Source organism: Schistocerca gregaria, chromosome 2, assembly GCF_023897955.1.
Source record: "Schistocerca gregaria isolate iqSchGreg1 chromosome 2, iqSchGreg1.2, whole genome shotgun sequence".
In the NCBI taxonomy this organism is placed as follows: Eukaryota; Metazoa; Arthropoda; class Insecta; order Orthoptera; family Acrididae; genus Schistocerca; species Schistocerca gregaria.
In genome coordinates this window covers 916,650,633-916,722,721 of record NC_064921.1, presented here as the reverse complement: position 1 = coordinate 916,722,721, position 72,089 = coordinate 916,650,633, and positions in this window count along the sequence as shown.

Sequence of the window (72,089 nt, the reverse complement as noted above, 5' to 3'; positions counted from 1 at the left end):
ACACTACAATGGCAGACAACAATGCAAACTAGCCACACACTGCACACAGCACAGCCAGTGATTTTCATACAGAGATGGCGTTACCAATGTTGTTGTTGTTGTTGTCTTCAGTCCTCAGACTGGTTTGATGCAGCTCTCCATGCTACTCTATCCTGTGCAAGCTTCTTCATCTCCCAGTACCTACTGCAACCTACATCCTTCTGAATCTGCTTAGTATATTCATCTCTTGGTCTCCCTCTACGATTTTTACCCCCCCCCCCCCCCCTTCGCTGCCCTCCAATATTAAATTGGTGATCCTTTGATGCCTCAGAATATGTCCTACTAACCGATCCCTTCTTCTAGTCACGTTAAGCCAAAAACTTCTCTTCTCCCCAATCCTATTCAATACTTCCTATTTTGCTATGTGCTCTATCCATCTAATCTTCAGCATTCTTCTGTAGCACCGCATTTCGAAAGCTTCTATTCTTTTTTTGTCCAAACTATTTAACATCCACGTTTGACTTCCATACATGGCTACACTCCATACAAATACTTTCAGAAACGAATTCGTGACACTTAAATCTATACTCGATGTTAACAAATTTCTCTTCTTCAGAAACACTTTCCTTGCCATTGCCAGTCTCTATTTTATATCCTCACTACTTCGACCATCATCAGTTATTTTGCTCCCCAAATAGCAAAACTCCTTTACTACTTTAAGTGTCTCATTTCCTAATCTAATTTCCTCAGCACCACCCGACTTAATTCGACTACAGTCCATTATCCACGTTTTGATTTTGTTAATGTTCATCTTATATCCTCTTTTCAAGACACTATCCATTCCGTTCAACTGCTCTTCCAAGTGCTTTGCTGTTTCTGACAGAATTACAATGTCATCGGCGAACCTCAAAGTTTTTATTTCTTCTCCATGGATTTTAATACCTACTCCGAAATTTTCTTTTGTTTCCTTTACTGCTTGCTCTATATATAGATTGAATAACATCGGGGAGAGGCTACAACCTTGTCTAACTCCCTTCCCAACAATTGCTTCCCTTTCATGCCCCTCGACTCTTATAACTGCCATCTGGTTTCTGTACAAATTGTAAATAGCCTTTCGCTCCCTGTATTTTACCCCTGCCACCTTAAGAATTTGAAAGAGAGTATTCCTGTCAACATAGTCAAAAGCTTTCTCTAAGTCTACAAATGCTAGAAATGTAGGTTTGTTTTTCCTTAATGTTTCTTCTAATATAAGTCGTAAGGTCATTATTGCTTCACGTGTTCCAGTATTTCTAATGAATCCAAACTGATCTTCCCCGAGGTCGGCTTCTACTAGTTTTGGCATTCGTCTGTAAAGAATTCGTGTTAGTGTTTTGCAGCTGTGGCTTATTAAACTGATTGTTCGGTAATTTTCACATCTGTCGACACCTGCTTTCTTCTTGATTGGAATTATTATATTCTTCTTGAAGCCTGAGGGTATTTCGCCTGTTTCATACATCTTGCTCACCAGATGGTACAGTTTTGTCAGGACTGGCTCTCCCAAGGCCGTCAGTAGTTCCAATGGAATGTTGCCTACTCCGGGGGCCTTGTTTCGACTCAGGTCTTTCAGTGCTCTGTCAAACTCTTCACGCAGTATCGTATCTCCCATTTCATCTTCACCTACAACCTCTTCCATTTCCATAATATTGTCCTCAAGTACATCGCCCTTGTATAGACCCTCTGTATACTCCTTCCACCTTTCTGCTTTCCCTTCTTTGCTTAGAACTGGGTTTCCATCTCAGCTCTTGATATTCATACAAGTGGTTCTCTTTTCTCCAAAGGTCTCTTTAATTTTCCTGTAGGCAGTATCTATCTTACCCCTAGTGAGATAAGCCTCTACATCCTTACATTTGTCCTCTAGCCATCCCTGCTCAGCCATTTTGCACTTCCTGTCGATCTCATTTTTGAGACGTTTGTATTCCTTTTTGCCTGCTTCATTTAATGCATTTTTATATTTTTTCCTTTCATCAATTAAATTCAATATTTCTTCTGTTACCCAAGGATTTCCACTAGCCCTCGTCTTTTTACCTACTTGATCCTCTGCTGCCTTCACTACATCATCCCTCGAAGCTACCCATTCGTCTTCTACTGTATTTCTTTCCCCCATTCCTGTCAATTGTTCCCTTGTGCTCTCCCTGAAACTCTGTACAACCTCTGGTTTAGTCAGTTTATCCAGGTCCCATCTTCTTAAATTCCCACCGTTACCAATAAAAAAACCTAAACAGCCCACTTACAAAATTAGTGTTTGATAAATTATAATTTTGTTGGAAGTCATTTTTATTTTGTTTTATTACAATTGTGTGGGAAGCCATTTGTGTCTTTTTATTATATTCGTATGTGAACTGATCTGTAAGTAACATTTACTGCGATTCTAAACCTTGTAACAGGTAATATTTGTTAAAAAAATATTTGTTGGGATTTGGAATTGTAATAAATGTAATGTGTTTGAAAAGAATGTGTCACATCCTGTTCAACCTTGCCTTTACAGTTTCTCCATAGGGAGACAAGTTTATTGATACCGTCACTGTAGGATGTTCGACTTTGTTAACGGAGCCAGAAACTCACCTCTGCTTGCACCTCTTCATTAGTGAAGCACTCGAGGCTGTTCCTTAATTGTGGAAACAGATGAAAATCTGATGGGGACAGGTCGGGACTGTATGGAGGAGGACTGAGGACAGGGAACCCGATGCGTCGGATTGTTGCAGATGTCGCAGCACTCGTGGGTGGTCTGGCATTGTCACTCTCCATGTGTGGGCTAACTCTTCACGTGCTAAACTCGATTACAGCACGATGTTTATCACGCACTGACGTACCACTATGTTACACACCTACAAGTCGAGGCCTACTAACGCGACATGGCTGCAAACATGCAGACATCAAGAATAAACATCCAGAACGCTAAACTTTCACTCTCCCCCACTAACGGGAGATGGCTGCCAATATGTAGACATCAAGAATAAACATGCAGATCGCAAAATAAAACTTTCACTCTCCATAAAGTGTGCACCGATATGAAACTTCCTGGCACATTAAAACTGTGTGTCAGACCGAGACTCGATCTCGGAACCTTTGGCAAGGGTTCCGATTTCCAGACTCCAAGAGTTTTCACATAAGAAATCCGGTGACATTGCTTTTCAGCGCACTCTGGTATTAATGCTCGGAATGCATACTTTAGCGAACATGTCGGCGCTCAACACGGGCAACTCGCACATACTGCGACTGAAATCTGCTGCTACCGGCAATGGACGGAAAAGCGACTTGGAAGACGTCCTACATATGGCCGTACTAACATAATGAAGGAGGAACCTTTCAGCGAACTGATAAACCTCCTTATATCTTTTGTACCCTGTGACCAGAACAACGATCAGTAGCACAGGGTGCTTTCGTTTCTCTCCGAAATTTTATTCTTGTTGTGATCTTCAGTCCTAACACTCGTTTTGATGCAGCTCTCCATGCTACTCTGTCCTGCGCTAGCCTCTTCATCTCCGAATAACTACTGCAACCTACATCCTTCTGAATCTGCTTAATGTATTCATCTCTTGGTCTCCATCTACGATTTTGATCCCCCTCCCCCCTCCCCCATATGTCTCTCAAATACTAAACTGGTAATCCCTTGATGTCTCAGAATGTGTCCTATCAACCGAACCCTTGGAGAACGAGTTTTTCACTCTGCAGCGGAGTGTGCGCGGATATGAAACTTCCTGTCAGATTAAAACTGTGTGCCGGACCGAGACTCGAACTCGGACCTTTGCATTTCGCGGCCAAGTGGAAGGTTCGCAGGAGAGCTTCTGTAAAATTTGGAAGGTAGGAGACAAGGTACTGGCAGAAGTAAAGCTGTGAGGACGGGTCGTGAGTCGTGCTTGGGTAGCTCAGTTGGTAGAGCACTTGCTCGCGAAAGGCAAAGGTCCCGAGTTCGAGTCTCGGTCCGGCACACAGTTTTAATCTGCCAAGAAGTTTCAGCCGAACCCTTCTTTTGGTCAAGATGTGCCACAAATTTTTGCCCCACAATTCTCTTCAGTGCTTCCTCTCTACTTGCGTGATCGGTCCATCTAATCTTCAGCATTCTTCTGCAGACATCATTTCAAAAAGTTCCACTTTCTTTTTATCTGAGCTGTTTATCGTCCATCTTTTTCTTCCGTACATGGCTACACTCGAGACAAATGCCTTCATCAAAGATGTCCTAACACTTAAATCCACAATCGGCCAACGGCCTTGCCACAGTATTAACACCGGTTCCTGCCAGATCACCTAAGTTAAGCGCTGTTGGGCTCAGCTAGTAGCACTGTCCCGGTCTACCGGGTGCTGTCGGCAAAGTGGGCATTTCTCAGCCCTTGTGAGACCAATTGAGGAGCTACTTGATTGAGAGATGGCGAGACCGGCCGCGACAAGTGACAATGGCCAAGAGAGCGTTGTGCTGACCACATGCACCTCCGTATCCGCATACGGTGACGCCTCAGGTTTGAGGATGGCACGGTGTTCTGTCGGGATTTTTCTTTTTTTAGGTCTATATTCGATGTTAACAGATTTATCTTCTTCAAAAAAGCTTTTCTTGCCATTGCTAGTCTAAATTATATATCCTCTCTACTTCGGCCATCATCAGTTATTTTGCTGCCCAAATAGCAAAACTCATGTACTACTTTGTCTCGTTTCTCAATATGATTCTCTTAGCGTCACCTGACTTAACTCGACTACAATACTACTTGTTCTGCTTTTGTTGATGTCCAGCTTATATCCTCTTTTCAAAATACTGTCCAATCCGCTCAATTGCTCTTTCCCGTCCTTTGCTGTCTCTGACAAAATTACAATGTCATCGGCAAACCCCAAAGTTTTTATTTTGTCTCCTCGAATTTTAATTCCTTGTTCTAATTTTCCTTTGGTTTCCTTTACTTTTTGTTCAATGTACAGATTTAATAACTTCGAGAATGGGCTTTAATCCTGTCTCACTCCCTTCTCAACCACTGCTTCCCTTTCATGCCCCTCGACTCTTATTACTACGGTCTGGTTTCTGTACAAGACGTGAATAGCACTCGCTCCGTCTATTTTACCCCTACTACCTTCAGAATTTCAAAGAGAGTTTTCCAATCAACATTGTCAAATACTTTCTCTAAGTCTACAAATGCTAGAAATGTAGGTTTGCCTTTCTTTAATCTCTCCTCTAAGACAAATCGTAGGGTCAGTAGTTCCTCCCGTTCTCCTACATTTCTTCGAAGTTCAAACTGATCCGTCCCGAAATCAGCTTCAATCAGTTTTTTTTATTCTTCTGTAAGGAATTCGTGCTAATATCTTGCAACCATGCTTTATTAAACTGATGATTAGGTAATTAGCACACCTGTCGGAACTGTTTCCTTTGGAATGGGAATTACCACATTCTTCTTGACGTCTTAGGCTGTTTTGACTGTCTCATAGATCTTGCGCACCTGATGGAAGAGTTGTCATGGCTGGCTCACCAAAGGCTGTCAGCAGTACTGACGGAATGTCGTCTACTCCCGGGGCCTTTTTTCCACTTGGAGCTTTCAGAGATCATCATCATGTAAGTCAACTACCCTTTCTTTAATACTGCTTTAAGTTCCCTCTTCAGACGCCTTCAGCCTTTCAGCTTTTCCTTCTTTGCTTAGGACTGGTTTGTCATCTGACATCTTGATATTCATACGGCTGCTTCTCTTTCTCCAAATGCCTCTTTAATTTTCCTGTAGACAGTGTCTATCTTTCCCCTCGTGAGACATGCTTCTAAATCCTTACATTTGTCCTCTAACCATTCCCATATAGCAATTCTGCACTTTCTGTCAGTCTCAGTTTTTAGACGTTTGTATTCCCTTTCGCCTGCTTCATTAGCTGCATTTTTCAATTTTCTCCTGTTATCAGTTAAATTCAGTATCTCGTACATTATCCAAAGGTTCCTACTACGCTTTGTCTTTTTACTTGTGTAATCCTCTGCTACCTTTAGTGTTTCATTTCTGACAGCTACCCATTCATCTTCTAATGTATTCCTTTCCCCTGCTCTAGTCGACCGTTGCCTGATGCTCCCTCTGAAGATCTCAACAACCTCTGGTTTTTTCGACTTATCTAGGTCCCATCTCTTTAAGTTCCTACGTTTTTCCAATTTCTTCATTTTCAATCCACAGTTCATAATCAATAAATTGTGATCAGAGTCCACATTTTCACATTTTCCCTGGGAATGTGCTACAGTTTAAAATCTGTTTCCTGAATCTCTGTCTAGTTATTATATAACAAGTCTGAAACCTTTAGGGGGCTCCAAACCTTTTGCACGTATACAACCTTCATTTATGATTCTTAGACGAAGTGTTAGCTTTGATTGCATTATGCTCTGTGCAAAACTTTGCCAGTCGACTTCCTCTTTCATTCTTTTTTCCCAATCTATATTCCCCTACTATTTTTACTTCCTTACTTTTCCTACTATCGAATTACAGTAACCGATCTCAATTAGCCGGCCGAAGTGGCCGTGCGGTTCTAGGCGCTTCAGACTGGAACTGCGAGACTGCTACGGTCGCAGGTTCGAATCCTGCCTCGGGCATGGATGTGTGTAATGATCTTAGGTTAGTTAGGTTTAAGTACTTCTAAGTTCTAGGGGACTGATGACCTCAGAAGTTAAGTACCATAGTGCTCAGAGCCATTTGAACCATTTTGTCTGGCATGCAGGTAGGTTGGCTGTAGGCGCTGACCTGGCAATTTTCTAACCAACACATGGCCATCACTGGCACCGAGGCAGAACCAGTAGCCCCATTATACTACCTCGTTCAAACTCAGTGAGATGACGATAATGTCGTCTTTGTCATCTCAAAGGCATTCTTGACTAACATTAGCTCACCACGTCCAGTCTCAAGGGTAGCTAATGCTCAGGACTGTTACCGCGTGTATTTAAAGCAAACCTGATTTTCATCGTCATAGCGTCTTCGATTCGTAATCAAAACGTCTTCGGTCCCGGGATCGAATCCCGCCGGTGCTTAGATTTTGATTAATAATCAGCAGTGGCGGCCGAAGACTTCCTGCATAAGACGTCATCCCTCTTTCTGCCAACGGCCTTGTCAAAGAGGGCGGAGGAGCGGACAGAGGTTCAGGGCACTCTCTAGTCCTAGGGTTGGGAAACTGCCACTAAAGGCGGAAGAATCAGCGATGATCAGTGGCGTGAGGTTAGAGAAGACAATGGAAATCACAGCATTAAAGACACGTAACTTGTATCCACAGGACATGTCGCCTGTAATAGAAGAAGTGTCATGATGTTCACTCCACTGGCAAAACTTTCCGGAATAGTCCCCAATTTGGATCTCCAGGAGGGGACTAACAAGAGGGAGGTTACTATGAGAAAAAGACTGAATAATCAAAGGAAGGACAACGTGCTACATCTACATCTACATCTACATCTACATCTACATGACTACTCTGCAATTCACATTTAAGTGCTTGGCAGAGGGTTCATCGAACCACAATCATACTATCTGTCCACTATTCCACTCCCGAACAGCGAGCGGGAAAAACGAAGACCGAAACCTTTCTGTTCGAGCTCTGATTTCTCTTATTTTATTTTGATGATCATTCCTACCTATGTAGGTTGGGCTCAACAAAATATTTTCGCATTCGGAAGAGAAAGTTGGTGACTGAAATTTCGTAAAAAGCTCTCGCCGCGACGAAAAACGTCTATGCTGTAATGACTTCCATCCCAACTCGTGTATCATATCTGCCACACTCTCTCCCCTATAACGCGATAATACAAAACGAGCTGCCCTTCTTTGCACCCTCTCGATGTCCTCCGTCAATCCCACCTGGTAAGGATCCCACACCGCGCAGCAATATTCTAACAGAGGACGAACGAGTGTAGTGTAAGCTGTCTCTTTAGTGGACTTGTTGCATCTTCTAAGTGTCCTGCCAATGAAACGCAACCTTTGGCTCGCCTTCCCGACAATATTATCTATGTGGTCCTTCCAACGGAAGTTGTTCGTAATTTTAACACCCAGGTACTTAGTTGAATTGACAGCCTTGAGAATTGTACTATTTATCGAGTAATCGAATTCCAACGGATTTCTTTTCGAACTCATGTGGATCATCTCACACTTTTCGTTATTTAGCGTCAACTGCCACCTGACACACCATACAGCAATCTTTTCTAAATCGCTTTGCAGCTGATACTGGTCTTCGGATGACCTTACTAGACGGTAAATTACAGCATCATCTGCGAACAGTCTAAGAGAACTGCTCAGATTGTCACCCAGGTCATTTATATAGATCAGGAACAGTAGAGGTCCCAGGACGCTTCCCTGGGGAACACCTGATATCACTTCAGTTTTACTCGATGATTTGCCGTCTATTACTACGAACTGCGACCTTCCTGACAGGAAATCACGAATCCAGTCGCACAACTGAGACGATACCCCATAGCTCCGCAGCTTGATTAGAAGTCGCTTGTGAGGAACGGTGTCAAAAGCTTTCCGGAGATCTAGAAATACGGAATCAACTTGAGATCCCCTGTCGATAGCGGCCATTACTTCGTGCGAATAAAGAGCTAGCTGCGTTGCACAAGAGCGATGTTTTCTGAAGCCATGCTGATTACGTGTCAATAGATCGTTCCCTTCAAGTCGGGGCGTGGAATGTTAGAAGCTTCAACGTGATAGGGAAACTAGAAAATCTGAAAAGGGAAATGCAAAGGCTCAATCTAGATATAGTGAGGGTCAGTGAAGCGAAATGGAAAAATGGTCAAATGAGTATAGGCTGATATCAGCAACAGCAGAAAATGGTATAACGTGAGTATCATTCCTTATGAAAAGGAAGGTAGGGCACAGAGTGTGTTACAGTGAACAGTTCCGTGATACGGGTTGTTCTTATCAGAATCGACAGCGAACCAACACCGACAACGATAGTTCAGGTATACATGCCGACGTGTATGATGATATTGAAAGGGTAATACAGTATGTAAAGGGATATGAAAATCTAATAGTCGTGGGAGACTATTGCAGTTGTAGGGGAAGGAGTAGAAGAAAAGGTTACAGGAAAATGTGGACTTGGAACAATGAATGAGAGAGGTGAAACACTAATTGAGTTCTGTAGCAAGTTTCAGCTATTAATAGTGAATACTCTGGTCAAGAATCACAAGAGGAGTAAGTGTACTTTGTAAAGGCCTAGTGATACGAGAAGATTTCATTTAGATTACATCATGGTCAGACAGAAATTCCGAAATCAGATACTGTATCGTAAGGCGTACCCGGAGCAGTCATAGACTCAAATCACATTATAGGAGAGATGAAGTGTAAGACATTAGTCAGGAAGAATCAATACGTTAAGAGGTGCGATACGGATGTACTAAGGAATGACGGTATACAGAAGAAGTTCTCTAAGGCTATAGGTACAACAATAAGGAATAGCTCAGTAGGCAGCACAGTTGGAGAGAAATGGACATCTCTAAAAAAGGTCATCACAGAAGTTGGGAAGGAAAACATAGGTCCAAAGAAGGTAACTATGAAGAAACCTTGAGTAACAGAAGAAATACTTCAATTGATGAATGAGGAAGTACAAAAGTATTTCGGGAAACTCAGGAAGAGATAAATACAAGTCGCTGAGGAAGTAAATAAAAGTGCAGGGGAGATAAGACGAAATGGCTTCAGGAAAAATGTGAAGACATCGAAAAAGAAATGATTGTCGGAAGGACAGACTCAGCATGCTGTTAAATACAGAGGAGAGAGCGAATAGGTGGAAAGAACACTTTGAAAGCCTCTATTAGGGGGAATATTTGTCTGATGTGATAGAAAAAGAAACAGGAGTCGATTTAGAAGAGATAGGGAATCCAGTATTAGAATCAGAATTTGAAAGACCTTTGGAGGACTTCAGATCAGATATGGAAGATGGGATAGATAACATTCCATCAGAATTTATAAAATAACCGGGGGAAGTGGCAACAAAACGGCTATTCCCGTTGATGTGTAGAATGTATGAGTCTGGCGACATACCATCAGACTTTCGGAAAAGCATCATCCACACAATTCCGGAGACGGCAAGAGCTGACAAGTGCGAGAATTGCCGCACAATCAGCTTAAAAGCTCATGCATCCAAGTTGCTTACAAGAATAATATACGGAAGACTGGAAAAGAAAATTGAGGATCAGTTTGGCTTTAGGAAAGGTAAAGGCACGAGAGAGGCAATAATGACGTTGCTGTTAATAATGGAAGCAAGACTAAAGAAAAGTCAAGACACGTTCATAGGATTTGTCGAACTGTAAAAAAGCTTTAGACAATTTAAAATGGTGTAAGATGTTCGAAATTCTGAGAAAAGTAGGGGTAAGCTATAAGGAGAGATGAGTCACATACGATATGTACAACAGTCAAGATGGAATAATAAGATCGGACGTCCAAGAATGAAGTGGACATATTAAAAAGGGTGCAAGACAAGGACGTAGCCTTTCGCCCCTACTGTTGAATCTGTACATCGTGGAAGCAATGATGGAAATAAGGTTTAGGAGTGGAATTAAAATTCAAGGTGAAAGGATTCAATGATACGATTCGCTGATGAAGAAGAAATACGTGATCTGCTGTACGGAATGAACTGTCTAATGAGTACAGAGTATGGATTGAGAGTAAATCGAAGAAAGGCGAAGGTAATGAGATGTAGTAGAAATGAGAACAGGGAGAAACTTAACATCAGGATTGATGGTCACGAAGCAGGTGAAGTTAAGGAATTCGGCTACCTAGGCAGTAAAGTAATCAATAACGGGCGGAGACTAGCAATGGCAAAAAGGTCATTCCTGACCAAGAGAAATCTACTAATATCAATTATCGGCCTTAATTTGAGGAAGAAATTTCTGAGAATGTGCGTCTGGAGTACACCTCTGTATGGTAGTGAAACATGGACAGTGGGAAAATCGGAAGAGCAGAGAATCGAAGGATCTGAGATGTGGTGCTAGAGAAGAATGTTGAAAATTTGGTGGACTTACAAGGTAAGGAATGAGGAGGTTCTGGGCACAATCGGAGAGGAAAGTAATATGTGGAAATCACTGATAACCAGAAGGGAGAGGATGGTAGGACATCTGTTAAGACATGAGGAAATGACTTCCATGGTAGTAATGGGGTGCTGTATAGGAAGACATAGATTGGAGTACGTCTAGCAAATAACTGAGTACGTAGGTTGCAGGTGATACTCTGAGCTCTGAGATGTAGAGGTTAGCACAGTAGAGGAATTCGTGGCGGGTCTCATCATACCAGTCAGAAGACTGATGACAAAAAACAGTAATGGATTCTGCGTTCTGTGGCGAGTAGTGACAGTGGAGAGTGTCACAAAAATATTAGCTACAAAATTGGAAGTCAGTATACTCGGTATTGTGGCTCTATGACAATAAATAGACAAAAAAGGCAAACGGATATTTGCACATTTAGTGAAAGCCTTAGACATAGTTTATGGGAATAGACGCTTAGAATTTATGCCGATGAAAGAGATACAATACAGAGAAAGAAGGGTTATCAATAACTTGTACAGAAATTCGGACTGCAGTCGAGAGACCTTATTCATAAGTGCGTTATATATCCGTATTGCTATCTTTCCTGAAAATTATTTTGTTTCCTTCGTTTGTCGGCCGTTTTTTGTATTTCTACGGTTATACGGTGTTTCTTCGCAGTTTCATGCCTTGTGCTTATGTTTGTCTGTGCAACTTCTGTGAATGCCCTTTTTAGAGATGTCTATTACTCTTCAATCCGGTCTGGGAAACGGCTGGGAGAGCGGTGTGCTGACCTCATGCCCCTCCATATCCGCATCCATTGACGTCTCTTCAACTGGTTTGACTGCTGTGGTATCCATAATAAGTTGATTGACTCCAGCCTTTTCATGTGGTAGGTTACGAATGGTTGGTAATAACAACGGAACGCGGACTGGCGAAGTGTCTTCTGAGATCTTTTCCCTATGAAGTGCAGGTTGTTTTAACAGCCGGCCATGGGTTACAACATTTCGTTAAATACTTAACACGTGAACGGAAAATAATGTAATGTTTTGTACTATTTCGTACAAAAATCGTTTCCACTCTCAATGCTTTATTCTGATGCCAGAATAGGAACTCAACGCTGCTTACTTAGGAATACCCTGATGGATACGGTTTACAATTGTCTTTCTCCCATCTGCTGGGGAAGTAACCGACTGAGTGTAAGTCTCTAGTGCGTGGCACTGACTAGAGGTAGTGTATTATGTTGATGAATCTGTGGGTTGCTGCATGAGCATGAAATAAATTGGTGAGTTTGATACACCGTGCTGACACTCTACCTGTTTCCCTCAACCGGCGCCGGAGAGGGGTGTCGAACTCAATGCTCACATCTAGGTGGAGGACAGGTTTCCGACGATAGTGTCACGTGTCATTCTATGACGCATTAAAGAGAGGTTGCAATTAAACTCGGTGGTGCACAGCCTGCTGATAAGGACGTGTGTGTCACTACCTCCCCACTTGACTGCCGATTTTTTATCCAACCCTCCACAGGCAGACTGGTAAAATGTCACACTACCACGCTAAGATATCTGAACAACAACAATGAATAAAAGCGTAAACTACCATAGTTCATTGAAAAACGTTCCTGGATGTGTGCCTCCTACTACAAAAAACTGAGTGTCGTATCAGGACGTGAACAGAGATGTGTCATTTGCTATGAAAACGGTCATTCATACACAGCCATCCCCGCCTGATATTTCAAGCCCTAGAAACGAAACGTGACATTACAGTTCCTTTTTTCCACATTGACAAAGCTTGTGGGTAATGGACAGTGGCAACCATCCAAATATTCAAGTAGTCAAGTAGGTGTGTACAGTCTACGAGACATACCATCACACTTTCTGAAATGTATCATCCACGCAATCTCGAATATTCCAAGGACTGATAAGTATGCAGTCAGCTTAAGGACTCACGTATATTTTTTCTGCCAAGAATAATACACAAAAGAAAGGAAATAAAAACTGGAGGTATGTTAGGCGACGATTTGTTTTTCTCTTTCGGGGAGGTATGGTAGATCGAAGCGCTACATTTCGCTTAGGTCAGACAACGTTAAAAAGTCCACAGGACAGACGATAAATAATAGCACAAGACTTAAGAAAAATGAAGACAAATTCATAATATTTGTCGACCCAGAAAAAAGCATTAGACTATGTAAAATGGTGCAAGATGTTCATATTTTTGACACTAACAGGTGTAAATTGCAGAAAAAGGAGGATAATATGCAACATAGAACCAAGAGGAAGCAATGCGAATGAAATACTAAGAACGAAGTGCTCGGATTAAAAAGGGTGTAGGATAGAGATGTAGCCTTTCATCCCCACTGTTCAACCTGTATATCGAAGAAGCCATGATCGGAATAAAAGAAAGGTTTAGAGTGGAATTAATATTCGGTATGAAAGAACGTAAATGATGAGATTAGCTGATGACATTACTGTTCTCGATGCAATGAAAAGGAGTTCCAGGACGTATTGAATGGAATAAACAGTATAAATAATAACATAATATGGATTGTGAGTAAACTGAAGAAAGTCGAGAGTAAGATGGTGTAGCAGAAATAAGATTAACGGAAAACTTAAGAGCAAAACTGGGAACCCGAGTGAACGTTAGGAGCGCAACATTGTGTGGTAGTGAATCATACTCTGTGGAAAACCGGAAAAATAAGAAAATTGAAGCGTTTGGGGTGTAGTGTTGCAAAAGGATGTTGGAAATAAGATGGCGAAGAAAGGAACATGCGGAAGATACTGATAAGCAGAAGGGACAGGATAATAGGACGCGTGTTAACATCAGGGAATAGCTCCCATAACGCTAGAAGACAAAAAATGTAGGAGAAGACAAAAGTGTTTGACATCTTCTTGGTCGGCGTGGAAAGAACTCAACAATTCGTTGGAATACCCCTGCAGAAATAGTGAGTCGTGCTGGCTCTAAAGCCAGCCGTCCACAATGGCGAAAGTGTTTCCGGTGCAGAATTTTGTACACGAACTGACCTCTCGATTATGTCCCATAAATGTTCGATGGGGTTCATGTCCTTCGATCTGAATTCCCGTATCATTCAGTTGAAGAGTGAACTCAGACCAGTCATGAACAATTGTGACCCAATGACGTTGTAGGACTTACCATATATAAAAGCTGCGTTGTTGGTCTCCAAGCAGCCCAAAAATTACGATTTCGAATGAATGGTCGGTTCAGCTGGATCAGAGGACCCAGTCCATTGCATACCATCATTCAGCCACTACCAGCTTGCACAATGCCTTGTTGACAACTTGAGTCCGTAGTTTCGAACCCTACCATCAGCTCTTATCAATTGAAATCGGAACTTATATGACCAGGCCACGGTTTCCACTTGTCTAGGATGCAATCGATATGGTAACGAGCATGGGAGACGCGCTGCAGGCAAAGACACTCGCGTCGATCGTCTACTGCCATAGCCCATTAACGCTAAATTTCGGCGCACTTTCCTAGTGAACACTGAGTCGTAGACCCTCATCGATTTAACTGGTTATTATACGCAGTTTTGCCTGTCTGTTAGCAGTGACAACTCTACGCAAATGCGTTGCTCTCGGTCGTTAAGTAAAGGCCTTTGGCCACCGTATTGTCCGTGGTGAGAGGTAATGGTTGAGGTTTGGTGTACTCAGCACTCTCTTGACAGTGAGGTTCTTGTAATATAAAATTCCTAAAGATATTCGAAATGAGATATCTCATGCCTCTAGCTCCACTCCGCGTTCAAAGTCTGTTAGTTCCCATCGTGCACCCACGATCGCGTCGACACCTTTTCACATAAATTACCTGAGTGCAAATGACAGCTCCGCCCATGCACAGCTCTTTTACGTCTTATACTGGGTGGTCCATTGTTAGTGACCGGGCCAAATATCTCACGAAATAAGCGTCAAACGAAAAAACTACAAAGTACGAAACAAGTCTAGCTTAAAGGGGGAAACCAGATGGCGCTATGGTTGGCCCGCTACATGGCGCTGCCATAGGTCAAACGGATATCAACTGCGTGTTTTAAAAAGAAACACCCATTTTTATTACATATTAGTGTAGTACGTAAAGAAATATGAATGTTTTAGTTGGACTACTTTTTTCGCTTTGTGATAGATGGCGCTGTAATACTCATAATCGTATAAGTACGTGGCATCACGTGGCATCACGTAACATTCCACCAGTGCCAACGGTATTTCCTTCGTGATACATTACCCGTGTTAAAATGAGCCGTTTACCAATTGCGGAAAAGGTTGATATCGTGTTGATGTATGGCTATTGTGAGCAAAATGCCCAACGGGGGTGTGCTATGTATGCTGCTCGGTATCCTGGACGACAGAATCCAAGTGTCCGGACCGTTCGCCGAATAGTTACGTTATTTAAGGAAACAACGACCTGTAAAAAACAATGATTCCCAAGAAGGTGTTTCAACTGCTGTCGCGGCTAGTCCGCACATCAGTAGGTGACAAACGGCGCGAGAATCGGGAATCTCAAAGGCGTCGGTGTCGACAATGCTACATCAACATCTATTGCGCCCGTACCATATTTCTATGCTCCAAGAATTGAATGGCGACGACTTTGAACGTCGTGTACAGTTCTGTCACTGGGCACAAGAGAAATTACGGGACGATGACTGACTTTTTGCACGCGTTGTGTTTAGCGACGAAGCGTCACTCACCAACAGCCGTAACCTAAAGCAGCATAATATGCACTACTGGGGAACGGAAAATCCACGACGGCTGCGAGAAGTGGAACATCAGCGACCTTGGCGGGATAATGTATGGTACGACATTATGGGAGGAAGGATAATTGGCCCCGACGGCCGGGGTGGCCGAGCGGTTCTAGGAGCTACAGTCTGGAACCGCGCGACTGCTACGGTCGCCGGTTCGAATCCTGCCTCGGTCATGGATGTGTGTGATGTCCTTAGGTTAGTTAGGTTTAAGTAGTTCTAAGTTTTGGGGACTGATGATCTCAGAAGTTAAGTCCCATAGATCTCAGAGCAATGTGAACCATTTGATAATTGGCCCCCATTTTATCGATGGCACTCTAAATGGTGCAATGTATGCTGATTTCCTACGTAATGTTCTACCGATGTTACTACAAGATGTTTTATTACATGACAGAATGGCGATGTACTTCCAACATGATGGATGTCCGGCACATAGCTCGCGTGCGGTTGAAGCGGTATTGAATAGCATATTTCATGAGAGGCGAATTGGTAGTCGAAGCACCATACCATGGCCCGCAAGTTCACTGGATCTGACGTCCCTGAGTTTCTTTCTGTGGGGAAAGTTGAAGGATATTTGCTATCGTTATCCACCGACAATTCCTGACATCATGCGCCAGCACACTTTGAATGCATATGAGAACTTTACGGAAGGCGAACTACTCGCTGTTGAGAGAAATGTCGTTACGCGTAATGCCAAATGCATTGAGGTTGACGGACATCATTTTAAGCTGTATTGCATTAGTGTGGTATTTACAGGTAATCACACTGTAACAGCATGCGTTCTCAGAGATGGTAAGTTCACAAAGGTACATATATCACATTGGAACAACCGAAATAAAATGTTCAAACGTACCTACGTTCTCTATTTTAATTTAAAAGACCTACCTGTTACCAACTGTTCGTCTAAAATTGAGCCATACGTTTGTGATTATTACAGAGCCACCTATCACAAAGCGAAAAAAGTGGTCCAACTAAAACATTCATCTTTCTTTACGTACTACACGAATATGTAATAAAATGGGGGTTCCTATTTTAAAAAAAAGCAGCTGATGTCCGTTTGACCTATGGCAGCGCCATCTAACGGGCCAACCATAGCTCCATCTGCTTTCCTCTTTCAAGCTAGACGAGTTTCGTTCTTGGTAGTTTTTTCGTTTGACGTTTATTTCGTGAGATATTTGGACCGGTCACCACCAATGGACCACCCTGTATAGGTGATACTATCGCCACCTGTATTTGTTCATATCGCTGACCCGTGACTTTAGTAACCTCGGTGTAGTGAGGAGTGGTCCACGGCCGCCCTTGCGCGAGTCCTCGCTTCGCGGCAGGTGTCTGCAGGGTCCGGCCTCCCAGGCGGTGGCTGGCGGGGGGGCCGGCATTCAGACCTCTGCTGTCTCCTGCTGGTCCCACGCTGCCACACACCACCACCATTAGCAGCCGCGACCGACTTTCTCTCCCAGCAACAGCTCCGTGACCACTTTCTAGTCACTATTTGTCTCCTGCACAAGAGGGTGCCCTCTGTCCCCGACGAGACTCCCACGTCCACCATTGTCAGCGCTACAGTAGGATCACCAATTCTCTCGCATTTCTCTCACGAATTACAGCAATATTTTCTTAATCCTCCCTGCTCCCTTATTGACCGCCTGCTTCTCCCGTACATTTCGTCTGCGACCACTGTTGTAAATAGTAATCATCCGAAGAATTATCGACAATTCTAGTTCCCTGACGGCCAGACCTCGAAACGTTTTCGTATAATAATGGATACTTTTACAGTTTGTGCTTCTACGGGAAGGAGACGTTATTTTTATTTATTTATTTATTTATTTATTTAACCTGTTCACACATGCAGCATTTCACACATCAGAGTTACATCATGACAATAGTTTAAATAAGAAAATTTGATTACTCTAGTGACAATATGAATAAAGGGTAATGACTAAGACCTAATAAAGTAAATGCTGGCAGTATTTTTATAACAGGTGCTATACATGCAAATTATGATAAAAGCAATAATAATAAAACAGTAAAAAAACAAAATCAAATAATAATGATAAACATGAGAAAAAGTGGCAATAGTAATGAAGATTTGTGCAGATGTACATTAATATCTTGGTGTGTAAAGTAGATGTTTTCTAGTATAGCGAGTTTTGGGGAAGGGAGATTTCAGGAGGGGGAAAGAGGAAAGAAATGAGGTGAAGTGCATTCACCTACAGAGGAAGGCATTACTTTTGCTTAAGTAGATACGTCATTAACTGTTTTTTGAAGCCGTCATGTTTTTAAGTTCTCTAACATAACGAGGGATGTTATTCCAGAGTCGGGTTCCCGCTGCTGTAAAGGACTTGGAGAAGGTGACTGAGCGATGCAGCGGAACAGAGAGGATTTTATTATGATGGGAACGTGTGTTTCTGTCATGTTGTTCCGACATAAGCGTTAAGGACGAGGAGAGATATGAGGGACAGTGTACATTTACGAGGAAGTAGATGAGACAGAGTGTATGGAAATCTCTGCGTTTGTCTGCACGCAGCCAGTACAATTTTGTATATGCTGATGGAATGTGATCAAAAAGTCGAACGTCACAGATAACTCGGACGCAGGCATTCATGACTAGTTCCTGAGAGAGGCCTTGTAGGATAATCTCGCTGTAGTCAGTGATTGGGAGTGTAAGCTTTTGTAGTAATTTCTTTTTCAGATCGAAAGGGAAGAGTTTTTTATATTTTTGTAGGACATGAAGGGATGCTGGTTCTTTTTTGCACACTGCAGTTACGTGCTCTGTCCAATTTAGATTTTCATCTATTATTGCTCCCAAACTCTTTGCTGGGGGAGAGAAGTTAATAAGGGTTTGAGATGGTACTGATTCCCGATGTTTTGGACTAATGAGCGTAGAGTGACCAACAAGTACCGCTTGGGTCTTAGATGGGTTTAGTTTTAGTCCTATGTCCTGTGCCCATTTTGATAGTGCATCGAGCTCAGTATAGAAATTTTCAGTAGCTTTCTTAAGATTGCTTGGTTTCGCACTTAAATACAACTGAGGGTCATCAGCATACATATGATATTTGCAATAGGTCAGAACCGATGACACATCATTGATATACAGAGAGAAGAGTATAGGACCAAATACTGAGCCTTGGGGAACGCCTGGCTCGAGGGAATGAGAGGAGTGGAGAAAGAATGATATAGCCTACTCATGTAGAGGGGTGGTGTGAAGTGGAGTGCTCACTTGTCTCTCGGTTACTAGCAATCCGTGAATGCGCTCGTCTCGTACCGATCAATAGCTGCGGTAGAAATAACACACGGAATTAGCAAAGAGTCGCGATAGACGATTATAGAGAAGTTTGTGATCAAAAACGCTCATTAAGTTATATATTTCTCAATTGACTCGCGTGACACAAGAACATTTCGCAACTCTTTCTTTTATAAGCAATAAGGGGGCTGTTCAGATAAACAGCAACAGAGTCATTAATTCAGTCAGAGCTTATGAGTATTTTAAATTTGCACAGGAATATGAGAGATTGCAGAGCTTTGCAACTTCTATAAATAAATAACTGTCCCAGGACACACAAAACATATACATGGAAATTTGTTATATGTAATTGTGGATACATCTGTGTATTATACACTCCTGGAAATTGAAATAAGAACACCGTGAATTCATTGTCCCAGGAAGGGGAAACTTTATTGATACATTCCTGGGGTCAGATACATCACATGATCACACTGACAGAACCACAGGCACATAGACACAGGAAACAGAGCATGCACAATGTCGGCACTAGTACAGTGTATATCCACCTTTCGCAGCAATGCAGGCTGCTATTCTCTCATGGAGACGATCGTAGAGATGCTGGATGTAGTCCTGTGGAACGGCTTGCCATGCCATTTCCACCTTGCGCCTCAGTTGGACCAGCGTTCGTGCTGGACGTGCAGACCGCGTGAGACGACCCTTCATCCAGTCCCAAACATGCTCAATGGGGGACAGATCCGGAGATCTTGCTGGCCAGGGTAGTTGACTTACACCTTCTAGAGCACGTTGAGGGCACGGGATACATGCCAACGTGCATTGTCCTGTTGGAACAGCAAGTTCCCTTGCCGGTCTAGGAATGGTAGAACGATGGGTTCGATGACGGTTTGGATGTACCGTGAATTATTCAGTGTCCCCTCGACGATCACCAGAGGTGTACGGCCAGTGTAGGAGATCGCTCCCCACACCATGATGCCGGGTGTTGGCCCTGTGTGTCTCGGTCGTATGCAGTCCTGATTGTGGCGCTCACCTGCACGGCGCCAAACACGCATACGACCATCATTGGCACCAAGGCAGAAGCGACTCTCATCGCTGAAGACGACACGTCTCAATTCGTCCCTCCATTCACGCCTGTCGCGACACCACTGGAGGCGGGCTGCACGATGTTGGGGCGTGAGCGGAAGACGGCCTAACGGTGTGCGGGACCGTAGCCTAGCTTCATGGAGACGGTTGCGAATGGTCCTCGCCGATACCCCAGGAGCAACAGTGTCCCTAATTAGCTGGGAAGTGGCGGTGCGGTCCCCTACGGCACTGCGTAGGATCCTACGGTCTTGGCGTGCATCCGTGCGTCGCTGCCGTCCGGTCCCAGGTCGACGGGCACGTGCACCTTCCGCCGACCACTGGCGACAACATCGATGTACTGTGGAGACCTGACGCCCCACGTGTTGAGCAATTCGGCGGTACGTCCACCGGCCTCCCGCATGCCCACTATAAGCCCTCGCTCAAAGTCCGTCAACTGCACATACGGTTCACGTCCACGCTGTCGCGGCATGCTACCAGTGTTAAAGACTGCGATGGAGCTCCGTATGCCACGGCAAACTGGTTGACACTGACGGCGGCGGTGCGCAAATGCTGCGCAGCTAGCGCCATTCGACGGCCAACACCGCGGTTCCTGTTGTGTCCGCTGTGCCGTACGTGTGATCATTGCTTGTACAGCCCTCTCGCAGTGTCCGGAGCAAGTATGGTGGGTCTGACACACCGGTGTCAATGTGTTCTTTTTTCCATTTCCAGGAGTGTATATGATGAACAAACAAATTGTTTCGTTCAGATTAATTAGATTCATTTTTAATTCCATAGGCCCACAGAATGAAGTGACGCTCGTACTTGTGGAACATGTCAGAAGACATAATATGATAAACATATTTAGAACACTTGAGTTGGATACTCATTTCTGCATTTACACGATAAATGAGTCTTATTACACACTTTTGAACTCCAGGAACTCACTCTGGGTTGGTGGTGCAGCCCCAAAATATGATACCGTGTGCCATGCTAGCAAAAGAAAGCAAAGTAATGCCTTTTTTCTACATTTATGCCTCCATTACCTGCAGTTCCAGCAAATATTCAATGAAATTGTGCAGCTGAAATTTAGTGTGCTTATTTCCCTTAAACCTCCGTTAAAATCATGGTCAGATGTTGGTTGCTGGTCATCTCCCTTAAAATCAAGATCAAATGTTGGTCGCCCTCAGTAGTAGGGCGTCAAGCATATGGTTTCGCCGAACCATTTCGCCAACTTGAACCGACAGTTTTAGTGGCGCCGTTGCCGTAAGTTGTCCGAAACTGGTGCTTATTTTTTGAAGAACATCATCACTCCGCCGTTGGTGACTGCAATAGCGTATGAAAAATAAACTACCACAGTAGGCAGTGAAATGATGACGTTCTTCAAAAAATTCAGTTTCACTGTGGACACCAAACATCATAATTAATTATCTACATCCTTAGAATTTTATTATTTATTTGGAGGCGAGGAAGTGATTACGAAATATTAGTGAAATATTAAAATACGGCAAAACTACATACAGTCGTATTAATTTAGGGTAACGAGTTCCAGTATTACCCGCTTCCTTTAATACATTCTTGTACACCTTAAAAAAAAAAAAATAACAAAACAGCCTGCTCTCGATCCAATCCATGTGACATAATATTATCACCAATTTTATGTGGTTGAGCCAAATTTTAATATTTTAGTTTTCTGCATTTTTGTTCATATCGTGTCGGTGGGATAATATTTCACTGCGCCATATAATGGCTGCTTTTCGTTCCGTGCCGGCCGCGGTGGTCTCGCGGTTCTAGGTGCGCAGTCCGGAACCGTGCGACTGCTACGGTCGCAGGTTCGAATCCTGCCTCGGGCATGGATGTGTGTGATGTCCTTATGTTAGTTAGGTTTAAGTAGTTCTAAGTTCTAGGGGACTGATGACCACAGCAGTTGAGTCCCATAGTGCTCGGAGCCATTTTCGTTCTGTTCATCGTTTGGAGGGGGAAGGAGTGATGAGAATCGTGGTTTTTGTAAAGCCTCACTAATTTCGCAATCATCACATTCTTGGATCCACAAACAGCAAAACTCGTCTAATAATTTTAGTGTCTCACTTCTCAACCTAAATCCCTCAGCATCACTTGATCTATTTCAACCACAGTCCACTGTCTTTGCTTTACTTTAGTTGGTGTTCATTGTATAATTTCTTTTCAAGATTGCCCATTCCACTCAGCTGCTCTTGCAAGTCCTGTTTTGTCTCGTACAGAATTACAGTGTCATCGACGAAACACAAGCTATTATTTCTTATCCCCAAACTCTAATTTCATTTTCACATTAATTCTTGGTTTCCTTTACTGTTTACTCGTTGTAAAAAGTGAATACTGTAGGACGTATCAGATTTGTTTCACTTCCCTTTGGACGAATGTTTCCCCTTCACGCCTTTGGGCTCTTCTAACTGCAGATTGGTTTCTGCATTAGTTGTAAATTACCTTTAGTCCACTGTATTTTACCGTTGCCACGTTCAGAATTTGAAAGAACGTGTGCCAGCTAATATTGTCAACTGCTATAAACATACGTTACCTTTCTTCAGTCAGTTTAAGGTAAGCCGTAGGATCGGTAGGGCCTCATTTTCCTACGTTTCTCCATAACACAAACTGATCTTTCCCGAGGTCAGCTTCTAGCAGTTTCTCCATTCTTCAGTAATTTTTTCAAGTCAGCATTTTGGAACAACGACTTATGAAACTGATAGTTCGGTAATATTCACACCAGTCAAGACTTGCCTTCTTTGGAGTTGGGATTATTACCTTCTTCTTGAAGTATGAGGGTATTTCGCGTGTCTCATATACCCTATACACCTGGCAAAATAAGTTTGTCGTGACCAGATCTCCCAAGGATATTAATGAATGAATGAATGAGGTCCCATACTGAGCGTAGGGGACGATGCGAGAGACCCTGACAGCTGACTAGGCAAGGTCTTAGCGGGGGTGGTTTGCTATTGCCTTCCTCCTACCATAATGGGGATGAATAATGATGATGAAGACGACACAACACCCAGTCATCTCGAGGCAGAGAAAATCCCTGACCCCGCCGGAAATCGAACCCGGGACCCAGTGCGCGGGAAGCGAGAACGCTGCCGCAAGACCACGAGCTGCGTACCCGAAGGATATGACATATGCGTGATTCTACAGCCTTGCATTTGTCTTAGAACCATTCCTACTTAGCCATTTTCCGCTTTGCGTCAGTGTCCCTTTAACCTACTTCATTAGCTGGTTTTATTGATCCGTCTTTCGTCAAATAAATTCGATGTCTCCTGTGGTGCCAAAGGATTTCTACTAGCCGTTGATTTTTTACCTGTTGGAACCACTGCTGCCTTCACTATTTCATCCCTCGAAGTTACCGACTCGTAGTCTACTTCCTTTCCCAAGTTTGAGTCAAATGTTACCTAATGTTCCCTTTGAAACTCTCAATGATCTCAGGTCCTTTCATTTTATCCAGGTCGCTTGTCCTTAAATTCCTAACGTTCTGCAGTTTCTTCAGTTTTCTTTAAGACATGTCCTTAGGTTAGTTAGGTTTAAGTAGTTCTAAGTTTTGGGATGTTCCAGAGACAAGTCGTGGTGGCCCACTCGCAGTATTCTGCAGTTGTGATTTCCTGTCACAGATCCCTACACAACGCCATAGTAAACCCAAAGACATCAAGGGTCCACTAAGCTGTGAGAAGCATCATTTCAGCGCAGTCAACAAGAATCCCGTCTTTTCGTTTCCCATGAGCATGAGACAGTTCGTACCATCTCAACGAAATTTCTGTCTGTCCAATTCAGACCTTTGCCTCCCACACTAGGCCCTGCGTAACGTCCACCAATAGTAAAGACCATTCAAATTTGGCAGCAACATAATAAAGTGTTATATATGTATTTGCTCCCCATGTTAGAGGAACGGTTGCAACATTCCCCTCAGTATTAAGCCGAAAGAAGCATTCACATTCTTCACACAGGCTACAAGCATGGCGTCGCCACTGAAAGGAGAGTTCGGGCTGAGAATAGAGAAGACAATTTTTGTAATTCGCTTTCTGCCATTCGTCCACTGCTAGTGGTTCAAGTGGCTCTAAGTACTATGGGACAACATCTGAGGTCGTCAGTCCCCTAGACTTCGAACTACTTAAACCTAACTAACCTAAGGACATCACGCATAGCGATGCCCGGGGCAGGATTCGAACCTGCGACCGTAGCAGCAGTGCGGTTCCGGACTGACGCGCCTAGAACCGCTCGGCCACAGCGGCCGACTTACTGCTAATGTGGCCTTCGAGGATGTAAGTGTTTCTTTTTGTTAACTGCATGAGGTGTTAGCCCCACATAAACAGTTTTACACAGAAGCTTTTGGAAGGAAGAGCCACATTACAGCAATGTTTCATGTCGGCTTTTTAATGTAAATAAAAGTTCGTTTATTAACCCTCCTATCTACAGTATCTGCTTGATTAGGCGAAGTTTATTTAACAAATGTGTCAGGAATATTACAAGTTACTGTTATTAGTTATTGTTTCAGCGCGAAGGTGTTTCCCAGTGACCAAATTATGGGTGGAATGATGGTAATATGCAAATGTATTAACTGTGGTGACGAATGGATAGGGCTCCCACGTTTTACTTCGGAACTCCAACCAGTTGTGATACCATGATGTCAGCTTTGGCAAAGTTTTATTGATTTAGTTTCAGATTTATTCTGTGTTGGTTTCTCGTGCCTCTTGCGCATTTGGTTCCCCACTGCTGTTTTGTGTTCACTTATGCTTGTCCGTGAACTTTGTTTTTCGCAAGCCGTTTCCTATTCTTCCCCCACCCCCAACCCCACCCTCACTATTTACGTTACATACCTACCCTCTCGTTCCCCTCCCTTCGTCACCCACCTATATTCCCTACGCTCTCTCTCTCTCTCTCTCTCGCCCCATTTATCCTCCCCCCCCCCCAATTTTCACCTCCTCATCCTTATTTCATAATTTCGTTGATTTTATCTGTTCCTTTTAAACCGCTTATCTGAAGATTTTTCACACTCGATTATTATTTTGCTAATCACCATTTTAATAGCCATTTTTACCTCCCTCATCACGAATACTAGGGGTCGTTTTTTCATTGTTTCAGGATTTTTATCTTCGTGGACGATCGATTCCACCCGTTTTTTGCCATTGTTTTAATGTTGACTAAACTGACAGCCAACATGGATTTTAATTCTATCTAATCCTCTCTACGTTGCCTTTTTAAGGTGTCCTTGCGTCGTCTCACCATTAGCTCAATCGCCCTCTTAATGGATTAGATAGGTCCACGAATCAAAACTTTTACATAATAATTAGTTTCTTATCTTTTGCAGTTAATCTGATGAATCACTATGAACGTGATCCGCGTAATTAATTAATAAATACTGCAATAAAAACGCCTTTTTATGTGGAATATGAAGCGCGCCAACTGCTTTGTAAGATATTTATTCACCATTATACTGATCACACTGGATGTACAACAGTCCACAGGTTTCGACTCTTATGACTCATCATCAGAAAGAAAGAAAAATCACGCAGAAACTACAAAAACCTTACCTATCAATTCTACTATTGTTGCTTCTCTGCTGACGACACAGTACTTCCCGCTTCCTTTTATACCGGCCGTACCGCCTCTCGTGATATCTAGTGGTCAGTTCCACATTACAAAGGGATGTCTGGATACTTTTGAACAGTCAACGTGTGTGGTAATCGTGCTGTACTCTGCCACCGATGAGAGCGCGTCCTTTTCACTACTCGGATCCGGGGAAAAGGGTAAAATATTTAAATCAGCTCTTTAGAGTATTTGTCTGACTGCTGTACTAGTAATCTGTTTGCAACGCCGCTATTTGTTTAATCGATGCGCCTCGGAACAGCGAGATAAAATTTTCGCTGCCCCTCGCTCGACTCGGCAGTGTAGCAGCGACAAAAATGTCCGCACATTCCGAGCCGTCGCAGCCAAATGACAGCTGGCAGCGACGCACATATCTCACCTTATTATTTATCATTTTATTTCTGCACGTGCCGATTTCACTAACAGCTCATTGTCGCTACACGTCCGTTAATGCAAGTAGAGCGATGCGGCGTGCGTTAAAAATTCCTGTACTCTCTTCCAAACAAGGGCGGGTTACATTTTAATACAATTTGCTATTAGAGATGCAATTTAACAATGAATAACAGAGAAATACGCAACGCGATTTCACCTTATTATTTATAATTTTGTTTCCGTTCCGATTTCAGTCACGGCTCCTTTAATTTGTGACAATGCATTTACGATTTAAACTCCATTTTCGCTGCTCACGCTCCATTTCACAGAGTGGAAGTAACACCTTCAATTTGACGGGAATAAAAAGGTAATACAATGAATATGACCCCTAACTTTGAAAAATGTTGGAACAGACCAGTGTTATGAACGCAATGGCTTTCAGTGCCACTCCCAGAGCACAATACATCACACTGTCTGTACATCGCATTGCAACCAACCTGTTAGGAGAACTTGGGGTAAGAGTATCTTCCCATCAGTAAGAAATATCAGCGGAGATATAGATACAGTTGCTCGAACAAGGCATTTCAGGATGTACGAAACGGAAAGTTGTCATGAATGTGAAATATTACTGCAGTTACTCGTATTAGACGCTAACAGAAAGTAGCAGAAGCGATATTTAAATCCTTTTAGTGTAACGTGTATAATATAATCTCTAGCATATTCTAAATTTCAGTCGTTTCCCGACTTAGGGAAAAGAAGTGTTCGAAATAAGTTTCAGTTTCTTTCGCGTTCACACAACCGCACCTAGAATTGCCGTGTACGAAAATAGGTATTTGTAAAAGAGCCATGTGAAGTAATTTTTACTAACGACGCAGATCTTCATGGCAGTATCACAGACATACATAGAAACTGGGTCGATAGTCTTCCGGATTAACACATTTCGACGGAGTAACGCACGTATAAATAGAGAGAAAGTTCGTGTTAATCATGGCCTTCAATCAACCACGCAGCAAGTCTCTAACGTCCATCCAAATTTAATTATTTCGCCGCATATTTGCCGAATTTATTAATACGCATTCCTAATTTGTTTTCGGATCTGCGTTTCGTATATCGGTAGAAAGAGTTCACGTCTTCCTGATTAGAGAAGTGGTGTTACCTCTGCGATGTCCTTACTGCAGTCGCTGTTTTCGGACAGGGTTTGTTACACATCAAGAATAAACTGGCGAAGTTTTTCAAGTTCAGAGAGCGTGAATTTTAACGGTGGCGCAGTCCTGCAGCGCGCTGCCATCTGTTGGCAGAAGGGCACACCCGTTCTAAAGTCGGCGTCTACTGGGAGCCGGGATTCCTTGTTAGGGGCGCCGTATATCGCTCTGTGTGTGAGTACACACAGCTTGCGTGTGTGCGAGCATTAGCGCGCGCTCATATGTGTGTGTGTGTGTGTGTGTGTGTGTGTGATGCAGACACGCACACTCACGAAAATTTGTTAAACACATCATTGATGCTGCGCTTACTAACGCTCATTCATTAAACAACGCATTCGGGAGGACGACGGTTCAATCCCGTCTCCGGCCATCCTGATTTAGGTTTTACGTGAGTTCCCTAAATCGCTTCAGGCAAATGCCGGGATGGTTCCTCTGAAAGGGCACGGCCAATATCCTTCCCCATCCTTCCCTCACCCGAGCTTGCGCTCCGTCTCTAATGACCTCGTTGTCGACGGGACGTTAAATTCTATCTCCTCCTCCTCCTCATTAAACAACTGTCGTTGCACTAATCAATGTCGTTGGTCGCACTGAAAGATTGCTTACAAGGTTTCTTCCATATGACCCAAAGAAATATTTTTATCGACATTTAGCTGATAGGACAGAAACTAGCAGAAAAAAATGGTTCAAATGGTTCTGAGCACTATGGGACTTAACATCTATGGTCATCAGTCCCCTAGAACGTAGAACTACTTAAACCTAACTAACCTAAGGACAACACACACAACACCCAGCCATCACGAGGCAGAGAAAACCCCTGACCCCGCCGGGAATCGAACACGGGAACTCGGGCGCGGGAAGCGAGAACGCTACCGCACGACCACGAGATGCGGGGAACTAGCAGAAACATGAACGAAAATATTCACTTACGATTAAGCAATAACGATCGCAGCATTACGCACCAGAGTTATACCAAACGTGCAGCTGTGAGCAATGTGATGAATATAAGTCTTTGCGTTCTATAGTAAAATAGTCAAAAGATTGATCAAGTTAATCAAGGACATTGTGAGGGAAATTGAGAAAATCCTAATGTAACCGTGCCCCATCCAACAAATCTAAATTGTAGGTCCATTATCATTACCGCATATTCTGCTACACGTTTCAGTAGTTATACCACCTTGATTTACCTAAGAAAGTCGAAGAATTCGGCTATGATATATTCAAAGAAACTGTGTCGTTATCTGCCCACAGTGATTTGATGAAAGTAAGAGAAACCTAAATCCGTATCTACTAGTGGTTACCTCCACTGTATTTCTAGGCAAGCTCTCTTTGCTGATGTCATACAAAGATGAGCAGCTGCGAGCTTCTAGGTTCGATTCAAAACATGGTTCTTGTTTTTCATCTTCCCTAATTCCTAAACTTCTTTTGGACGTTTTCAGTAACTAATTATTTATCAGAGGTTATCTGTACTTTTCCGTCTTTTTGAAAATACTGGAATCTATTTGTGATGTATCCTGAGTTATGTTTTTCGATTATAGCAGTTTTTTTGCGTTTGTTCGAACTCTTTCATGTTTGAAAGTTCTAGTGACTTCTCATTCCTTCTGCCTGTTGCGACTACGACCGAGAACGCAAAGTTTGATTCTCAGTTGCACCATTTTTTTCCAAATTTTGCTGCTTTCACGCCCTAATTACCTCATTACTTCTCACTGACGACGTTGCATCCCAGATCTTGTTTCGAAACCTCATAGACTAAAATTAAGTTTTTTAAAAATTGGATACCTCAAAAATGGCTCTGAGCACCATGGGACTCAACTGCTGTGGTCATCAGTCCCCTAGAACTTAGAACTGCTTAAAACTAACTAACCTAAGGACGTCACACACATCCATGCCCGAGGCAGGATTCGAACCTGCGACTGTAGCAGGTTCCGGACTGCGCGTCTAGAACCGCGAGACCACCACGGCCGGCTTGGATACCTTCTGGAGTTTGTCCCAAGTTGTCGATCGCTGCAGGACTCCATACATGTTTCTTCCCTACGAAACCAAAACATTGTCACACACAATAGTTGAAAGTACCACCCCATGTTGTGTTACTGTTTAGAGTATTTGATACACACGTTATGTACGAGGGAGCTGTAGCTCTGTCTGTAAGGTACTAAATTGGTTGATATTACTGTGGGTTCTTGTGCTCTTTCATACAGTCTTAGTGAATCCTACCCAAGCCTCCGCTGTTTTGCATCCATCTCAAGAGTGGAAGTGGAAATCGTTCTAAGCGCCATATCTCACGTTTGTCAGGAGAATAAAAAAAAACAACAATGTATCTCTTTCTGTAAAATTATTTATATTAAAAGATTTGAGGTTTTCCGATACCAAAGAATTCTGCTGCCCACCTCATCACTGTATAAAATAATGGGACAATTTGGAAATGACATAATTTATTAAGAACGTTCTAAGAGTCTTACCTGGGATCTGTCTGGTTCTAAGTGTCAATATTGGTGACGGTACAGTTACAAAAATGCAGAAGAAATATTTTAACCAGTAAAACTGCTGTCAACAAAAGAGATATCGTATTTCTGTTACACTTTTTACAATAGATTAACAAAATTAAATTCATTAAAAAAGCCTACAGTATTGACTTCTGTTTCTTACGAGGGTTGTAAGTTAAATAGTGGAAACTATTTATTCACAACCGATACAAAAGAGTTACATGTTGGCACCTGTAATTGTCCTTCAAAGTAGTCACCAGCGTTGTGTAGAAGCCCTTGCTAGCGATGTGGAAGGCGGAGTATACCGTTAGCAGTGCCGGTTCTGTTGATGGTGCGAAGGGAGCGGTCTACTGCCTGTCGAATTTCTGGTATAGTTGTGAAGCGAATTCCACGAAGTGGTTCCTTCATCTTCGGAGTCAAATCGAAGTCACTAGGACGTAAGTGCGGGGAATACGGTGGATGGTATAGTACTTCCCCGTCCCATCGACCGAACAGAGCAGCCACAGCTTGAGCTGTATGCGCCCGCGCATTGTCGTGCAAAATGATGGGTGGGTTGCGCAGAATGTGTCGCTGCTTCTTTCGCAAAGCTGGTAGCAAGTGATGCTCCAAAAACGAACGGTAATACTCTGCAGTGCCGGTCTGCCGTGGAAGAACGTAATGCGTTTGGATAACACCATCACAGTCGTACACTAGAATCACCATAACTTTAGACCTCTCCATTTGCACCATCGGCAGAACAGACTCTGCTAACAGTATACTACGCCTTCCACATCGCTGGCAACAGGTTCTACACAACGCTGGTGACTACTTTGAAGAACAATAGTAGGTGCAAACATCTGACTCTTTTGTATCGGTTGTGAATAAATAGTTGCCACTAATTAAGTTCCAACCCTCGTACACAACTCCTTTCTTTGGATCAGATATTCCAAACTTTTCAATAGAACTTCCTATGCTGTTGAGGAATAAATGGCAACAGCGTCAACAGGTCCTTCGATTTTGCAACTGATAAGCAAGTCCGGTCTTTCAGATGAAGTACGGCATTCGATGCATCCGCCATGGTCTTCCCTCTTTCGAGTACAGTCACATTTTCGATACTTCTCTTTCAGATTAAGAATTTTTATTAGCTACTGAAGGTGAATGAATGTGAGACACTTTGATTACACTGCATTTGGAGATCTGACTGTCTGAATTGAGAACAATGTTTCAATAGTATCTTTAAAGTCAGAGAAGTGGCATGGGTTTACAGCTTTAGCTGATTCAATCGTGTGTAACTCATGCGGAACAAAGACCATGCACCTTCGAAAAAATTAATGCATGTTTGAAAATTTTTCTTCATGATTTCACGCGTTTTTGAAATAGCATTTCGAATATTTTCCATTTCACGTCATTTGCACTTCCTTGCTGTGGACAAGTGTTGGTATTGCTGTACAGTTTTTAGTCCCCACAGTTAGTTCCAGTACCAAATTGACGTTTTCTTCGTGCCCCAGGATGTGTCCTATAAAGTGAGTCCTTTAATTAATCAAGTCGTGGTATAAATTTATTTACTCTTCAGTCTCATTCATTACCTAAACACCAACCTAAACATCGACATTCGTCTGTAACACCACATCTCAAAGTTTTCCATTCTCGTCAGTTGTGAACCGTAAATCGTCGATGTTTTTCTTCCGCAGACTGTTACGCTCTATTCAAATACCTTCAGAAAATGTATCATGTAGCTTTTAACAAATATTTTCCTCCCAAAACCACTTTTCTTGCTATTTATAGCCCGCTTATTATATCCAATCTAATTCGGCTATCGCTAGTTAGTTTGCTGCCTAAACAGCTAAACTGAGCGGCTTTTTTTCTCTTCCTTCGATAGTGACTCATTTTCTGCTCTAACTCCCTCAGCACTACCTGATTTAGTCCACTACCCTTGCTCTCCGTTTGTTGAAATTCATCGTATAACCTCAAGATACTATCCATTTCTTTCACCTACCCTGCTCTGTGACAGAATTACTCGTACAATGATTGTTCAGTGTACAGACTGAATAACATCGGGGATAGGCTACAGCACTGCTCAGCCTCGTCCCAAATACTGTTTCCCTATGGTGTTCTTCGATTATCAAAGCCTCACTCTGGTTTCTATAAGTCGTAATTTCAGCTAGCTATTTTTATCTCCGATACTTCCACGATTTCAAACAGTGTATTCCAGTTTACACTGTCACAATCGTTCTCTAAATCCACGATAATATTAGGTTTGTCTTCCTTCAATCTCATTCTAGGGTAAGTTGTAGAATCAATATTGCCTCGCATATGTATCTACACATTTTTCCAGAACCCAAACTGATTTTTCCCTAGATCAGTTTCTACCAGCGGTAGAGTCAAATGTGACTAAAACCCCACGAAACAATGGACCCAAGTTGCAAACAATGTAACGTTCAAGCAGACAGTGGCTCCATAATGATGTGAGCATTGTTTACATGGAGTGTACAAGGTCCTCTGGTTAAACTGCACCGATCACTGACATGGTTATGCTACATGGAGACCATTTGCAGCCATTTATGGACTTCATGTTCACAAACACCGACGAAATTTTTGTGGGTGACAATGCGCCATATCACCGAGCCACAATTGTTTGCGATTGCTTTGAAGAACCTCCTGGTAATTTCGAGTGACTGATTTGGCCATCCAGATCACCCGATATGAATCCCATCAAACATTCATTGGACGTAATCGAGAGGTCAGTTCGTGCATATAATTCTGCACTGTTAACCATTCCCTCGCTGAATTATCAACACACGTGCGAGCACTAACAGTCCCCTTTTTTCACATATTGTGCATATACTATGACCAACAGAAATGTATGCAGTGAAATGTATGCTTACAAGTTTCTTAATTTGATGAACTGGTGGCCATTACAATTTTATAACATGAGAATACAATTGCAAAGATACAGAAAACATCATTAGAACATAAATAATACAGATAACATTTGTAGTAATACAGGCTTTACAAATGAACAGAAATAAACATATGCATCAGTGTTACAGGAATTATGACATAAGTAAATATATAAAATAATGAGAATAGTTTTCGAAACAGTAATTTCACACATGAACATTGAAACAGAACAGAATTAATAATGCCTAAATATCTTTACAAAGAAAATAATATAGTATTAGAACAATTCTACAACAGAACTCATCAGGTAAACACATAAAGACAGGAAGAACACAAATACACAAGGGTACACAAATACGTAGCGGAATAACACAAAAGGAAAGGACAGGGTGTATTTTACTATACTATTTTGCAAAACAAAACTTTCTTTACTTCTTGGAGATATCCCTTCATTCATCATTATTCTCCAAAAAGTCCTATCTATACCTGTTGTCCTTCAACCCTACTGTTTTCTTCATGTCCTTTTTCAAAATAAATATTTCTCATTGTACAATACTCATTTTTGCCCAAATCTTTTCCATATAACTTCTCAATGCATTCTTTCCCTATTCTTGATAGTTAGTTTCTTATATAGTCTACCCTCTCTTAAGCTAACTTAAATCTACTGAGCTCAGATATATATACCAAGGGAGAAGGCACTGCAGCAGCAGATAACAAATTAACACAAACAACAATGACCAAAAAATGCAAATTGGCAAAGCAAACAGCAATATATCTAAATTAGCAAAGCAATTGCAATATTAAAACTAATATAAGGCACTGTGCAGCAAACAAGAAAAATAAATCAGTAGTAAAACTGGCTTAACAGAGTAATACAAATTCAGGAACACTATGCCTGGCAAACAGCAGTAGCAAATGCAATACCTTACATCTAAACATGACAAAGTTCAAGCAGAAAGAATATTATAGTAAAGATAGGAAATGTATAATAACTATGTCACATCTTAACACTAGAGTGATGCATCACCTTGACTTACTCTATGAGACAAGTTACCAAATCGTTGAAATATTATGTTTGCAATTCCTGTGAAGGGAAATATCTATCATAAAATTATTCTTTACTGGGTCTGTAGACAGAAAATAGTGCTATTAGTACAGCTATTAAATTTTATTTTAACCAAAGCTGTAGTGCAGCTTGAAACTAGATATTAAACAAAGTAGGCAAATACACTCCTGGAAATTGAAATAAGAACACCGTGAATTCATTGTCCCAGGAAGGGGAAACTTTATTGACACATTCCTGGGGTCAGATACATCACATGATCACACTGACAGAACCACAGGCACATAGACACAGGCAACAGAGCATGCACAATGTCAGCACTAGTACAGTGTATATCCACCTTTCGCAGCAATGCAGGCTGCTATTCTCCCATGGAGACGATCGTAGAAATGCTGGATGTAGTCCTGTGGAATGGCTTGCCATGCCATTTCCACCTGGCGCCTCAGTTGGACCAGAGTTCGTGCTGGACGTGCAGACCGCGTGAGACGACGCTTCATCCAGTCCCAAACATGCTCAATGGGGGACAGATCCGGAGATCTTGCTGGCCAGGGTAGTTGACTTACACCTTCTAGAGCACGTTGGGTGGCACGGGATACATGCGGACGTGCATTGTCCTGTTGGAACAGCAAGTTCCCTTGCTGGTCTAGGAATGGTAGAACGATGGGTTCGATGACGGTTTGGATGTACCGTGCACTATTCAGTGTCCCCTCGACGATCACCAGAGGTGTACGGCTAGTGTAGGAGATCGCTCCCCACACCATGATGCCGGGTGTTGGCCCTGTGTGCCTCGGTCGTATGCAGTCCTGACTGTGGCGCTCACCTGCATGGCGCCAAACACGCATACGACCATCATTGGCACCAAGGCAGAAGCGACTCTCATCGCTGAAGACGACACGTCTCCATTCGTCCCTCCATTCACGCCTGTCGCGACACCACTGGAGGCGGGCTGCATGATGTTGGGGCGTGAGCGGAAGACGGCCTAACGGTGTGCGGGGCCGTAGCCCAGCTTCATGGAGAAGGTTGCGAATGGTCCTCGCCGATACCCCAAGAGCAACAGTGTCCCTAATTTGCTGGGAAGTGGCGGTGCGTCCCCTATGGCACTGAGTAGGATCCTACGGTCTTGGCGTGCATCCGTGCGTCGCTGCGGTCCGGTCCCAGGTCGACGGGCACGTGCACATTCCGCCGACCACTGGCGACAACATCGATGTACAGTGGAGACCTCACGCCCCACGTGTTGAGCAATTCGGCGGTACGTCCACCTGGCCTCCCGCATGCCCACTATACGCCCTCGCTCAAAGTCCGTCAATTGCACATACGGTTCACGTCCACGCTGTCGCGGCATGCTACCAGTGTTAAAGAATGCGATGGAGCTCCGTATGCCACGGCAAACTGGCTGACACTGACGGCGGCGGTGCACAAATGCTGCGCAGCTAGCGCCATTCGACGGCCAACACCGCGGTTCCTGGTGTGTCCGCTGTGCCGTGCGTGTGATCATTGCTTGTACAGCCCTCTCGCAGTGTCCAGAGCAAGTATGGTGGGTCTGACACACCGGTGTCAATGTGTTCTTTTTTCGATTTCCAGGAGTGTATATATACAAAGCAATGTGTGAAATGTCATTCACTAAGCAAATGCCGTCTCCAAAGGCAGTAAAAAAATCTCTCAACTAGAAAGACTATAGATGTAAAATGTTTCTCACCATTTCATTAGGAATTTTAGTAAATATCATAAATTAAGAGCTTCACAGTGTAATCATGTTTTCAAGTTTGAGCGTGTCGTATTTGCGATGCTTTCTAGAAAGAAATGTCAATAGCGAGGATAATGGCCTTTTTTTTACCTAATGGCTTTCTTTTTTCAGGCGACTATCGCTCATCTGGGCGCCCACAACGCATTACATCAAGATCACTTACCTTTCTTACCGAAATATTTACGACAGCAGTGACAATCTCATATAAAAAATTTCACAGGTTGAGAATTTGCGTTACAAATGCGTAGAAACAAAATCCTATAAATATAACAGTGTCCAAAAAAGTTTCGCCGGCATTGTGAAACATTCACTCATTTACACACATTTCATAACTCTTAAAGGACGATTCTTGGTTTCCAACATCCTTTTTCACAAATCAGAGTCCCTAACCACTACTCATTATTCCTTACCTTATTACACATATACATATTCGTCGACATGTCTTCAATATTTCATCATAATAAATACATAGCATAATCAAATTCCTCATATAGCATCAGCTTATTGATCATAAACATACCTCAACAGCATAATACACATCGTCGTTGTAATAACACCTCAGTCAAATCTCAAAATCGTCATAGTTTCCTCCAATAATTTCAAAACCTAAAATAAATTCTCTGCTCATTTCAATAGTGTCACCTGCCGCAAACGCACTTTAAAAATCATGATCCCATACCAAATACATCATTCAAAGCTCACATAGTATCACAATGGTTCCTAAAAAATATGAACATTTCACTAAGTACAGACAAAATACAATTTCATAAGTGTGAAGTTATACAACTGTGTAATTGCGTAAACATCTGTCGCTGATGTAGTAAAAAATGTTTGTTGCTCTGTTAAATAATCAGATAGCTGTGTAATTCTGTGTTAGAGAAATACGGTACCGATGTGTAAAGTTGTATAAGCAAATACCATATTAGCTAAGGCTCCTTGTGATTGCCAAACACATGGTACACAAAGTAAGAGTGTACCCCCTGAGGTTTAATGTAATTATATCCGCAGGTGTTAGAGATTACAGCAATGGAATGAAATGTATCAAGGAAAACCTTTGTTTCATTCTAATTAAAAAATCTTTAAAAATAAGTGTTTTAAGTACAAAATTAATCACTCAAATATGTGTCCTTTAGCGCTAAATGTGCGTCTTCCTGTAAGATAATTCTATGGAATTGTCGTAGTTATCGTCCTCCGAAAGCTAAGTTCAGCAGAAGTCAATGTACTTACCTCATCATAACTAAAAGTATAGATATCGTAGTTATTACGTACATTACCATGATCAAGAAAGTACTATACCTTAACATATTGTTGTGCTACGAAAAAGGCTGTCTCATTGTAGCTATACAACAAAAGTTACTACTAAAACATGTTTTACTTTCCAAAAGAATTCAGAAAAATTGTGCAGATATAAAACAGATACAGCACAAAGGCACACATTAGTAGCTTCGTGATATAATCGTGTAGCTGTCAAAGAAACCAAGTACTAAGTCATCTTTAATCTCACAGAAAGTATTTCAAATAAAGAATGTCTTTTCAAGTAAACCAAAATGTTGCATTAAAATCTTATTAGCACTATATGTTCGAAGTATGTTATTCTGATAGGCGTTACGTAATCGTGTAACTAACAAGCAGGAATGTACAGACTGTAACACTGTGTCCTCTGTTCACTATAACAATGCATTTGTAATTACTTGTCTAAATAAGTTGCCTAGGTTCCTGACTGGATAGTTAACTTTAAAACATAGTTGCATGTTAACAGTTTCTGAGTGTGACAAACCGTACTAGTAATGTAAAGTGAAAAATTTTATAGCAAAGACTAAGTTAAAAAGCAGATTATCTCTCAATAAACGGTTTTACATGTGAAATGTGGTGCAATCTCTTACTCTTCCTAGTACGCAGAGTTTCAGCTTCAAATCAATTATCATGTTGTATACGTCGATAAGGAATGCTAAAATTTTTCTCAAGGTTAGCGTCTATGTTATATTTCTCTGAGCCAGCCGGCGCACGTGGCTGCTTGCGGTGCGTGTCATTGTCTGTCTCTTTGTTGGCGCGCGTCGTTATTAGGATTAAGAGACCTAACTTCTACATATTCATCTTGTCTAGAGGACCCTGCCCAGTTTGAATCCCGCCAGTTCTGATGAAATTCAGGTCTGTCGTTTTGTTGGTAGTTTACATAGTTTCTTTTTTGTCGGTCATGTGGTGGAGAATTTCTCCTCAAATCGTAACTGCACGGTGGACCATTGTGTCTGTAGTTATTCTGTCTCCCTTGATAATAATTATTTTGGTTCTCATATTGTCTGTTTCTCTGATTGTCTCTGTGATAGTCATTACTGCTGAGAGGTGATCTTTCCCCTATAATTATTACTACTCTGCCAACGGTTGTCTGTTTTGGTGGTGTCTGTTTTGGTGACGATTTGTGTTGTAAGAATAGCCTTGCCGTGTCCAGTTATTATTTCTGTCATAGCAGAATTGTATCGGATGTGACCTGTAATTCTTGTCTTCCTGTTTTCGCGTTCCGCGGTTGCCAGTGTCAATTTCCAATTCTTGTAACAGCCCCTGAAAAGCTTCAATGTCGCCTTTCCAACGTCCTGCAAAAATAATATGTCGTAAATGTTCAGGCAATTTGATTAAGCAAATACGGATGTGTTCTGAGGGGTTTTATGGGTTTGAATGATACTGATTCTTATGTAACTGTCTTCGAAATATTTGACAAGACTGGAAAATTCATATTGTTCGAAATGTTTCATTATAATGATGCTATGTTTTACTCGGTCTTGTGTAGCTTGAGACCAATATGCTGAGAGGAAGGCATGATAAAATTCTCTCTCACTGTGACAATCGTGAATGACCGATCGCATTCTTACAGCTGGTTTATTCTCTAAGCAGCCACACATAAATTCTAACCAGTGCTCAAATGACCAGTTGGGAGGAAGACAATGAGAGAATTTATGGAGCCATGCTTGTGGATGAATGTAGTTGCCAGTATTCTTAAATTTTTGAATTTATGTGTGGCAATGAACAGCTGATAGTCAAAATCATCATTTCGGCGAATCGCATATCGGCCATTGTTACTTCGTTTCGGCGTTTCCATCTTAAAATTCGGTGTACCATTCCAATTTCTTTCATAATTTCCGAAGTGCCCTGTGTTATTATTTTGTGGCTGTCCTGTATTTCTATGTCCCACTTCCTGTATTGGAGCGCGAGTGTCCTCTGAAATGTGTAATTCTTGTATTACCTGTGTCAACTGATCTTGTACTTCCCGGATTTCTCCTTTGTATTGTGTATTGATTTGATTTTGATTTTGTTGGAGTTTTATAATTTCTTAATACTCTTCTGTGTAAGTGAAGGCTATGGGTCTTGTGCCATCCAGATCATTATCTACATTTGTAGATAAGTTAGTGAACTGATCCGAAAGTTCGGCTACTTTCTCCTATAGTGAACTTATTTCCTCAGTGTGTTTTCTGAACCAAGTTTCAGAGTGTCCATTTGTGTTGAAATCAAATCTACTGTTTCCTTTAAGTTTTCCTGAGTTTATGCGTGTTGCGTAACCGAATTGGTAGATGCAACTGAGTCAATTTGAGATTGCAAGGTGTCGTGATTTTCATGAACAGTAGTTTGCATTTCTTTTATGGCTGCTTTGTGATTCTGTAATGCATTTTTATGACGCGAAAAAATAGGTTGAAAATGCTCACAAATTTGTGTTTTTAAGTCATTACAGACTTTTTGACATTTCGATTCGATTTTAAGTAACTCAGCTGTTAAACCTTCACGTGTTTGTTCAAGCGATTGTTCCATTGAGTCTAACTTTTGAAGCTGTTGCTGTGTTTGTCTCTGATTTTGTTCCATTGTGTCTAACTTTTGAAGATTTTGTTCCATTGTGTCCAACTTTTGAAGATTTTGTTCCATTGTGTCTAACTTTTGAAGCTTCTGTCCTGTTTGTTGCATTAAGTATAATAACAATGCACTTGTGTCTAAAACATGTTCGTCAGTGCTATTCGGCAGTGAATTTGACTCGGCAATATTCGCGTTTTGAAAAGCAGAGAATGTGTCTTGACTTATTTGAGAAAACGGTTAGGACGCATAACCTGAATCTACAGTATTTGCAAGATTGTGTCCTGTCATTTCGGATTCCTGAGTTATACTGCTGAAAGACGATATCGACGTCGGAGAAGACATCAAGCATGAAGGGCTGCAGATGGTTCGCAGCTTTCAGGGTGCCTTCGATTACTACCACAGGTCCCATGCAAGCGTAGGAAAATGTCTCCCATAGAGAAATATTGCTCCTACCAGCCTGCGTCCGTTGCGTGTGAACATTCCCAGTCGCTGTTCGCATCGATGGTGGCGTTTGTGGAGACGACCAAAAATGTGGTTCACTCTTAGAGTAGACACGTTTCCGTCGAACGACGATCGAATCCCGATGGTCGTCCATTGCCCACTGCAGTCGTAATTGACGATGTCGTTGGGCCAACGTAGGGGCTGTCGGCTGCGGACCTCCACGTTCAGTAATGTATGCTGAAAGATGTGCTCCGAAACGCATGTTCATCCTCCGGCACTGTGCTCTTTCTTCAGAGGTGCCACAGATCGCCATCTATCCTACTTTACAGAGCAGACAAGCTTCCAAACCCTAAGTTCAGTGAAGAGTCGTGGAAGTCCAACTACTTAGCGCCTAATGCTAGTTTCACTACCCTGACCTTCTGCTACTTTCCGTAGATCCTCACGACAGTAGCACGTCAACTTTCGACCATCTCCGGCGTTTTCGAGATACTCGTTCACAGGCTCTGGATAATAATAAGCTGCCTTTTGGCAAAGTCGCTTATCCCACTGGAATTCCCCATTGGCAGCGCATATCTTGGCAAGGGTAATCCCCCATACCTCTCTGCTCAACTTACATCATTTTCTTAAAGCGTCACGTGGCCGTAACGGCACAAGCAGGCATCCAACCTTGCAGTGGGAAGTGGTCATACTATTGTGGCTGATCTGTGTACCTTATTTCATGTAACGGAGAGTTGCCTAAGTTGTACCACTTCTGAGATTATATTTATGGTAGTCTAAACAGTAAGTTATAGCATTATTCAAAAGATGCCATCCGTAACTGCAGAATGTAGTTCTTGGTGTCTCATTTACAGGATGGAAATTCCTAGAAAAATAAACACATTATGCATATTTCCCCCCCATGAACCATGGACCTTGCCGTTGGTGGGGAGGCTTGCGTGCCTCAGCGATACAGATGGCCGTACCGTAGGTGCAACCACAACGGAGGGGTATCTGTTGAGAGGCCAGACAAACGTGTGGTTCCTGAAAAGGGGCAGCAGCCTTTTCAGTAGTTGCAGGGGCAACAGTCTGGATGATTGACTGATCTGGCCTTGCAACATTAACCAAAACGGCCTTGCTGTGCTGGTACTGCGAACGGCTGAAAGCAAGGGGAAACTACAGCCGTAATTCTTCCCGAGGACATGCAGCTTTACTGTATGATTAAATGATGATGGCATCCTCTTGGGTAAAATACTCCGGAGGTAAAATAGTCCCCCATTCGGATCTCCGGGCGGGGACTACTCAGGAGGATGTCGTTATCAGGAGAAAGAAAACTGGCGTTCTACGGATCGGAGCGTGGAATGTCAGATCCCTTAATCGGGCAGGTAGGTTAGAAAATTTAAAAAGGGAAATGGATAGGTTAAAGTTAGATATAGTGGGAATTAGTGAAGTTCGGTGGCAGGAGGAACAAGACTTCTGGTCAGGTGACTACAGGGTTATAAACACACAATCAAATAGGGGTAATGCAGGAGTAGGTTTAATAATGAATAGGAAAATAGGAATGCGGGTAAGCTACTACAAACAGCATAGTGAACGCATTATTGTGGCCAAGATAGATACGAAGCCCACACCTACTACAGTAGTACAAGTTTATATGCCAACTAGCTCTGCAGATGATGAAGAAATTGAAGAAATGTATGATGAAATAAAAGAAATTATTCAGATAGTGAAGGGAGACGAAAATTTAATAGTAATGGGTGACTGGAATTCGAGTGTAGGAAAAGGGAGAGAAGGAAACATAGTAGGTGAATATGGATTGGGGCTAAGAAATGAAAGAGGAAGCCGCCTAGTAGAATTTTGCACAGAGCACAGCTTAATCATAGCTAACACTTGGTTTAAAAATCATGAAAGAAGGTTGTATACGTGGAAGACCCCTGGAGATACTAAAAGGTATCAGATAGATTATATAATGGTAAGACAGAGATTTAGGAACCAGGTTTTAAGTTGTAAGACATTTCCAGGGGCAGATGTGGACTCTGACCACAATCTATTGGTTATGACCTGTAGATTAAAACTGAAGAAACTGCAAAAATGTGGGAAATTAAGGAGTTGGGACCTGGAGAAACTGAAAGAACCAGAGGTTGTACAGAGTTTCAGGGAGAGCATAGGGGAACAATTGACAGGAATAGGGGAAAGAAATACAGTAGAAGAAGAATGGGTAGCTCTGAGGGATGTAGTAGTGAAGGCAGCAGAGGATAAAGTAGGTACAAAGACGAGGGCTGCTAGAAATCCTTGGGTAACAGAAGAAATATTGAATTTAATTGATGAAAGGAGAAAATATAAAAATGCAGTAAATGAAGCAGGCAAAAAGGAATACAAACGTCTCAAAAATGAGATCGACAGGAAGTGCAAAATGGCTAAGCAGGGATGGCTAGAGGACAAATGTAAGGATGTAGAAGCTTATCTCACTAGGGGTAAGATAGATACTGCCTACAGGAAAATCAAAGAGACCTTTGGAGAGAAGAGAACCAAGTGTATGAATATCAAGAGCTCAGATGGCAGCCCAGTTCTAAGCAAAGAAGGGAAGGCAGAAAGGTGGAAGGAGTATATAGAAGGTTTATACAAGGGTGATGTACTTGAGGACAATATTATGGAAATGGAAGAGGATGTAGATGAAGACGAAATGGGAGATACGATACTGCGTGAAGAGTTTGACAGAGCACTGAAAGACCTGAGTCGAAACAAGGCCCCCGGAGTAGACAACATTCCATTAGAACTACTGACGGCCTTGGGAGAGCCAGTCCTGACTACACTCTTCCATCTGGTGAGCAAGATGTATGAGACAGGCGAAATACCCTCAGACTTCAAGAAGAATATAATAATTCCAATCCCAAAGAAAGCAGGTGCTGACAGATGTGAAAATTACCGAACTATCAGTTTAATAAGCCACGGTTGCAAAATACTAACGCGAATTCTTTACAGACGAATGGAAAAACTGGTAGATGCAGACCTCGGGGAGGATCAGTTTGGATTCCGTCGAAATGTTGGAACACGTGAGGCAATACTGACCTTACGACTTATCTTAGAAGAAAGATTAAGAAAAGGCAAACCTACGTTTCTAGCATTTGTAGACTTAGAGAAAGCTTTTGACAATGTTGACTGGAATACTCTTTTTCAAATTCTAAAGGTGGCAGGGGTAAAATACAGGGAGCGAAAGGCTATTTATAATTTGTACAGAAACCAGATGGCAGTCATAAGAGTCGAGGGGCATGAAAGGGAAGCAGTGGTTGGGAAAGGAGTGAGACAGGGTTGTAGCCTCTCCCCGATGTTATTCAATCTGTATATTGAGCAAGCAGTAAAGGAAACAAAAGAAAAATTTGGAGTAGGTATTAAAATTCATGGAGACGAAGTAAAAACTTTGAGGTTCGCCGATGACATTGTAATTCTGTCAGAGACGGCAAAGGACTTGGAAGAGCAGTTGAACGGAATGGACAGTGTCTTGAAAGGAGGATATAAGATGAACATTAACAAAAGCAAAACGAGGATAATGGAATGTAGTCAAATTAAATCGGGTGATGCTGAGGGAATTAGATTAGGAAATGAGACACTTAAAGTAGTAAAGGAGTTTTGCTATTTAGGAAGTAAAATAACTGATGATGGTCGAAGTAGAGAGGATATAAAATGTAGACTGGCAATGGCAAGGAAAGCGTTTCTGAAGAAGAGAAATTTGTTAACATCGAATATAGATTTATGTATCAGGAAGTCGTTTCTGAAAGTATTTGTTTGGAGTGTAGCCATGTATGGAAGTGAAACATGGACGATAACTAGTTTGGACAAGAAGAGAATAGAAGCTTTCGAAATGTGGTGCTACAGAAGAACACTGAAGATAAGGTGGATGGATCACGTAACTAATGAGGAGGTATTGAATAGGATTGGGGAGAAGAGAAGTTTGTGGCACAACTTGACTAGAAGAAGGGATCGGTTGGTAGGACATGTTTTGAGGCATCAAGGGATCACAAATTTAGCATTGGAGGGCAGCGTGGAGGGTAAAAATCGTAGAGGGAGACCGAGAGATGAGTACACTAAGCAGATTCAGAAGGATGTAGGTTGCAGTAGGTACTGGGAGATGAAGCAGCTTGCACAGGATAGAGTAGCATGGAGAGCTGCATCAAACCAGTCTCAGGACTGAAGACAACAACAACAACATATGCATATTTTTCTGAACGCCTTGAAGTGGTAGAAATTAGGAACCTCATTTCCTAATTTCTCTGAGTGGGTTCATAAATTGTACCCTGATCTTAAAGATATGTGCTACTCTAAGAAAATTCTCCATATTTTTAGCTCTTACATCACCATTTGCAGCCACCCCTGTACTCTTTACGTTTTACATTTCATGCATCTAATTTCTTCCAGTCTATCTTCCTCTCACAACTCGCTATACCATTCTTCCATTTTAGGAATGAGTTTCTTCGGTTGTTTCGCCGCAGAGTTTCCAAAACACTTCCTTTTCACAAGTTCTATATTTCTTCTCCTTTTGTTTTGCATGGGCTACTCGTCAGTTCACAGGCTCCTTGTCTTGGCCTTTAAATGCTGTTTGAAGCTTTCATCATTTCTGTCGTATTCCCTAATATTTCTTAGGTGGACACGTTCAGCCCACTTTTTGCCTCCCATGGCTTCTTCTTCATTGAAGCTACGGGACACTTCGTTTCGTTCTATGTAATCGAACACAAATTTTCTTACTTCCGACAAGCTTAAAATGAACATCAACTCTTCAAATGAAGGAATATTCTCTTCCATTTCCTTTTCAACTTCAATGGAAAGCACTTTACTGCGGCCAAAAACCTCTATCATCCCGTTTGCAGTTTTGTTTTTATTTTCAGCACGCCTTCTTAATTGTTGGTTTAGGCTCGTTTTATTTTCGTACTCATTCATTTAATCCGTGATCCCGTTTAGATTTCCTGGTAGAAACTAATGTTATTAACCTGTGGTCCACTTTTCATAACAACTTCCTGTGGCATACAGTAATATAAAATAATCATTTAATTAATTACTTGGAATGCAAAACGCATTAGAAAATTCACCACATTATCTCTAAACATTACGTTGCACCGATATTGCTAAACGAATTTTTTAAAGCTCACCATGCGAACAGGTCTCTTAAATTGCAACGCTATAGTATTCAAAAATTACAGCGGTACATTATACGTAAAGTCACCATTTTCTCTTCATTTTCCTGCAAACGAACCACAACGAATACAAAGCCAAACCTGTCTGAAAATTAAAGTTATTTCGTGTATATTCACCCATAAATAAAATATTGTTTTGCCAACTACCTCAAGACAGTAATCCTGTTCTCCATGTACACAAAACCGACATGTTCGTCAACACATTTAGCTCCTAGCTGACTAAATGGCAGCACGTAGCACTTAGTTCACGCTGACCCCACGAAATTTCGGATCGTTTACGAGGTATGAATTTTATGATAGTGGTGTGGGTTCAAACCAGGAGCCGGTACAAGTGACGTACAAGCAACTCACCCCTATTTCGAAACCGTCGATATTTCCTTGCAGATATTTTGCTTTAATTTTCCCATAGAAACAAGTCCAGAAGTCTTATTCCAGTAAGCCTGCACTCCATCTTTACTTTCCAAAACGACAAATCCAATGTTATCCCAAGGTTCCGTTTGGCAAGTCTGCAGATATGTATGCCAAATGGGAGGGGGGCATTCGTTACGTTGGTAACATATGCGTTCCTTTATGTCTAGTAAGTGCTGTAGTATATCTCTTAAGCGCTGTAGCTAATTATGGCCACTTTGAAAAGAATAAGTGAAAGAGGGACTAATGGGGCACTCGTTAATATACAGTGATAACCGCAAGTCGTTGTTTATTCATTTTTTCTCAGCCAGCATGAATTTTCAACTGTCCAGTAGAGCTCACTGCGGCTACTGATTTCGCCATGGTTTGTACGAGATGTTTCATTTACTAATAACAAGTTGCCTAGAAACGACTAATTACTTTACAGTTTTCGTTGACACCATTTGGTTAACTGTAACAGATTCTGAAAGCCATTGCCATGTACCTATTGACTGAACGTAATGTGGAGAGGATGAAACGCGTTGAAATATAATACTCGCAGACCGCTCTTTTGTTTGGTCCCACCAGCATATTCATGGCGGTGCGAAGTGTCATGTGGATTGTGTGTTAGCACTGTTGAAATTTTGCACTTCTCTCTGTTATTTTTCGTATGCATTTTAGAGCCAATGTTTACTAGGCTTCAGAGATTCGAATGATGGTTCCTGTCATATCCTTGAATACTGAACATTCCTTCTGTTGCACTCTATATAGTTATATCGAAAAAAATGCCTACTCAGTTTACGGCAACTATAAAAGTAAAAAGAAATACTTGTGTTCCTCAGAAAACTGTCCACTTTACCGAGGTGGCAAACGTCGTGGAATACTTTTTTATATCGCGTCAAACCTCCCTTTGCCCCTGTAGTAGTGCAACTCGACGTGGCATGGACTCAACGAGTCGATGGAAGTCCCCTGAAGATATACTGAGCCATGCTGCCTCTATAGCCGTCCACAATTGTGAAATTCTTGCCCGTGCAGGATTTTGTGTGCAACTGACCTCTCAATTACGTCCCATAAATGTTCAATGGGATCCATTTCGGTGACCTGGATGACCATGTCATTCGCTCTAACTGTCCAGAATATTCTTCAAACCAGTCACGAACGACGGTGGCGCGGTGAGTTGGCGCATTATCATATATAAAAACTGCATCGGTGGTCTCCAGGTAGCCACACATAACCATTTCCAGTCGATGATCAGTTCTGTAGGGGCAGAGGACTCAGTCCATTACATGTAAACGCAGCCCACACCATTGTGGAGCCAGCACCAGATCGCGCAGTGCCTTGTTGACAACTTGGGTCCGTGGCTTAGTGGGCTTCGCGCCACACTCCAACCCTACCATGAACTCTTACCAACAGAAACTGGGGCTCATCAGACCAGGTCACGGTTTTCCAGTCGTTCCAATCGATTTGATCACTAGCCCAGGAGAGATGCTCGAGGCGACGTCGTGCTGTTAGCAAAGGCACTGGGATCGGCTGTCTGCTCCCACAGCCCGTTAACGCCAAATTGCGCCGCACTATCTTAAAGGATACGTTTTTCGTCCATCCCACATCGATCACTGCAGTTATTTCACGCAGTGTTGCTTGTCTCTTAGCACTGACAACTCTACGCAAACGACGTTGCTCTCAGGGTCGTTAAGTGAGAGCCTCTGGCTACTGAGTTGACTGTTGGGAGGTAATGCCTGAAATTTCGTATTGTCGGCACACTCATGTGGATCACGGAATACTGAATTACGTTACGATTTCCGACATGGAATGTCCCACGCGTCTCGCTCCAACTACCACTTCGCGTACAGAGTCTGTTAACTCCCGGCGTGTGCCCACAATCACGGCGGAAACACATTCACATCAATCATGTGAATACAAATGATACCTCGCCTATGTACTGCCCTTTTAGACCTTGTGTACGCAATACTACCGCCATCTGTGTACATGCATACTGCTATCTCATGACTTTTTCCACCTCAGAGTAAACTTACAGGAAACAGAAGCTCGACAAATTTACTTGACATGTACGTGGTGACCTGTTTTTATAGGAAATGCAACATTCCATCTACGCTAAATAAACAGATGCCTGTAATACGAGGGTCACTTCAAAAGAAATGCACACTATTTTTGTAAAATTTTTGTAAACATACAGTTTTCACTCTGCATGTGTGAAAGTTTTACAGTGTGGAGATACATCCTTCCCGTTTGTTTTCAAACTTAGTTCACCCTGTTCCCGTGAGAGGCGCCGTCATCTCTTGAAGATGGCTGCTGCACTTGACGTTCGTCAGAAGCAACGTGCTGTCATAGGATTCCTGTGCTGTGAAAATGAGACAGTGGGAAACATCGACAAGTGGTTGAAAAAAGTGTATGGAGATGCTGCTGTCGATCGCAGTACAGTTAGTCAGTGGGCAAGCAGGTTACGTGATGAAAGCGGGAACGGCAATATTGAGGATTGTCCTCACAGCGGCAGGCCTCGTACTGCACACACTCCAGACAAAGTGCAGAGAGTTAACGAATTGGTGACTGCTGACAGACGCAGCACAGTGAACGAATTGTGACGCTACGATGGGATAGGGGAAGGAAGTGTTTGCAGAGTACTGAAAGTGTTGGCGTTAAAAAAGGTTTGAATCAGGTGGGTTCAAATGGGTCTGAGCACTATGGGACTTAACTTCTGAGGTCATCAATCCACTAGAACTTATAACTACTTAAACCTAACTAACCTAAGGACATCACACACACTCATGCCCGAGGCAGGATTCGAACCTGCGACCGTAGCGGTCGCGCGGCTCCAGACTGTAGCGCCTGGAACCACTCGGCCAACCCGGCTGGCCCAGGTGGGTTCCCAGGATGCTGACAGTGGCTCACAAAGAAACAAGAAAAACAGTAAGCAGGGAAATTTTGGAACACTTACGAGAATGGTGGAGATGAATTTCTTGGAAGAATTGTGACAGGTGACGAAACATGGCTCCATCATTTTTCACCAGAAGCCAAGAGGCAATCACTGGAGTGGCACATGCAAATTCACCCAAGGAAAAAAATTTGAAATCCACAACTTTTGCTGGTAAAGTTATGGTTGTGCTGTTTTTCGATTCCGGAGGACTCTGGCTTGTGGACATCATCCTAAGTGGAACCATCATAAATTCTGATGTATATGTGACGACAAGGATGAAACTTCAAGCTCGACTGAGTCGTGTTCGACCACATCGAGAAAATCAGGATGTTTTGCTATTGTACGACAATGGACGGCCACATGTCAGTCAAAAAACCATGGAAGCGATCACAAAACTTAGATGGGCAACACTGAAACGCCCACCTTACAGTCCTGACCTGGCTCCATGTGGGTATCATCTCTTTGGAAAACTGAAAGACTCTCTTAGAGGAACAAGGTTTAAAGATGATGACTCCCTTGTGCACGCTGCCGAACAGTGGCTCCAACAGGTTGGTCCAGAATATTACCGTGCGGGTGTACAGGCGCTGGTTCCAAGATGGCGTAAGGCAGTTGAGAGGGATGGAAATTAAGTGGATAAATGAAAATTATGTTCCTAAAGGATGTATGTACACACTGTAAAACTTTCAAACATGTAGAATAAAAGGCGGATTTTTTTAAAAAAGAAGTAGTGTGCATTTCTTTTGGAGTGACCCTCGTAGAGTTTTTAGGCTAATAACGGTAGCTCCTGAGAGATACGGTGTGACATTTCACTTAGTGCGGCAACTTTCTCAGTCGGAATTAGTTGCAGAAAGGAGTGGGTCGTGGACTAGGAAGAGGTGCGAAGGCACACGCCGAACGTTGTGGAGGGCCTACCTGCGCCAGACTCGACGCCCCCGCTCATTGTGCAGCGGAAGCGCAAGGCCGGTCAGGTTCGAGGTCGCGACCTGCCGGGGGCAGCGGCCGGTGGCACAACAGGGGCGAAAACCTCGCGTCGCGACCTCGCAAACACCTCGCTCCCAGATCGCTTTGTTTCCTCAGCGAGCGTCCAAGTGCCACCCCAAACACAGCCCTCCATTTGTCACTGGCTGCTCCATGCCGCTTCTTAACACGCGACATTCTCCACTGCCGCTTAACTTACGTTGATGCGACAAGAACTATCCGTAAACTGAAACACGAGTATCTTTGCTGATCATTAATCGGTGACAGAAACAGCAGCTGCGTTTTTTCTACAAGTGTCAATTCGTTACAAACCAAAACAATACCTCTGTGCAAGTGAACCATAGCTAGAAAACTATTGATATTACCAAGTAATAACGTCTGTGATAATAACTTTAAAATTCACTTTAAAATTCTTCCCCTGAGATCATGGGATGGGTTGTCTCATTTGAAGATGCGCTGTGCATGAAGCGCAATTATTGCGACATATTGCGTATGGCGTTCGTGATGTAATGCAGTGGTTAGGTTCAAATGGCTCTGAGCACTATGGGACTTAACATCTATGGTCATCAGTCCCCTAGAACTTAGAACTACTTAAACCTAACTAACCTAAGGACATCATACAACACCCAGTCATCACGCAGTGGTAAGGATAATGGACTCGTATTCATCCATCAGGATTTACGTTTTCCGTTGTTTCTCGTGAATCGCTTAAGACATGATGTTTGCAAGAAATGTATTCGCAATTTCTAACATGGAGAGACGCCACTTGTACAGTTCATTGGCAAGATGTCTGTGTTCAACGGTCTACTACACACTGTCCTTCAGGCATGCATAGCGGATCGTTAAAACAGAGTAACTGCAAATATTAAGTACAATATATTTGGTTGTTTTGAAACGAACATGCTCAACTCTATCCCCACCCTTTCACAATCACACGTATTTCAGACCTAACCTTAAATCTCTTCTATACCCTCAACTTATTTTCAACGGACGGTGGAATATGGTTACTGCCGACGCTTGAGACATCCATGAATCATTAATGTGATGATTTCCCTTATGTTCCTCGTCTTATGCGGTCGAACATGATTTGGTTCTTCTGGCTTCGAAAATCGTGTCTCATTTCCAGACAGGAGGGCGCCTGCCCATCAAACGATGGGCTAATGAACTATCCCGGTCACCATTCAGTCAATAAGCTAGCCGTCACAGAAACTGAAGTGCCCGCTCTCCCACCTTTCCAGAGATAGGAGTAGCTCAGGAGTTTCACCGTGTCTAGGACCTTAACAATATTTAGTAGACCCCTCCAGCACAGAGGAGTATTGATAAGAATGTGGAGGATTTACTGAGTGAAAATCAATTGGGATTCCAGATGGTATTAGTAACAAGAGGGGCGGTTCTGTCACTGAGGCTTCTTATTGAAAAGCTATTACTCAAAATTAAACGAATTTATGTTACTTTTGTAGACCTGGAAAAAGCATTTGATAATGTTATTTACCTAGAGATGTTCAGAATTCTGACCCCAAGTCAAAAGCACAAAGTCATGTATATGCCTACCTGTTGTAATTACAAAATACCCGTGAATAGGAATTTCCATAAAAAAACGTAGAAAAACATTCGAAAAAGGCGTGATACAAGGAAGTGCTCACCCTACAATACGGTGATGTCGAAAACTGTTTGTTCAAATGTTTCAAATGTCTCTGAGCACTATGGGACTTAACTTCTGAGGTCATCAGTCCCCTAGAACTTGGAACTTCTTAAACCTAACTAACCTAAGGACATCACACACATCCATGCCCGAGGCAGGATTCGAACCTGCGACCGTAGCAGTCTCGCGGTTCCAAACTGCAGCGCCTAGAACCACGCGGCCACTCCGGCTGGCTCAAAAATTTTGTCATTCAAAAAATTTGTAAGAGGAAGTCGTATGTATTGCAAAAACATAACTGTCACTGAATAAAACAAACAGTATAATCATTGAAAATGATAGAGAAACACGACTAGAAAAGAAACAGTAAAGGTTCTTAACCTTTACTGTTACTCTCTCTCGAGATGGTCTTCTCCCTCATCCTAGTGAATTGTGAGCCGGGCAAATCTCTTAATTTGTATGTGAGAATGGAGTATAGTTTTATATAAATCACAACCAAACATATAGTATTGCGCACGCAAATATTCATGTGTTAGTTAATGATTGCATGTAATAATCCAAGCTAGTTTTAAGACAAGAAGACTTAGAAGCGAAAAAGGCCGATTCGCTTCCTTTCTGGCTAACATGAGATAACTATTGAAAGGAGTTACGACTTAATAGTCCTCCCAAGCATCACAAGAAATTAAAACGTAAAATTTACGGTCATTGGACTGTGTAAGAGCGTCAACGAACTGATATACATTCTTTGTGGCTAGTCCGCAACATTTTCTGTTATTAGAATGAGATTTTCACTCCACAGCGGAGTGTGCGCTGATATGTAACTTCCTGGGAGATTAAAACTGCGTGCCGGACAGAGACTCGAACTCGGGACCTTGGCCTTTCGCGGACAAGTGCTCTACGAACTGCGCTGCACAAGCACGACTCACGACCCGTCCTCACAGCTTTAATTCTAACAGTATCTCATCTCCTACTTTCCAAACTTTACAGAAGCTCTTCTGCAAACCTTGCAGAACTAGCACTCCTGGAAGAAAGGATATTGCGGAGACATGGCTTAGCCACACCTGGAGGATGTTTCCAGAATGAGATTTTCACTCCGCAGCGGAGGGTGCGCTGATATGAAACTCCCTTGGAGATTAATACTGTGTGCCGGACCGAGACTCGAACTCGGGACCTTTGCCTTTCGAGGGCAAAGTACTCTACCATTTGAGCTACCCAAGTATGACTCACGACTTGGTAGAGCACTTGCTCGCGGAAGGCGAAGTTCCCGAGTTCGAGTCTCGGTCCAGCACAGATTATTAATCTGCCAGGGAGTTTTTTGCTGTTATTATCACTTTATTAATAAATTATAGTTTTAAGTTGCTCTCTATATTTGTTTCTGTCTGTAATTTAGCCCAGCTTTACACAACATAATATGAACAGGACTGTAACTGATCTAAATGCAGCTTGACTTTGTACTACATGAGGAACGGAAGTGAAACAGTTATCTAGCCATCATCAAAATTTCTACTTACCTCGCTTCTTGACAACATAGTTGCAGATTTCTTGAAAGCACGGCGGCAAACTGCAAGTAGGCAGTGGCTAAGCTGGATTTCTGTTTCTAAATGTTTACATTAAAACCGTTGCATGTGGTAATGCGTAATGCTAAACAGTGGGATAGGGGAGAGTAACTACTCCTATGAAATGATATTCCAAGAGAACGACTTTAGAATGAAATATATGTTAAAAACACAGAATAAAACTTGGCGTGATCTTCACACATAACATTGGTCTTAACAATACTAGGCTTAATGCAGTGAACAACAGTTTAAAAAGGGTACAAAGTTAACAGTTAATTTCTATAAAGATCGAACAGCTTAATCAATTAATATGTAAATCTATGATTCAGGGAAGTGGAGTGAGCTTTCTCTCAAATCTGAGCAAGTTAACTAGCTGACAATAATAATTCCTAGCTGCGCAACGTTGCAGTCTTACCTCACACTTCTTCTCTTCAAAAATAATGACATTATTCAAAATATATATTCCTTTCACGTTTCAGTGGGTACATGCTATTCATTCTTGCTGTCCGTTCTTCATGTAACAGATACAGTCACAAATCCGCACAGCGCAACTAAATACGTCCATCACCTACCACACTTCAACTAAGAATGTACCAGACTGCGCAAAGGCAAAGACTGTGCCACGACAAGACCAAAGATTGTTTAACAGTGACGTAACTTACTCTCTCTCTGACGTGTACTTCGAAGACATGCAAATACCAAAATAACATGACCTCTTTACATAATGTCTACATCAAGGAAGCTATAGACGAGAATACAGACATGCTACGACTTGCAGATGGTGTTGCTGTGGTGACGGAGACGAAAACAGATCTAGAAATGATTGTCAGCACAATGTCAATAATTGTCTGTAGTCAGTAAGGTATGAGAATAAACAAGAGGGAGACTGAAGCGATCGTATGTAATATTTAAGAACAATATGAATCTGTTAGAATGAGAATTTGCTAAAGAAGTGTTGGAAGTGATAGAGGAAAGCAGGATAGTGAGAGATGGCAGAAGCCGGAAAAAATTGTGATAAGAATCAAGCCAAAATTACATTTAATTTAAAAAAGAACGTGCAAAAGAAACATGTAGGGAATAAGAAAATAGATCATGAATCCATTTGTCTGTAGTGTGATCCTATACTGGCGTTAAACATGAAGGCAGAAAAAGAAGAGAGAAGACGATTAGCCTTGTAGATATAGTACGGTCAAAGCAGAAATTTTTTAGCACAAGTGATACGAGAGAGCGTTACGACCAACATACCAAAACTCCTCCCGATGGGGTATGAGCATTTGGGTACTGAGTGGTTTTAAGGTCGCTTTTTGACAGTTTTCTTGTATAACACGAAAACCACGGCTTCTAGTTTCCTAATAAAAAATAGAACTGCATGAAATTAAGAAAAGGCTCTATTCACTTTTTTTCTATAGAGCTAATAGTTTCCGCGTTGCAGGGGATGGAAACTGCGCAGATTATTAAAAAAATACTGTTTTAATGGTACAGAATTAATATTCATCTTTAAATGGATTGTGTTAAATATTAAATTTGCGTGCTGCATCTAAGTGTAGAAAAGCTGTATTAAGGGATAAATTGTGTTGTGTAACAGATTGGAGGGGGCTGTGTAGGGGGATGTGTGGGTTAGAAACGCAGGGAAGATAGATCGCCGGATTGTGTTCACGCACTTTCCTGCTTCATAGATGCGCAACAAGAAGTAGCTACATGGTGTTTCACAAAGTTAACTGATGTGAAGCCACCATACAACTGTTATTCGAGCAGTATTGACGATATTCAGCCCAGTTGTCGATCGTCTGTTCATTGCCACAATAAGTTTCGGAACAACATTATCCCATTTGAAAGTGTTGAAAGCCAAGATACCAACTAAAACAATCCTCCTTATACCGACAGGCATTTAAGGCTTGCGGCCATCCTGAGCTATAAACTACCTTAAAACATTTTTATGCCATTAGGTCTCCCCACAACTAAAAAATAACCTGCGCACGGGTAAGTTCATCTCAAACGACAGATCCTGAAACATAACAAGCCCGTGCATCCAATGTTCCCGAGGAACAGTTGCAAACAAAAGGCCGCTGCCATCTTCCAGCAACGATGATATTTACTTAAAACCTAACGTTCGACACCATCTATACTACTGTCTGTCATTAAATCTCTGAGAAACGCCTGTCTGCTGCTAGCCCGTTCTAAGTTAAGGCTACCTCTAGGCTGCAATCTGACCGGAAATAGTAATGCCTAAATCCTATGTCCCTAAGTAAAATATGTTGGTCACTGTTTCTTAAGGAGGATATCGCTAAAGTGTGCCCAGAAATGCCCCTTAGACAATTCCATCCTCTCATTTAAAATGTCGACTCACTACTTTTCCAAGGCACAATAAATCTCCACCTCCTCTAAATTTGATAGCAACCACCCTATTTCTTCAAAGTGCAACGCCCTCATGCTCTCCATTATACCCCCCCCCCCTCCCCCCCAACGAATGCTGCTCTTCTTTGCTACGGCTGAATAGTCGTTCTCTCTAATATTGCACCCTTATATCCATTCCCCCTGCCGCAAATAGATCACTTCGCCATCCTCACATTTTACTTCATAAACTCCCGATTTCCTCACCCAGTTCTCTTCTGTGTCGATCTTATGCCTCAGCCTCTGTCCTAATTTCTTGTCCATCTTGAAAACAATTCTGACACCTTTCTTCTGAAACATCGTCGATGACATGTGAGATGGTCCCCCAATACGGCATTAATATACATTTGCCTGGAGTTTGATTTTGCTGGTGACCATACCTAACTGCTACATCCCAACGATCTATCAATACCCCGTCAAAACCATTTTCAACCGCTATTTATCTAATGGTTTTCATTTCCTCATGCTTTTTTCCGCAATTAGAAGGTCCAAATAATTTAAGACTCCATGTTGCACATGCTCCATTGTGAAAATTGTGTCCTTGTGAATCTTGTTGAAGCTTTCACCAACTCATTTTTTTTCTTCCTCGGACCCCTGATGTACTATGAAAATATCCTCAACATACCTTTTGTAAGTCTATATTTTGTCACTTTACCTAACATTTGCTTTTGGAAAAGCTGTTTCGTAATTATTCAAGAAGATGTCTACCATCTGCCTTGCTAATGAAGATCCAATTGCTAAGCCTTTATCCTGTACATAAAACTTACCATTAAGCTTAAAATGGTTGAACAATAAAACATACTTTAATAACGTTATAAATTCATCTGGTTACCTTCTATTAGGAAAGTCAGAGCACTCAGCGACTGTTATTTGATTTATAAATGACAGAGCGCGGCAATCATTCATCCTTGCTTTTGCAGGTTTTATTACGCAAATTCGGATTTCGGCTAGTGCCTAGCCATGAGCAATACACTATTTTCTAATGTCTATGCATGTCAGTTCCCTGTTGTTCGGGCGTCAGTCACAGTTCATTCAAAGAACTGTGATAGACGCTCGAACAACAGGAAACTAACATGCATCAATATTAGAAAATAGTGTATTGAAAATGGCTAGGCAGTAACCAAAATCTGGAATTGTGAAATAAAATCTGCGAAAAAAGGGGACTGTTTGCTCTGCTCTGTTATGTATAAATCTTATAAATTCATCCATTTTCACATCACAAATGTCACCACACTGACGTTAGTTGTTTTCTACAATGTCTGTCATTTCCTCCACTGGCACAGTTGTATAAACATTAGCTTCATCTGATGAGGCCAACCTAGCACCGTCATATAATTTGCATGCATGTTTCAATTGTGCTACTTCCTTACTATTTTTATCCAAAAGGTTTCATTATAGGTACACCACATCTGAAGCATCTCAATAAATCTATTCATTAATCTTGCTTGAGGTTTTCTCCTCCCATTCACCACGGACCGCACCGGGTCCCCGTCTTGGCCCGTCGTAAGTAGGTGAAGAGAAGCTGGAGCAAGATCAATGAAACAGAAAGCATGAGGATGTTGCACTTTAAGAAAAGGGTGGTTGTTATCAAATTTAGAGGAGATATATCTTTATTGTGCTTTGAAAGAAGGGTGCGTCTGTGTTATAAATGAGAGGACGGAAGGGTTTAAGGGGCGTTTAGTGGCACACTATAGCCATATTCTGCTTAAGAAGCAGCCACCAACGTATTTTACCTAGTGGCACAGGATTTACGCATGCTATTTCCGGTCACAATGCAGCCTGGAGGTAATTTTAAGTTAGAGTGGGCTAGGACCAAACAGGCATTTCTCAAAGATTTTATGACAGACAGTAGCATCGTCGGTGCTGAGTTTTAGGCCTTAAGTAAATATCATCGTTGGTAGGAGATGGTATCGACTTTTTGTTTGCAACTGTTCTTCTGGAACGTTGGATGCACCGGCTTGTGATGTTTCAGGTTTTATGGTTTGAGTTGAAAATGCAAGTGTGCAGCTAATTTTTAAGTTGTGACGAGGCCTGATGGCTTAAACAGTTTTTTAACGTAGTTTATAACTCACGATGTCAGGAAACCCAATGTGTCTGTCGGTATGAGGATGATTGTTTTGCCTGGTATGAATGTTTTCAGCACTTGAAAATGGGATAATGTTGTACCGAAACATGTTGTGACAATGATTACACGGTCGACAGCTGGGTTGAATATCCTCGATATTGATTTCACAATGTCAGACGGATCCTCCACAGCGTATCTTATAAATCACTGCAGAGACAGTGCGCAGACACGCTTGGGGTTGTGTTTTCCACAACGTGCGTTAACACTACATGGAATACAGAAACGTGTTACTACATCTCGTGCTACAGCAAGACGCGCTAATCAATAGATTGTGCGTAAATCTCAATACACTTCTACAGTGCTAGAGGGGAAACGGATTCTACAGAACCTGTCCTAAGTGCAGCATCCTGTCAATACACATTCGACAGTGTCGACATCATTGCCTCCGCAGCCACTGTCTGAAATACATCTTTCAGCATGAGGTGTACTAAGTGCGCCACCCTAGCCTCAGCTCTCCCACCGTCGGAATAGGCCCAGAGGGTTTAACTGTCTCCCACTGTAAGAGAAATAGGTAACCCAATTATTCTAGAATTTCCTGTATTTCAACGTAAGTCAAACAATGCAGCACAGCAAATTATTGTTCTAGAATTGAACATGACCAGTCCCATTCCATCACACATATTTACACTCATCTTGCAAGATATATTGTAATAGATGTGTGACGACTTCTCTCAGTGCAGCCGATGTTACAAGTGCCAGCAATTCCTGAGTGGAAAAGATTTATGCAGAGTACCAGTGATACAGTTGGTAGTGAGAGTAGTGCAGTAACTTTCTGGTCCTTCATTAATTTACCACCATGTGACAGAACACTGACGCCGCTTTATAACGTACTGTCAATGACGTCAGCGGCAGAGTGTCACATTTACGAGTCTAATCTGTTCTGCACTACCACTACATAGGCCACAGACAACATCAAACATACAAATAAACATTTCTCAGCCATTCTTTACCGAAACATATTCTACATAAAAGTTCACTTAACCACAGCAAATAAGTACCCATTTAATAAACTTAAAGCAATACCACTATGTACATATGGACTCAGTGACGTCAACTGATCTATTCACGTAAAAAAAAAGTAAGAGTGATTTCAGGTGTGCCGCAGGGGAGTGTCATAGGACCGTTGCTATTCACAATATACATAAATGACCTGGTGGATGACATCGGAAGTTCACTGAGGCTTTTTGCAGGTGATGCTGTGGTGTATCGAGAGGTTGCAACAATGAAAAATTGTACTGAAATGCAGGAGGATCTGCAGCGAATTGACGCATGGTGCACGGAATGACAATTGAAACACAATGTAGACAAGTGTAATGTGCTGCGAATACAAAGAAAGATAGATCCCTTATCAATTAGCTACAAAATAGCAGGTCAGCAACTGGAAGCAGTTAATTCCATAAATTATCTGGGAGTACGCATTAGGACTGATTTAAAATGGAATGATCATATAAAGTTGATCGTCGGTAAAGCAGATGCCAGACTGAGATTCATTGGAAGAATCCTAAGAAAATGCAATCCGAAAACAAAGGAAGTAGGTTACAGTACGCTTGTTCGCCCACTGCTTGAATACTGCTCAACAGTATGGGATCTGTACAAGATAGGGTTGATAGAAGAGATAGAGAAGATCCAACGGAGAGCAACGCGCTTCGTTACAGGATCATTTAGTAATCGCGAAAGCGTTACGGAGATGATAGATAAACTCCAGTGGAAGACTCTGCAGGAGAGACGCTCAGTAGCTCGGTACGGGCTTTTGTTAAAGTTTCGAGAACATACCTTCACCGAAGAGTCCAGCAGTATGTTGCTCCCTCCTACGTATATCTCGCGAAGAGACCATGAGGATAAAATCAGAGAAGCATACCGACAATCCTTCTTTCCACGAACAATACGGGACTGGAATAGAAGGGAGCACCGATAGAGGTACTCAGAGTACCCACCGCCACACACCGTCAGGTGGCTTGCGGAGTATGGATGTAGATGTAGAAAGTAAATGTTAGGGAGGTACAGTGCGGCTGTAAAATGAAAACATAGCAGCGCTCGTGGTGGAGCAAGTCGACTTTCCCGGAAGACACTGCAATTGCCACACAGGATGACTAAGAACCAACTTCCCCAATGTATAACATTGTGCAGAGATTTACTAGATTGTGTCAGTAAGTGTTCCTTGCGTTAGTATTCTTAGCAACTCATATTTGTATTTCACGCCGAGTGAATCCATTTTGTGGAAAACAGGCATGACTGCGCGCTGTGTCGCGAGTGAATCATGAAGTGCGGTGTGAGAGGGTCGATTTGACATTGAGAAACTGCCTGTAGTTGAATCTTGCGACGCAGTGAGGAAGATAGAGTGAGAAATTACGTGCTCGCTCTTCGGTTTGCAGTTTGCACGCATATGAAGGAGGTAATTACTTGAACACAATTCGGCGACCTACCTACCCTTGCGCTTCCAATTCGGCGACCTACCTTCACTTGCCCTTTTTCCCACGCATTCCACACCTCCCCTCTCCACCCCTCGGCACCCACCCATCTTCCCTCCAACCTGTTACATCCCTGGAATACAATTTATCCTATAATACAGCTTTTCTGCCCTTCGATGAGGTACACAAATTTAATATTTGTTTTTAACCCACTCCAATTGTAGATAAAATTAATTTTGTACCGTGTAAACAATATTTTTAATAACATGTGGTTTTCCCATCCACCGCACAGCAGAAACTATTAGCCCTAGAGAAATAATGAATGGGATCTTTTTGTAGGGAATTTGATGTAGTTTAATTGCTTACTCAGAAAGAATCCGTGTATTTCAAGTTATTCAAGAAAAATATAAAAAGTGTCACCCTTACATCACCTCCTACCCAATGCTCACACTCATTAGGTCAGGATATTCAGATTGTTGTTCATTGCACTCCCGTCTACCAGTGTACTAAAAACAGTGACTACACGAATTTTTCCACTGTTCGACCTTTTTTTTGCACTTCGTTGGTGGGATAATTTGCTGCTACAGAATGAAGATAACCAGTTGGCGACAGTGAAGAGGTACTGAGAAACATACAGGGAGCCAGATGTCTCTGGAAGCACATTCAGACGAGGAGAGACAAACCTGACACTTTTTAAGATACAATAACATCATGGCAGGAACTACTGAGCCGACGAATCGCAGCAGAAGACCAAGGATGTCACCCGTACAACAGGTGGTATAACAGGTTTACGTCGCAGGAAATGAAGAGAACCGTAGACAGAAGAGTTGAATCAGATCATGCGTGAAGCAGAGTATGCTACGCGTGATTAATGGTGTATTGCTGCAAACCAGCATCAGGGCAGAAAACTAGAGGAAGAAGGAAGAGAGAGGTGTGGAAGCATTTTAATAAATGTGCTGTGATATAAACTGATTTATGGCGACGCTGTTCATGGTTATGAACTCTAGATTAAAACTGAAAAAATTGCAAAAAGGTGGGAATTTAAGGAGATGGGGCCTGGACAAACTGACTAAACCAGAGGTAGTACAGAGTTTCAGGGAGAGCATAAGGGAACAATTGACAGGAATTGGGGAAAGAAATACAGTAGAAGGAGAATGGGTAGCTTTGAGGGATGAAGTAGTGAAGGCAGCAGAGGATCAAGTAGGTAAAAAGACGAGGGCTAGTAGAAATCCTTGGGTAACAGAATAAATATTGAATTTAACTGATGAAAGGTGAAAATATAAAAATGCAGTAAATGAAGCAGGCAAAAAGGAATACAAACGTTTCAAAAATGAGATCGACGGGAAGTGCAAAATGGCTAAGCAGGGATGGCTAGTGGACGAATGTAAGGGTGTACAGGCTTATCTCACTAGGGGTAAGATAGATACAGCCTACAGGAAAATTAAAGAGACCTCTGGAGAAAAGAGAGCCACTTGCATAAATATCAAGAGCTGAGATGGAAACCCAGTTCTAAGCAAAGAAGGGAAAGCAGAAAGGTGGAAGGAGTATATAGAGGGTCTATACAAGGGCGATGTACTTGAGGACAATATAATGGAAACGGAAGAGGATGTAGATGAAGATGAAATAGGAGATACGATACTGCGTGAAGAGTTTGACAGAGCAATGAAAGACCTGAGTCGAAACAAGGCCCCGGGGGTACACAACATTCCATTAGAACTACTGACGGCCATGGGAGAACCAGTCCTGACAAAATTCGTCCATCTGGTGAGCAAGATGTACGAGAGAGGCAAAATACCCTCAGACTTCAAGAAGAATATAATAATTCCAATCCCAAAGAAAGCAGGTGTTGACAGATGTAAAAATTACCGAACTATCAGTTTAATAAGTCACACCTCTAAAATACTAACACGAATTATTTACAGACGAATGGAAAAACTGATAGAAGCCGACCTCGGAGAAGTTAAGTTTGGATTCCGTAGAAATGTTGGAACACATGAGGCAATACTGACCTTACGACTTATCTTAGAGGAAATATTAAGGAAAGGCAAACCTACGTTTCTATCATTTGTAGACTTAGAGAAAGCTTTTGACAATGTTGACTGGAATACTCTCTTTCAAATTCTAAAGGTTGCAGGGGTAAAATACAGGGAGGGAAAGGCTATTTACAATTTGTACAGAAACCAGACGGAAGTTATAAGAGTCGCGGGGCATGAAAGAAAAGCAGTGGTTGGGAAGGGAGGTAGACAGGATTGTAGCCTCTCCCCGGTGTTATTCAGTCTGTATATTGAGCAAGCAGTAAAGGAAACAAAAGAAAAATTCGGAGTAGGTATTAAAATCCATGGAGAAGAAATAAAAACTTTGAGATTCACCGATAACATTGTAATTCTATCAGAGACAGCAAAGGTCTTGGAAGAGCGGTTGAATGGAATGGACAGTGTCTTCAAAGGAGGATATAAGATGAACATCAACAAAAGGAAAACAAGGAACTGGAATGTAGTGATGCCGAGGGAATTAGACACTTAAAGTAATAAAGGAGCTTTGCTATTTGGGGAGAAAAATAACTGATGATGATCGAAGTAGACAGGATTTAAAATGTAGACTGGCAATGGCAAGGAAAGCGTTTCTGAAGAAGAGAAATTTGTTAACATCGAGTATAGATTTAAGTGTCAGGAAGTCGTTTCTGGAAGTATTTGTATGGAGTGTAGCCATATATGGAAGTGAAACATGGACAATAAATAGTTTGGACAAGAAGAGAATAGAAGCTTTCGAAATGTGGTGCTACAGAAGAATGTTGAAGATTTGGTGGGTAGATCACGTAACTAATGAGGAGGTAATGAATAGGATTGGGGGGAAGAGAAGTTTGTGGCACAACTTGACTAGAAGAGGGGATCGGTTGGTAGGACATGTCCTGAGGCATCAAGGAATCACAAATTTAGCATTGGAGGGTAAAAATCGTAGAGGGAGACCAAGAGATGAATACACTAAGCAGATTCAGAAGGATGTAGGTTGCAGTAGGTACTGGGAGATGAAGGAGCTTGCACAGGATAGATTAGCATGGAGAGCTGCATCAAACCAGCCTCAGGGCTGGAGACCACAACTACAACAACATCTTTATCACAGAGTTTCAAAATTACCCTATTTATACACGTAAAATACACACGTCAAATCTGGTTTGAGGTGAAAACGGAGTTTACAAAGTGACGTAGCACTCAGACGTATGCTGTAAATGGTTTCCCTTTTCATCAGAAGGGTTCTGGGTACCGCAAGTTGTTATAGTGTTGAAGCCCATCGCAAAATTTTTGTGCTCATAAAATCCAGTCTGCTGTGCAAAATTATGTAGTTTTGCCTTATTTCAATTTCACATAAGTAAACCATCAAAATCTTCCTTGCTCAAAAGCTACTTTTCAAGTGAGCAAGGAGAAGGGAACCAGCAGAAAAAATGCGGGTACGCTCTTATTTATTAAAATGTTCTGACTAGAAAGTGGGCTATAAGCTATCTCATTCTGCCTTACTCAGTGCCTTTACAAATTTTGCCATGCAAATATGCCCGCGATTTTTATACTAAAAGAGAAGGAGACAGTGACAGTGGGAAAGTGACGGAAAAGTAATAAATACTGGAAGATAGTAGACTGTGGTTGTGGTGGAGAAAGAGCGAAGGAGGCAATGGCATTGTGAGCGAAGGAGAGGGACACAGAGCTAGTGGAGCTTAGTGGACAGTGACACAACAGTTCTAGGAAAAGAGAGAAGGAGACAGTTCAAGTTTGAGAGGAATAAATAGAAGGAGACGTGAAAGTGGGTGAGAACTGGTGATAAAGAGAGACAGAGTCTATGGCAATGACAAAGAGGAAGAAAGCAATAGTGATAGTGAGAGGAGACAGCAACTGTGAGAAGGAAAGCATGAGATAGCAGCAATAAGAGAAGAAGAAGGCGACAGTGACACTGAGAGGAGTCAGTAGCAGTAGGACAGAACGAAGGAGACAGGACACAGAGAAACACAAAGATATTTTGACTGTTAGAAGGGTTAAATGAGTGAGAATACACAAGTGGGAGTGGATGGGTATGAGCGACTTACAGCGGTGGATTAGTGGGTGTGAGCGAAGTACATTTAGGGGAGCTAGTGGGAGTCAGAGATACACGTTAAAAAGAGCGCGTATACGGTTGCATGCCAAAATTTTTGTGAAGATTTTTAATGGTGCTGAGAAAGGTGGAATGTGGCAACTTTAATAAAGAAGAGCATATTCTCCTGTTTTCGCAGGTCAAACAGTATTCGTGTTGTACGGTTTATGTCGTAACAAGGCAGGCGCTTCGCGCTACGTTCATAAATGTTTTTCTACCTCTTACTTTTCACGCTAAAAAACACTTAGCCTAACTTTGGATTGTACTGCGTTTAGAGAAGCATATGCGTATTTATAACTATAAATCTTACATCTACATCTGCATCCATTATCCGCAAGCCACCTGACGATGTGTGGCGGAGGGTACTTTGAGTACCTCTATCAGTTCTATTCCAGTCTCGTATTGTTCGTGGAAAGAACGATTGTCGGTATGCCTCTGTGTGGGCTCTAATCTCTCTGATTTTATCCTCATGGTCTCTTCGGGAGAGACACGCTGGAGAGAGCAATATACCGCTTGACTCCTCGGTGAAGCTATGTTCTCGAAACTTTAACAAAAGCCTGTACCAAGCTACTGAGCGTCTCTCCTGCAGAGTCTTCCACTGGAGTTTATAAATTATCTCCGTAACGCTATCGCGATTACTAAACGATCCTGTAACGAAGCGCGCTGCTCCCCGTTGGATCTTCTCTCTCTCTTCTATCAAAACTATCTGGTAGGATCCCACACTGGTGAGCAATATTCAAGCAGTGGGTGAACAAGGGTACTGTAACCTACTTCCGTTGTTTCCGGATTGCATTTCCTTAGGATTCTTCCAATTAATCTGAGTCTGGCATCAGCTTTACTGAGGATCAACTTTATATGATCATTCCATTTTTAATCACTCCTAATGCGTACTCCCAGATAATTTATGGAATTAACTGCTTCCAGTTGCTGACCTGCTATATTGTAGCTAAATGATAAAGGATCTTTCTTTCTGTGTATTCGCAGCTCATTACACTTGTCTACATTGAGATTCAATTGACATTCCCTGCACCATGCGCCAATTCGTTGCAGTATCCTCCTGCATTTCAGTACAATTTTCCATTGTTACAACCTCTCGATATACTACAGCATCATCCGCAAAACGCCTCGGTGAACTTCCGATGTTATCCACAAGGTCATTTATGTATATTGTGAATAGCAACGGTCCTACGACACTCCCCTGCGGTACACCGGTTATCACTCTCACTTCGGAAGACTTCTCTCCATTGAGAATGACATGCTGCGTTCTGTTATGTAGGAACTCTTCAATCCAATCACACAATTGGTCTGATAGTCCATATGCTCTTACTTTGTTCATTAAACGACTGTGGGGAACTGTATCAAACGCCTTGCAGAAGTCAAGAAACACGGCATCTACCTGGGAACCCATGTCTATGGCCCAGTGAGTCTCGTGGACGAATAGTGCGAGCTGGGTTTCACACGATCGTATTTTTCGAAACCCATGCTGATTCCTACAGAGTAGATTTCTAGTCTCCAGAAAATTCATTATACTCGAACATAATACGTGTTCCAAAATTCTACAACTGATCGACGTTAGAGATATAGGTCTATAGTTCTGCACATCTGTTCGAAGTCCCTTCTTGAAAACGGGGATGACCTGTGCCCTTTTCCAATCCTTTGGAACGCTACGCTCTTCTAGAGATATGCGGTACACCGCTGCAAGAAGGGGGGCAAGTTCATTCGCATACTCTGTGTAAAATCGAACTGGTATCCCATCAGGTCCAGCGGCCTTTCCTCTTTCGTGCGATTTCAATTGTTTTTCTATCCCTCTGTCATCTATTTCGATATCTACCATTTTGTCATCTGTGCGACAATCTAGAGAAGGAACTACAGTGCAGTCTTCCCTGTGAAACAGCTTTGGAAAAAGACATTTAGTATTTCGGCCTTTAGTCTGTCATCCTCTGTTTCAGTACCATTTTGGTCACAGAGTGAGCCGTGGCGCGGCTCTCGGGCGCAAGACGCTATCGATTACTCCTCTGGTTGAGGTTATCACTATGTGCGATCGCGAGCGCCTCCTGTCGGCGCGGGTCCTAACGAGGGAGTGGGTGCGAGTACGGGAGTCTGGGGCGGACAGCAAGGGAGAACGGACATTGCGGCCGCAGTCTGAGGCGACAAGAGAAGAGTTTTTGTGCTCGGTAGAGAAAGGAGTGTTGAGCAAGGCGGCAGTCAGCATCGCTTTCCGGGGTACAGAGAGTTGCGGCAGTCCAGCGAGCAGACACCAGCCCCGGGAGCAGTGCTCCGGTTTGTGGACGTGACATGGGTCGTATTTTTGCGCAGTATAGTTTGCTAGGTACGCATCTGCTGCTCCCTTTATGCCCACGTGTGTTGTTCTGTCTGTATGTTCATTGAAAAGGTTACGCTCTGGCTGGAACAGTGGCTTGTGTTTTACGTTCATGCACCCTGACTCATTTGTTTGGCTGCAGGCAGCTGTAATTTCAGGGTTTTTTTTTTTTTATTGTCGCGATTGTCTTAGCCCGGTGGTGCCTAGTATCCAAGAACAAGACAGCTAACGTGTGACCTGTTGTTTTGGGTTTTGGAGTCCTGTTTGGGCAACCTAGTTATCACGCACACAAATGTATTGCTGCCGAGTGAGTTTTGTCCTAATCTTGTGAAACTGAGCTTTCAGTGACTGGCTCGTCTGCAAATTAATTAATTAAACATTTGTGGTGTGTTGTTTTTCGCTTTCAATGCTGAATTTCTTGTCATTAATTAGTGTTGTTTCGCCGTTAATGATAACTGCGAGTAAGATAGGAAGGTCTTGAAGGGCTTGCGTATCGTGACTGTATTTTTGGCAACTGTTTAATTTGATTTCTTGTTTATCGGTCTGGTGAAAACTTACTCCAAGTTTACTAATTTACGCCTGTGGTACGGAAGTTGGTTTGAAGGTAAATCCGTTGGTAAATCTTTACTGGGCCTAACTGTTAACTGATCTTGCGTTGAACTAATGCCATTATTAAATCGTTTCTTGTGTGCTATAAATTGTATTACCATAGACAAGGAGACAGTGCACATTCTGTGGTCGAGGGGTAGGCACGGTTGCTGCTTTGCGCGTGGCGTCTTATCGCTCGCTATCGTTTCCCGCTTTAGTACGGGCGGCGTCAGATCTGTTTGCTCACGGTTGTATGGCCGCTGGTCAGCTGTGCCTGCTCCCGCTTCAGGGTGTGCCGTGTTTCGTAAGGCGTACGCCGACTTTCAGTCACTGTTACTCCTGTGATGCTGTTGGTCTGTTTTAGCACGGTGGCCACTGGGCCGTGACGACGTCGGTTGGTGACCAGCGTTGGGGCGGTCGTCCGCTCTGAGTGGCTTCGCTCGCTTGCACTTGGCAGTTACCTTCTGGTGAAACAGATGAAACTTGTTTATTTGCTCTAAATTCCTAAGTAGTTTGTGAGAAAAGTTGTAACTCAGCTTTTCGTGATTTTACTTACTTTAAGCATTATTGTAAAGCAGCCCTTTATCTACGTTTTATTGATTGGTAATTCTTTATTGGGATTATTCACTAATTGAAGGTTAACATATGTTTGTAACCAAGTTTATGTCCTTGCTTAATTGAGATTTGTTAAGAGCCTTTATTGCTGGAAGATCATTAAAGTTTGGTTGCTTGTAATTGTGACTACTGTTGTCTGTTGTGGGCTACCCTTACACTTCCACAGCCAAGCTGTCCTATCTACCAGTACACAGAGAGTCTGGACATTTTGTTTTGAAGCACCTACCGCTTTGACATGAGACCAAAATTTCTTAGGATTTTCTGCCAAGTCAGTACATAGAACTTTACTTTCGAATTCAAAAATGGTTCAAATGGCTCTGAGCACTATGGGACTTAACATCCATGGTCATCAGTCCCCTAGAACTTAGAACTACGTAAACCTAACTAACCAAAGGACATCACACAACACCCAGTCATCACGCTTTCGAATTCATTCAACGCCTCTCGCATAGCCCTCCTCACACTACATTTCGCTTCGCGTAATTGTTGTGTATCTCTATGTTGCAGATTTGTCCCCCATGCAGTTCCCATGAAGTTAGCTGATTTTAAATCCTAGGGGAAATTTCGGTGCTTATTGTTTCATACGGGTTACCTGTGGAGGCTGACTCGTCGTTCTGAATGGCCACTCTCGCCGTACTCGGGACTGAAGTGCGGATGAGCGATGGTCGCTTAATTTCGCAGCCAAGCCGCCGGGCCCTCCAGCGGGAACACGGCCGCCACGGGGATGAAATGAAGCCGAGGGCCGTTGAGGCCGTGTAGCGCGCGCTGATGGCCGCTGGAGGGTGCGTGCCGGGGGCAGCGCCTGGGTGCGCGCCGCGCCGCGCCGCGCTAAGCGAATATTTTTCCGAGTGCCACTCTGGGCCCTCAATTAGCCAGGAGCTCTCCAGTCGCGGGGAAGAGGTGTGAGGAGGCGGAGTGATCCTCGAGGGCGGAGTTCCTTGGTAGCCGGTGTCGCGCTCTGCCTCAGCAAACAGGCCGGCTGCAGACGAGGATTAAGCTGTGCCGGTGTAGTACTCTCCGTGTAGGCTAAATTGCTGACGTGAGCGGCATGTTTCCGTGTTACATTGACTACCTACAGGATACCTGTTGATTGGACAAAATAGAGCTCCTGAAAAAAATTAGGTTGCAATAAGACAGCTCACTTCATTACTAGCATACTTACCTATTAACAGATGCCGGAAATTGCGAATATAACGAAGACTAGTCCTAGAGTTATGCAAAATAGTTTTCTTAAGACTATATTAGCTTCATGCATTACACATTTATGAAACGTTCGTATTGATTACCTAAGAATAGCTTTCCAAGGTATATGCTGTATTGCTTGAAGATGTAGCAAACAGTCATTCAGCAGGCCGGGGTGGCCGAGCGGTTCTAGGCGCTACAGTCTGGAACCGCGCGACCGCTACGGTCGCAGGTTCGAATCATGCCTCGCTCATGGCTGTGTGTGATGTCCTTAGGTTCGTTAGGTTTAAGTAGTTCTAAGTATTGGGGGACTGATGATCTCAGATGTTAAGTCCCATAGTGCTCAGAGGCATTTTAAGCCAATCGGCCATTGTTTATAAAACTTTTTGGGATTCCGTGGATCAGTCGGTAAGAACGGAAACCTTAGGATCACTTTTGTGGCCTCTCTGGCTGTCTAGCTGTCTGTCAGACTGTTTGAAGACCTCTTTCTCTCGGAAATGTGTAGACAATTCAAGCTGAAACTTATGTCACATACTAAGGTTCATGCTCCCTTAGCTGTGTAAAAAGTTGAAACTTCTACGTCAATGCAATGAAAAGGTACGGGCATTTGTCACATATTTTCATACTCGAAAACTTTATATATATATATATATATATATATATATATATATATATATATATATATATATATATATATATTAGCGGACCCGACAGACGCTGTCCTGCATGATATTTCAAACGATTAGGATATCAAACAAAGTATGAAATGAAAGAAAAGACAAATAAAATAATAATTTCATTATTCATTTTGAAATAACATCAATTTTTCTTAAAACAATTCGTTACAATCAATAATGTTTGTTCAATTTTATCTTAATGCGAGTTGATGAACAATATTTTTAGTCAATTCCTGAGGAGTATAAATGAATAAACTTGACGGGTTTCCAACTCTAGAACACGCGGGCATGTGAAAAGAGCGGATTTTCCAGATCCAACTCACAAATCGACCTTGTTTGACCTTGCATAAAAATAAAATATTAGGTAATGACATGTGTAGATTGTACCTGTTGCCGGTCCGTTTGCTGCCCAGGTGGTACTTTGTGTGCTTTGATGACGATCGAATAGTTGCCGTTTTGCAGTCTGTTTGAAACGGTATTGAACAACTGGTTTTGATTCTGTAAAAACCGTTCTAAATTACCAACAATTTCTTGCTCCTCTATCTGCACGATATGGTTGTACTGGCAGCGTGCATTCATCTGCTGCTCCTCATCGCCCATGAAGTAGATTTGCAGAAGTTTTGAGTCGGTATCAGGCATCGGCATTAAAGAACCAATTTGATGATACACTTGGCCCTGAATCATAAACGTTGATTGAAAATTGCGAGCATCCTAATTCTGAACGATTTTTGTTGCTCCAAATTATTTCATTTGAAAGCACAAATTGAATGTGCTAACTTTACTCAAACCAATTTAGACTGAGATATAGCTCCAGCCAATAGTGTTTTCAATGGCTCTGGCAGCGAATTAAATGGTGACAATACAACTGTTCCGGACAAGCAAAACCGGCTGATTCGCCTTTGTATTTGAGTATATGACAGTGTTGGCATTGTTTGTTCGTAGCACCGAATTCAGTTTGTGAATGTTGCATTGTGCGACTCATATTCAAACGCAAGGCGAAGAAGTGATGCACATGTCAATGAGCGATACACTTGCAAACGCTGTTGTTCATGTGTTCTCAATGTGTCGGTGACTCGTTGACGCGCCAGTATTTGTCTCAATGCATTATCTCGAAGGCGTTCGTTCCGTTGCTCTTGACTTTCATTAGCACATCTGATTACAGCCTGGTTCCTTAAATTTTTATTGACCGTCAGTTGATTTTCTGCCGATCTATTTAACCGACGGTTCTGAGCTAATTGTGAATTCCGAGTCCGACGATCAATATTTCCTCCTCATTCAAGAAGACGTGGCATTATTTTATGAATGAAACTTATATGTGAATATAATACACTTAATATTCACTGAAATGTTACACCTGAAATATCAAGACACCGTACAAATAAATTAAAGCGTCAAAATAACAGGACACACTTAATATAATAAACTCAAATTAAAATGTCTAAAAATAAACGAAATCCTATGCACGCAGCTTATGTATGAATATAATACCCTCAATATTGCACACAAAAATGCAACTACACCTACCGTGCTGCGGTAAGAATGTAAATTTTCCAGGTCCCCCACTTGAATGCATACACAAAAATTCGTTCAAGTCGATCCAGCCGTTCAGTTGCAGTATATATTAATAACCTAAATACCGACTGCAGTGCCATCTGCCGGGCTGATTTGTGAATCTAAACCATCCAGGGCGCCACCCAAACGCATACAAAAAAATTCATTCAAATCGATCCAGCTGTTTAGGAGTTCAGTGACGTACGTACAGTACAATTATATATATATTTAAGGCTCATCGGCCGTTAGACCATCTTCATCTGTGCGGATGCACAAACAGTACAAGGACTCTTACGGGAACCAGCTGGAGTGCCATCCTGCATAAACTTCGTACGTTCCAGCAGGTGTTTATCAGCCAGGCTGGGGATGTTGCGATTCTGTAACATATGGGCGTACCTACCACCCGTTACGGTAGCAGTTTTGCTGTCCAGCGCCATCTGTCGGTAATTTTTTTTTGGTCTAATAAAACCCCACGTCATTCCAAGCATGAGTGTCAATTTTTACCTCTCTATCTACATTATTCCGTGGTTTATTAAATTTTCAAATTTATACTGACTTTTTGATCAGCCGGTACATTTAATTTAAATTTTGGTGCCATTAATATTTTATTCTGTACCATACAACTAGTTGTTTTAAGAAACGCTCATCTGGTCGGACGGTTTACACCACCTAGCATTGTCTGACTGGTGAAATTAGCCCAAATGGCGCAGAAAATTTGGCTCACTTATTCACTGTCAATACACGTTCTACGTAGATGATAAGGATTAATAAACGATCCCGCACTTCCATGCGTTTCAAATTATTAAATGTTCAGAAGTACCCTTCTCGGTATCCCCAGTCACGGCAAAGTCAAAACTTACTTTCGCTGTCTTTAGAGTTTCTCTCGGAATTTTAATTTCAGTAGTTTCCTGTATCATGCCGTCGCAGAAACCGTTCGTCAATGATCGAATGCAGTTATCTGTCCATCCCCCAAACTCACTGCCAACTGCTCACCTTTTTAACTGACAGTGCGCACTGGGTCATTAGAAGACGAAAATCTCTCACAAGATTCCACAAAACGTCATCCGCAAAATTTCTTACAACCACCGTTAGAACTGGTTACCCATTTCAGAGGCTACGTAATGCAAAACACCCCGTGAATCCATAGTTATTAAAATACACTCCTGGAAATAGAAAAAAGAACACATTGACACCGGTGTGTCAGACCCACCATACTTGCTCCGAACACTGCGAGAGGGCTGTACAAGCAATGATCACACGCACGGCACAGCGGACACACCAGGAACCGCGGTGTTGGCAGTCGAATGGCGCTAGCTGCGCAGCATTTGTGCACCGCCGCCGTCAGTGTCAGCCAGTTTGCCGTGGCATACGGAGAGCTCCATCGCAGTCTTTAATACTGGTAGCATGCCGCGACAGCGCGGACGTGAACCGTATGTGCAGTTGACGGACTTTGAGCGAGGGCGTATAGTGGGCATGCGGGAGGCCGGATGGACGTACCGCCGAATTGCTCAACACGTGGGGCGTGAGGTCTCCACAGTACATCGATGTTGTCGCCAGTGTTCGGCGGAAGGTGCACGTGCCCGTCGACCTGGGACCGGACCGCAGTGACGCACGGATGCACTCCAAGACCGTAGGATCCTACGCAGTGCCGTAGGGGACAGCACCGCCACTTCCCAGCAAATTAGGGACACTGTTGCTCCTGGGGTATCGGCGAGGACTATTCGCAACCGTCTCCATGAAGCTGGGCTACGGTCCCGCACACCGTTCGGCCGTCTTCCGCTCACGCCCCAACATCGTGCAGCCCGCCTCCAGTGGTGTCGCGACAGGCGTGAATGGAGGGACGAATGGAGACGTGTCGT